Source organism: Carassius carassius, chromosome 36 (genome assembly GCF_963082965.1).
Source record: "Carassius carassius chromosome 36, fCarCar2.1, whole genome shotgun sequence".
Lineage (NCBI taxonomy): Eukaryota > Metazoa > Chordata > Actinopteri > Cypriniformes > Cyprinidae > Carassius > Carassius carassius.
Window position 1 is genome coordinate 29,493,285 of NC_081790.1, and position 72,089 is coordinate 29,565,373.

A 72,089-nucleotide genomic window follows, 5' to 3' on the forward strand; every position below is an offset into this window, starting at 1 on the left:
TTGGCGCATCATTAAACGAAAAATACGTCAAAGACGACCACGAACTCTTCAGCAGCTGGAAATCTATATAACGCAAGAATGGGACCAAATTCCAACAGCAAAACTCCAGCAACTCATAGCCTCAATGCCCAGACGTCTTCAAACTGTTTTGAAAAGAAAAGGAGATGCTACACCATGGTAAACATGCCCCGTCCCAACTATTTTGAGACCTGTAGCAGAAATCAAAATTGAAATGAGCTCATTTTGTGCATAAAATTGTAAACTTTCTCAGTTTAAACATTTGCTATGTTATCTATGTTCTATTGTGAATAAAATATTGGCTCATGTGATTTGAAAGTCTTTTAGTTTTCATTTTATTAAAATTTAAAAAACGTCCCAACTTTTCCGGAATTCGGGTTGTAAATACTTCACTTGTTTCATTACTAAATGAATCGAACGAATGAACGAATCTCTTGAATGAATAATTCAATGCAAATAGATTTGTTAACAGACTCTTATCAACACAAATATTAGCACCAAGTACTTTCACAAGGTGATCTGCTCCATTGTGATCGCCACCATGGACATCAGTGTTTATATCCATAAACTTTTATCCCTTTTCTTCTTTGATAATATGAATGATTGTAAGAGTCTTCCTGAAAACCTTCACACTTAGAGCTTTTTAAATGACAAACATTAAAACACTCAAAGTCAGATGAAAACTTTGAATGTAAAACAACTAAGAACTTGCTTCAGATGAATGTCCTTCACACTCAGAAACAACATTCTTCTAAAACACAGCTTCTAGAAAAACATTCAGTTGCAGTTTTACACAGAACGACTGGAGTGGCCCCTTATGTTCCAACATACCCTAAAGCCAAAAGTAGACATGATGTCCTTCGAGATGATTGAGTGTCCAGCAACCATGACTTCTGAGCACAACTGCAAAAACTTCCCAGAAACACACTCCCAAAGAACACATTGTGCTAATCTCTATAACTGGACGGTCAGAGGTTCACCTAACATAACCTTGAGTGGAAAATAAGAGCTTTAATGGCCAACCATGAAGAGACAGGCAGGAATTTTTCAGTGCACTGTCCTTTTAAGTGTATTTTCCAGCTGGCAGAGAAAAGATTGTGCATAAGGACTTGCTGTTTCCATTTAGTATTTTGTTTATTTCATGTCGTATTTGTCCCAGGTCCTATTAAAGAAAATTGAGCAACTAATCCACTTGGTCTCAAGTGAATCTTTACAAACAGTGACACATTCAGTGTACGTCAATGGGTTCCAGTATTGTAACAATTTTGTCTTTTGTGTTCCACAGAGGAAAGAAATGCATTTAGACAGAATTGTGTTTTTTTGTTGTTGTTGTTTTTTTATGGGTGTATTATTGAATTAATTGTATGAATGTCCACATCTTCACTCCCACTTACAAGCAATTTTCCATGAATACTCTTATTGTGAAAAACTGTGGTGGTTTATACTCCAATACTTCAATCATTCACTTGTATACTTGATGCAAAACCAAAAAAAAATATATATATATATATTTATTGAAATTTAAATGCAGACGGCCTGTTCTTTTTAAATCACCTACTTCAACTGCAAAATGTAATCATAAGGAGTATTCTGATGACCATGGCCAATCCTATGTATGAATATGAATCATGTTAACACAGCCGCAGTATCTGATTTGATAACATCTGCAAGAGATTTCATCTAAATGTAGTGTTCCCCATCCATGTTAAACAGTTGCACACACCCATCTTTACAGCCTGCTCTAGAATTCATCCAAAATGCTGTGACCTTGACTGATTATTCCTCGGCTTGCAACATTTTTTGTCCCAGTGGCTGTTGACTTGAGAAGAATATTAAAATCCCTCTTCAGTACTCTGTGGATTTGACTGCCAGGGTTTGTCAGCGGTGGCTAATGGAGCCGGATCAGACCACAGGAACTACAGGAACAGGGAAAGTCTGAGAACACATGAAAACACTGACCTCCGCTTGCTTCAACAACAACAAAATAACAGTAATAATTTGATCAAATGTTGACATGGATTTTATTTCATTCAATCAGAAAATGATGATTTATGCGTGAATTCTGCTGAAGTTTGACCATAATTCTATCACATTGATCAATGTCAACTTCTGGACAGCTATCATTCATTGCTGCAGGACATGCTCGGTCATTCAACAGGATTGCAAACAACTGCATTTCTCAAGCTAATAAGTCACCAAGGTCATTCTGAAGATGTACAGCAGATTTGCGCCACCAAGTGGATAAAAATAGTAATGCTGACGAAATGTGACATTAATACCGCTCTTCACCACTAACTTCCCCTGCTGAGGAAAACTTGTAAGTTTTTATCTTAAAAAAAAAAAGAATATTTTGCTATTAAATTACTTAAAAGGTGTGGGAAGCATTGCACAAGACTGCACAGCCTGCTATTAAACTATAACTCTATTGTATTACACTTACTGAAATTGGCTTATTTTGGCATTAATTGCCACATGAAAGATAAACATAAAATAAACATAAATATAAACATACAAAGAAAATGTTTTTAGTGTTATTTGTACACTACAGAATACAACAACGTCAATAGAGCTTCATCTTTGCTGTATACCTTAGGAATCACTAGATGGCACTGCAGTTGTGCTTAAGACAAAGAGTCAAAGCACAAGACACTCCTCTTTAAATGCAAATGAGACTTTCATGAACTATTCAAATATATGTAAACACATAAATGTACACTCACATATTCCCACAAGTGAAAGAAAGAAAGAAAGAAAGCTAGGATCAGCTCAGAAACTGAACTGGCCCGGTTGCATAAAAGGTCATATTTATTTTTTTTTTCAATTCAGTTTAATAAAAATGTAGATTAAGCTAAATCCACAAACTAAGACTGATCGCCCCTTGGCTGACTGCTAGTTGGTCAGACTTGTTCTCAAGATACTGTCTTAACTTAGAAGCTAAGTTCATGCAACCTTACAACCTAAACAAAAATATATTTTTATAACAATTTCTGTAATGAGGTTTCAATTAAGACTTTTTAGAAAAGTAAATGGTAGTGACATGTTACTGTGCTCAGAGGACTGGACTGTGACCTGTGACCCTGGCCAGCTTGGAGTCAAGGGATGGAGCACACAGTGCATGTGTAGTGTTATCAGTTACCAGGCACTTCATTAAAACAGCAAACATTAAATCGTGCTTGAGGCACAGAACAAGGCAATTGTGCCTAGTGTGAGGACATCCTAAATATGTGTGTCCCTACGGACCCTCTAGATTAGGAGTGAATCACTCGCATGTGCAACAGTTTTGCACTAGGCAGCTGTCACGAATCTTGACCATGGTTTTCTGTCTGCTCGCCACCAGAGGTCGCCTTCTGTCTACATGTCTACGTCACTGTGTGGGAAGATTTGCATAACACCAAATGTTCACTCATAGAAAGAAGACATAACTTTTATTCTCTCTGTTGCTGCCAGCGCCATGTCGTGGAGTCGCTGTGTGTTTCGTTGTGAAAGCGAAACTACTTTGATTGGTCTTCCAAAAAAAGGACACGACTAGAAATCAGTGGTTAAGTTGTATTTCAACACTGTTCCAGAACAGTTCAACTTAAATATTCAGATGTGTGCAGCTCATTTTATGGAAGATGGGGACTGTTTCCTGTGAGAGTACCCTACAATGTGTATGTAGCACAAAGGCTGTTTCTATAAAGTAGGGCAGTTCAAACTTTGCAAGGACGGTCTGGTGTTCTGACTCACAGCCTTTAAGTACATATTTATATTTAAATCATTTCCCACTGATGATTCAAACGGGAGTTTTGAGCAGTGTAGAGTAGAGCTTGTTTGTTCTTTCTCCGATCACAAATGCTGACATGGTTTTAAGTTAACACAGCACAATATGCAAACGCAAAACATAAAAAGACAGTATAAGTAATTATAATTTGTAACTATGTCCAAACTGGATGCAACAAATGCCTAGTTTGTAATGGGTTTTATTGTTTTTTTCTCGTCTGATATCCAGATCATGAACGAATCTTTCTATTTAACCGGATCTTCTCGAACCAGTTCACCAAATCGAACTGAATCATTTGAAAGACTTCATGTCTCCAGTATGCACTTGTCCACAAATTACTTAAGTTATTCGGTTTATAAACGTGCCTACCACTCCCTCTGATGTGAAATAAACCAATATCCTGAGATATTCAGTTACCCCTAACAGTACATTGACTGAACAGCTAAAAGAGAACCGATGACGGGTTGTGCTCGAGCAGAGCAGCTGGACTGAGTCTCGTCCTGCTGGGACACACATCACAGTACGGCGAGGGATATAACATTTCTGTCACACGCTTGAGGCATTCGGCCAATCACAATGCACGGGATAGCTGGCCAATCAGATCACACCTCGCTTTTAAGAAAGATGAGCCTGCAAAATCGACGTGTTTCAGAAGTCGGGTCATAGAGGAGCAACAATAATGTAAGTTAAATGGAAAATAATGTGTTTTTTTTAACCTCAAACTGCATACACACATTGCTTTACACAAAAAAAAACACAAAATAATGTTCTTTATAGCAAGATCATTTGACCCCTTTAAATGGTTCGGATTAGTATATCCTTGAAAGCTGCTGGACTTGTCTACGACTGTGCAAAGTTCTGTAATGAATGAACTTCACGAAAGACTTCCTCTAGTTCTGTGTGAAATTCTAGAGCGACACGAAGGGAAGCGTATTATTTTTGTTGTTTATTGTCGGATTATCATACAGTATTCATTAACGAATGACACAGTTTTGACTATCATGGTGTGTGCATAAGTGAGTGTGAAGGCTAATTACATTGTGTTGGATTATATTAATACGTTGCTTTTCCCGATCACTTATATTGGGCTTTTTTTTTTTGACTGATTTAAATATTCGAGGGTTTCAGTTAATTTCTGGATTGCCAATTTAAAAGGGTCTGCTTGAATATTTTAATCATATTTTATCATTCTCCTTAATGTAGCAATTAGCCCAGATTTGATCCATGGAAAATTTATCTATGGTTATATTATTTTGTCGTCATTGTCTTGTTTTAAGGAGTTAAAAACTGCTCTTATCAACCTTAACTGACATATTATATCACATTAATTTGACAGGCTTGGCCAATTTTTTTTCTGTTGTTGGAGTGAGAGGGTTTTGTGAGCTTTTGGGCTGGAAATCATCCAATCTGGCAACACTGTGGACGTCAAACACATACGTGACGTCACCACGCTACAGTCTGCAGTGAGGGGTGTCTCCATATTATTGTCTTATTCTGCAAGAAAGTATTTTAGATCCTTAATTCTGACCCTATACCTAAATTTAAAGGGGACATAACACATTATTGATTATAGCATACTTCATCTCTCTAAAGAGTGTTTAGCTTTATCAGATTATAAAAGAAAGATACAGCTTTGCGATTCTGTCCGAAAACAGCTGAGCTCAAGCTAAAGAGTCACGAGCACTTGAGCATCGATTGCCATCAAAACACAGAAATTTGATGCAGTTTCTCTTACCATCTGCAGCTCCAAAACACCACCGTGATCTTTTATCGCTGGGTCGCTCCGCCTTTCAGAATCAAACGATGTGCATAACCAGCATCGAACTGGGTCTTGTTTATAAAACATTTGTCAACAACTCAGTTGCTGTCCCGGAAAAACAAACTGCAGTTCATTGTTTGTGTCATTTCTAAGAATGCCTCTTGCTTTGAGCTGTGGCCAGATTCACAATATAGTATTCCCTCCCATTTATTTTTGATTAAATGTTGATTAAATGCTGGCGGTAACCTTTTCTACAAGATTTTGAGGATTCCTGATCCTACTGGCCCCTGTTCTTCCAAAAATATCCTGTTATAACTGTACTTTTGTGTAATAAATATGACCAAAATCATAATAAAAAACTTAATGGAATTCTGGAAGCTGAAACATTATGTTGATTTTACCAAAAAGGCAAATATTAAACCTTTAAGACTGACAGACAATCGCTTGCATTTGAAATGAAGTTTGAATGTTTTGGGGGTTGGGTCAGGCTTTAGAAGAAGGTACACAGCATCAGGTAATGAGACAATACCTCAGGAAAACAAACACAAAGCGCTGGTCTGCTCTGTAGAAGCACATTCACCCTGCTCTAATCCCTTTGGCTAGAGTTGCTGACACTGGCTAACCCTTTAGAATAGGCCTCTCTCATGATGTGGGAAGGCCATGCATCTTACCAACCAGTCCAGGTTGAGCAGCACCACTGCACTATTAAGAAAACAATCCAAAATAAACCACTAACCCACATCGCTGAGAGGAGCAGGTATGTCTTTTTTTTATATATATTGAATAGTTAAAGTTTCAGTTCAGAATGTGATGTTTAGAAATGTATTAGTGTAAGAAAACTGAAGAAGGCGTTCTGAAAAAAACATTTTCAGTTTATTTTCTAGGATTTGATATATTTATAAATTTTTTCTCTGTTTTTAATTGAATATTGTCACTGTATTTTGAGTTAAGCAGTTCATTTCAAATTTAAAAGTATATTTTAACACCTTTCGTGAATCCTCAGGAATTCAAAAATGATTGAAGGTGATCGAGAACTTTCAGCTTTGATTCAGGAGCTCTGGGACAATGACATAAATCGGCTGAGACCTGGGATTGATTATCGCATATCTCTGCAGGTAATTCTCACATCTTTCCCGTGTGAATTTCACAGGTTCACTAGAAATATATAAACGATAATTAGTGAACTCTGAATAATAGTTAACACTTGCTTTCATGTTTTTACCCTTTACATTTTACTTTAATAAAGTGACATTTATTTGCTAATTTATGTTTGTTGACCTAAGGTGTTAAGGTCAGAGAAAGCGCAAACAGACTGAGATAAGCATTGTTCTTCAGTGCTGTGTTTAGAAAATCATTCACAATGACACTTTTGGGCGTAATGTAAACTTGAATGCTTACAATACCATTAATGATTGAGTATTTGTATGGTTTAATCACAAGTAATTGACTGCAGTAAAAATGAAAGTTAATTAACTTTAGTTTTACTTAACATACACAACATATTCTGATTAAGGTCCATATTCTGATTAAACCTCTATTCTGGTATTTACATACTAACCATCAACTGAAACTTTTGTGTGTGTGTGTTAAACTCCCTGTCTAAAGTTATTTATGCCAGGCACGCATGTTAAAACAAACAGACAGAAAATACCTTTTGGGAGTTCCTCAAGGTTTGCTTTGTATCACAGGGTAAAGCGGGTGATCTGGCAGGTTTTGCTGATGACAATGATGGAGCAGGGCTGCCTTTGTTCACATTTGTTGATGAAAACATTTTCAAAAAGGAGACTTTCTTGGGTAAGAAATAAGCTAATACCTTAACATTTTGTTTATTTAAAAGTAGACTGTGGAAAACTTTTCACAAAAGAAAAGAAAAGAAAACCTGGGTTTTAAACCGTGTTCTTGTCTCTTGCACACACAACTCACAAAGTGACATCATCCCATTCATTTTTAATGAGAGTTTGAGACTTTTGGCGAAAAGTTTAACTTTTCTTCGACTTTTCTTCAAAACTCTAAATCAACTGAACCAATTGATTTGAAAAATGATTCATTGTTTTGATGCGCTCAACACACCATTATTATATATAGCTTATTTTTATTTTATAAATTTTTTTGTAGGGCTTGTTTTCTGTGTTTTACAGAGGACTTGGCTAGTCAGTCCATTGACAATTAATGGGGTCATGACATGGATTTTTTTTCTTGAATTTTAATGTTCCTTGAGGTTTACTTATAATGTCAGTTTTTTGCACAAATAAATATGTGGAAAAATGCTAATTCTAAACCCTCATTCTGACCCGAGCTGTTTTCAGGGGCGTGTCCTTTAAGGTTCATCAGTAATCAGCTGCTGTTATGATTGGCTAACATCATTGCATAGGAAACAGTATCAACAAGTAGACGACCGATTTATTGCTTATGGCCGATATATCGGCTGATATTTTTCAAATATCAGCATTGGCTGATGTGTATTTTGACGGCGACTGTATTTTGACAGTCTAAGTTCTGTCTAAGATGGATAGAAGTCTGTTTAATAATCAGATGGAACGGTTAAACAAAGGAATCAATCTATACAGAAAGTATTATAATGATTGCTTTTATATTAGGCCTATTAGTAATAGAAAGGCAAACATTATAATACTTTCTCATTTGCCGTCACCATTAAGCAAATATGCATTTAATATAATTTAAACAAATCTTTCCAGCTGTAATATTCATGTCATTTTAACTGTGTGCTGTGTGTAAAATGAGGGTTAACCTGGATTTATTTGAAAAATATGATTCCCAGTGCACACAAACTTCCCAGAATGTGCCCTGTTGGTTACAGTTTAGTTCCTTTTTAATAATATTTTTTATTAAATATTTATTTATTTGTGAAAAATGCTGTCATCTAAAGTATAAGCATGTTTCTTTAACACATTGACTTTTTAATCCATTGTCAAATTATTTCACATTTCTTAAATATTAATAAGAATAATTTTTAAAAATCTTATCGGCTTTATATCGGCTATCGCCCCCCTGCTTTCCAAGATATCGGCATCAGCAGTCAAAAAACAAATATCGGTCGACCACTAGTATAAACGCCCCTCACTATTGCATGTTATGAGTGTTTTGACAACATTCCCAGATGAAGCATTATGAAATCCTTTACTTACGGTTTGTGATGCAGCTCGAGTCGAATCAGATCTAGTTCTGCTACATATCACAGATGTTTCTTTGTGTCTTTCCATGACACTGTGCCTCAATTACAAAACAAAATCAAAGACTCCCTTAAAATAAACTATCACATGTTCCTGACGCTGGGATCCTTCTGATATCTGTACAGCACCCACTGAGAAACCTGATGAAAGTGCTCTAGTTATCGAGGATTCTATTGTACGGAACGTGAATTTAGAGACACCAGCCACCATAGTCAAATGTTTACCGGGAGCCTGAGAGCCTGACATCTTGGCAAATTTAAAAGTGCTGACTAATGTTAAACGTAAATACAGTAAGATTGTTATTCATGCCGGCGCTAATGATGTTCGACTTCGCCAGTCGGAGATCAATAAAAATAACATTAAAGAGGTGTGTGTACTTGCAAGCACGATGTCAGACACTGTAATATGTGTAACCCTTATTACGAAGTAGTAGAAATAATGTACATAGGTTTAATAGTCTAAGTAGTCGTAGAGGCTATCATGAATATGATTTGGACCAGAATCAGAAGACGCTAAATTGTTAAGAGCCTGAGAATTGAATATCAATATGGAAAAAAATGCCACACCAGAATGACAGTTTAGATAACCTGTATTAAATTCACAGGGTGGAACATACATACAAAGAAAGAAAACACATTTATGAAAAATAACAAACTAAAATAATAAAGTGCGCACGCAAACAAAACAAAACAAAACCCTCCTTTTCAGTATCTTTGAGCTCAGTTCGTCCTCGGTTCAACTTGCCTTGGTTGACAAGAGTTCAGTTTCACCATTGGGGCCCTTTTTTTCTTTTTTTGTTTGAGTTAGTGTTTGTCCTACCACAACAAAGATGAAGAGGATGATCCGGGCAGTTCGTCTAAAGCGATTTGATTCGTTGTCAAACACGATTGGCTCGCCACCCAGCCCCCTGGACTGGCAATCAATGAGTCTCTGGAAGAACGTCTGGAACGTCTGGATCTGTGTCACTCCACGGAAAGGATCTCTGCACGATGTTCCCAACTCTTACCAAAACCTGACCTATAAATGAGGCCAAATCATTTCTTTCAATTACCATTCAGTGAATAAATGGACTGCTACAGGATACTACAAAATAAAATGAGATAATATTTCAGTACACCCATAATGCAAATAAAAATATTTCTCTCGTTGTACAACAGCTCTTATGTTTCTTCTCAGGTATCAAAACTATATGAATTTCTCTCTAGTATCAAAAATAAATTTACATAAATTGCATCCTTCATAAAGAGACATTTCAAATTCAAGTTTTATGAAACCTTACGGTAGTAACATTAACAGTATGCAGAATAAAACTGCATGAATTGCATGTAAACATTAATCAAATTGTATCACTTTCAATTAGAGGCATTAAGGCATTAGTGTGCTTATTTATCCCCCTCTGCACCGGTAACAGTGGAAAGAATGCACTAAAAAATTTACCTCTTTAAACTTCAGTGAACACAATTAAATCCACAATTTTTAACATCATTATTTAACAAACTAACTATTTAACAACAGTATGAAAAGTTAACATTTCTTTTTTTATAAACCACAAACAAAATAATTTGTTGGTTTCAAAGACATTAACCAGTATTTCGCTAGCCTATTGTGGCTAATTACCTTATTAACATATGCACAAAGCAGGCTTCACACCTTTAGCTTTACACAATGAGCAACTTTGCATTGATTCACCCATTAACACAGATTAACATAGATGCTAGCGAACTCATAAACTCAGCAACTAGGTTAAATACAAAAATGGGCATCAAAAGCCTGGCCTGTTAGCATGAATATTAGCGAACTCAGATGCCTAGGTAAACAACTCACCATTTTAACGGAATTCACTGCCTTTAGCTCCATGACAACAGTGGATTCAGGCACAGCTTTCGTTTACACTCTATATTACAGCAAGGTATAGTCAGTATAAGCAGTAATGATTACAGAACTTGTTTAATTCACTCCATATTGTTTTCTCATCTTACCAAGCAGATAACGCAGCCTCCTGTGCTCAAGTGCAAGCGCCAAAAGAACGTGCAGTGACGCAAAACTAGAGGCGTAACTGTAACGGAGCCTAGCTGGCAGCTGATTGGTTAGTTCAGTGTCTCATAAAATTCACCCATTGGCTCACTTACAACTCCATCAAAGATACAAAATTAAAGTTAACCCTTTCATGGCTGGGTCAGACAGCTAAATAGGGCTTCTCATTATTAAACCTGGCTACACTCTCCCCCTTTGAACTCATGTACGTCCCTGTACATGGCAATGGTTGAACTGTTTGTATCTCAGGGTCCAGGACAGAAGGATATGAGTTTTCACCCTCACTTAAAACGTCAGCCACAGCTGTGGTTAACCCCTGGAAGAATGATTTAACAACTGTGACAAAGGGGTTTCCAAGTTCAGTATAATCAAGTCTCTTTGACGGCTGACGGATTCTCTCTGATCTCCTGACTGTTGTATCCTTTATTTCCTCTTCTGGTTCTTTACCTCCATTGTGACTCATCTTCTTTTCACTCTCTAACATTTCAGAGAACACTGGAAACTGCTCTGTTTGAATGTCATCATCAGGTAAGTTTTGTTCCTCCACAGGGTTTTTACTAGCAGGTAAGTTACTTTCGGTCTTAACGATGTCATGAACTTGTTCATCAAGCATGACTCTTTCGGTAAGTAGGTCCTCAGTGTCGTGGTGGTGACAGTTAGGATCATTATGTGTGAGGGGACTGTCCGAGGCACCATTGGACATATCAGGTGGTTTGTTAATTTCAGGAGTGCAATCAACATTTTGAGCATTTACAGGACTCTCAACAGGACAATTGCTTGGAGGTTCAGAATGCTGTTTATCCTGCACAGTAGACATAGTTGGATCAGGCTGCACTAGACTGTCATGGACTGTGGGAAACTGAGCGTTTGGGGGTTCTCTGAAACAGTAAACAGGAATGATTTCATCTTCATCGTCTGAGAAATGATTCTCATCCACAGTAGGATTTGCACGGGTTGCTGGCTTGCGTCTCGCGGGCTGCTGGCCAGGCGTCTTGCTGACCTCTGTAGGCAAGTAACCACATGGAAGGAGTAAGTCCCTATGCAGTGTTCTTAAAGGACCATCCTGATTTTCAGGTTTGACTGTATAGACGGACAGGGTACCTGCTCTCCTCACCACCACATGGACAATTGACTCCCACTTGTCTGAAATCTTATGTTTTCCTCGAATGCGAACGTTTCTGACCAAACCTCGGTCTCCAGCTTCCAAGTCCGAAGCAGTCACATGCCTGTCAAACCTCATTTTGTTCTTGTGTGCTATTTTTGCAGCATTTTCAATTGCTATCTTGTAGCTGTCTTCAAGTCGTGACTTGAGGTTTTGCACATACTCTGCGTGTGATGTTTGCTGACCCCCTTGCACTGGTAATCCAAACGCCAAATCAACCGGCAGACGAGGCTGACGTCCGAACATCAGTTCATATGGTGTAAAACCTGTCACCTCATTCCTGGTGGAATTATAGGCGTGGACCAGGGGTTTTACAAAATCACGCCAACGAGATTTCTCTGAGCTTTCAAGAGTACCTAGCATGTCTAGTAACGTGCGATTAAATCGCTCAACGGGGTTGCCCCTAGGGTGGTATGGGGTTGTTCTTACTTTGTGTATGCCGGCCACTCGACAGAGCTCTTTTATTGTGCGGGACTCGAAATCACGTCCCTGATCACTGTGTAACTTTTCTGGCATTCCATAGTGCACCATAAAGTTCTCCCACAGACACTTTGCCACTGTGCGGGCCTTTTGGTTAGGTGTTGGTATGGCAACCGCAAACTTAGTAAAGTGATCTGTAATCACCAGTATGTCTTTGGTCCCACTTTTGTCCGGTTCAAGGGAGAGGAAGTCCATACAGAGGAGCTCAAGGGGTCTGGTGGTGTTAATGTTTACCAAAGGTGCAGCTCTCTCAGGCAGCGCCTTCCTCCGTACGCACCTGCCACATGTTTTGACTTTTCTCTCGACATCCAGAGCCATCTTTGGCCAAAAGAATCTGGTCCTTACAAGATCCAGTGTACGATCAACCCCCATATGACCCATATGATCGTGTAGGCTGGTCAAAACTGTGTCACGCAGTTCAGCTGGGAGCACAAGCTGATAAAAGGTCTGAGATCCCACTTGGCGTCTCCGGTACAAGACGTTATTATGGAGTTCAAGGCGATTTAACTCCCTCAACAACAGTGGAAGCTCAGTGAGTTCATGCCGCAAGGTTGGGGGTGGTTTTTCTCCCTGCTCAATCTGGGAAATGACATGCTTTATACTTTGATCAGCTCTTTGTTTACTCGCAAGCTCTGCCTCAGTTAGGTGGAGGATAACTGGCAACCCACCAAGGTGATCTTCTTGCCCATAACTGTCAGGCACAGCAGTAGCTGAGATGGCAAGAGTTTCAACTAAAGCAACACCATCTGAAGAATCTTGGCCATCATAACTGACACTGTAAATGAGCTGTCTCTCACAGATTGCTTGCACAACAGCTTGATCTACTGCATCTATATTTTCTGGATCAGAGAGGTGACCCTGAGTAAACTGTCTTATGTGTTCTCTCTCTTTTTGAGATTTAAGATCATCAGCCAGCTTCCCATGAGGCCTGCGGGACAGTCCATCTGCATCGCCATTTTGCTTTCCTGGACGATAGAGAAGTTTGAATGAGAACGTGGACAGTGCTGCCAGCCACCTATAGCTTGTCGCATCAAGTTTTGCTGAGGTCAGTATGTACGTCAGTGGATTGCTATCAGTAACAACAGTGAAGTGGTTACCGTAGAGATAATCACTGAACTTTTCTGTCACTGACCACTTGAGTGCTAAAAATTCCAACTTGTGTGCTGGATAGCGACTCTCACTCCTTGACAACCCTCTGCTTGCATAGCCTATGACTCGACACTGACCCTCCTGTTCCTGATACAAAACAGCACCGAGTCCAGTGGTGCTTGCATCGGTGTGGAGTACATAGGGTTTCTGGGGATCAGCAAAACCTAACACCGGGGTGGAGGTAAGGCTCTCAATAACCAGGTCAAATGCCTGCTGGCAAGCGGGTGTCCAGCGACTCCCAAAAACCTCCTTTGGGTTGCGGTACTGACCTGCTTTCTCATCTGACTTCAATTTCTTGTGAGAAGGTGGGTAACCAGAGGTTAGATTGTGGAGGGGCTTAACGATGTTAGAGTAGCCCTTAACAAACCTCCTGTAGTACCCAGCAAACCCAAGAAAAGATCTCAGCTCTCGCAGGGTTTTTGGGACTGGCCAAGTCTTAAGAGCAGCAATCTTCTCCGGATCAGTCTCGACTCCATTTCTGGAAACTACATGCCCAAGATAACGGACTGACGTCTGGAAGAAGACACACTTTTCAGGTGATAATTTCAGTCCGAACTCTCTAAGGCGTGTGAGCACCCTCATCAGCCTTGCTTCATGCTCTTCCAGAGTCTTTGAGAACACAATCAAGTCGTCAATAAAGACTAGAACGTCCTTTAAATGCATGTCCCCCATGCACTTTTTCCATTAGTCTTTGGAATGTACTCGGTGCATTAGTCACTCCCTGCGGCATCCGGTTAAATTCCCAGAACCCAAGCGGACACACAAATGCGGTCTTGGGTTTGTCTGCTTCCTCAACTTCGATCTGGTAATAACCAGAGTTTAAATCCAGGACGGAGAACCACTGGGAACCACTGAGCGCTGAGAATGTGTCTTCTAGCTTTGGAAGAGAGTATGCATCTTTTATGGTCTGGAGATTCAGACGCCTGTAGTCTATGCACAACCGGACTTGGCCATTCTTTTTCCTGACCACCACTATCGGTGACGAAAACGGTGACTCTGACTCTCTGATGACTCCTGCATCAAGAAGCTCCTGAATGTGTTTGCGAACAGCTTCGATGTCTTGTGGGTGTATTGGTCTCGCACGCTGTTTAAAAGGAGTTTCATCTGAGAGTTTTATGTTGTGTGCCACTTTATCTGTTCTGCCAAAATCCAAGTCATGTTGTGCAAACACGTCGGGCATGTTGTTGAGCTGCTGAGTGATGCGTTCTCTCCAGTCAGATGGAACTGGGGACTCACCGAAATTGAAGTTTAGGTCGTGCTTGTTGTTTGACTGTGCCTCTGGTGACTTTGAGAGGGGTTCTGATTGTTTTACTACACTGTGCTCCTGTAACAAGATGCTCTGGTAAGCACTTATCTCTGCAATCGCACATTTAGCAGGAATGACTATATCATGTTCAGACTCATTACTGATGACCACTGGTAGCTTATAGGGCCGCTGCTGGGGAATGTCGTCTAAGCTAGCTGTTACCAGCAAGCCACCCGGCAAGGAGGGTAATGATGGCTGCTCAATGACTACAAACTTCTCATTCTGCAAGCAATAAGCTACAGCAACTCCCTCAACTACTACAGTTTCACCAGCTGGAATGATTTTAGAACTTCTGCCTTGCAATGTTACTACACTGGGTTGACTGTTGTTGGTCTGTTTTTGTCTAAGCTCAAGACATTTAAGAACTGCTCTATAGCCATGTGGGATTGGTCGATGGCATGTCAATCCGGCTTCGAAATACATGTCATACAGTACATCCAGTGTATTGGTGCCTATAAGCACAAAAGACTGTGAAGTGGCTCGAATGTCAGGAACAACCAAAGCGAGTGTATTTACATCCATTGACGCTCCAATAAACTCTTTTGGAAAAGTTACAGTCATTTCTATGTAACCCAAGTAGGGTACAGACTGTCCATTCGCTCCTTCCACCTCCAAGAGATCATGTAGTGGCTTAATCTCCTGCTCTGGAAAGTGCTGTTCATAAAATGACCGGGAAACTGTTGTTACTTGGGAACCCGTATCTAGTAGGCAGCTGACTTCTTCACCTTTTATGTTGACTTTAGCGGTACTCTTGGTGCCGACCAACCCCTTAGGGAGCTTAAAAGGGTGGTTCTTACTTGCATGTTTTAGATTAACACATACTTCAGCCTTGTCTTTACTGTTTACGTCTGAGGGACGTTGTTGGCTCTCTTCAGTCCCTGTTTGTCCCCCAACAGGAACTGCTAGTCGTTTAAAGGCAAGTTGAGACGGTTTTGTGCGTCCCACATGTGCTGCTTCTCCTCTAACTGTCTTTTCTTTTCAGCTACTAAAGCAGGGTTTGCCCTGTCTGTGCAAACTGGGGCAATGTGCCCATCCTCCCCACAGTTAAAGCAGTACCAAGGCCTGGGTCTGTATGTCTGTTTTTTCTTGGTCTGTTTTAGCATGTCTGTGTTAGCACTGTCTAGTTTTTGTACTTTGCCTGAACTTTTCCCTGCTGCTCCCCTGTTATCAGCCCCCTTTGTCTGTTTCTGTGCCATCAAATAGGTTAATTGGCTTTGTAAACTGGCTACTTGCCTCCCAAGATCCTCAATAACACTGAGACTGACCTCTGACTTCTCTTTTGACTCTGCACAGGCCCACGCACTTTGGAGCTGAAACTGGCCACGCTGCCTGGTGGTGCCAATGTGTTTTTTCATGCGACTAGCTTTTTCTAACTGTCTGTCTTCCTCTGTTCTTAGTAACAGCAAGAGGTCAGCAAATGAAGGGGGGTTGCTTTTCTTCTGCTCAAGTTGCAGGCAAGAAAGTAAAGAATTGTCCCAGCATCCTCTACAGAACTGTTTGAGTAGGTGTTTATCTACATCAGCCGGTGCAGCCCCACCCCTTCTCACAGCTAGGTTCAATGCTAATTGCAATCGATGAAGATAAGTAGAGGGTTTCTCACCCGGGTCTTGAAGGGTGTTCATAAACTGGGCAAAAAGTTCTTCCCCATCCTCAACAGTACCAAAGGCTGAGTCCAAGAGCTGCAGGTAAGCGATGGGGGGTGATCCAGGCCGTAGCCCTTTGACCACATCGGCTGCAGGTGAAAGTAGACATTCAAGAATTCTTCTTGAAATCTGAAGATGGGACATGCTGGGATCATTTAAAAGCAGTTCGATGTGTGAGCGCCAAGTGTCGTAATCAGCTTCGTTACTCGGTCTGGGAATCTTTCCAGAAAAGGAACGAAGCCTCATTGGAGATTGCAAGTGTGGGCTAACATCTTCCCTCCGTACAATATGCTCAACCACCACCTTCTGTATTTCTGCTGGGTTTATGTCACTCACTAAAAGGGACGGAGCTTTCCCTCCATTAGTGAACAGGACTGAATCAGTGGTACTTAAGCAATTTCCTTCCCGGGGGGCATCCATAAGTGAGACGAGGGGCTGTTGATCTTCGGGGGTAGGAGGTTGAAATGTCACAACTGGAGTCTCAACATGTGAAGGGGAGACTTGTATACCTATGGGTTTCATAGCTTCGATATCTTCACCAATCTGGGACATCATCTCTTTCAACACCTCCCCATAGTCTTTGCCACTTAGCTTGGCTAAGCCCTTTAACTCAGCTAGATATGTTTTTGTAACATTACTGCCAATCTGCGTAGTGTACACACAGCTTAATGCGTTTACAACATATTTAGCACATGGATCACCTTGCTCTGTGTATGTGTATGGCAGAAGTGGCTCTAAGTTCACTAAAGCTGAACCACTCGAAAACTCAATGATCAGGTTTTGGTAAAATTCGGATTTAGAATCATCAACGAGAAGGGCTCTTTCGATGGAACCGTACTTCTTAAGGAAGTCAACAACTTCCTCATCCTGACCTGCTACCTGTGTTACCCCACTAACGATCACTGCATTCGGAATTTTAACACCTGACTTCTGTATGAAATCCATTTTGCATATTCTTTCAATATTGACATTCAATGTCTCTGACTCCTGGCTGGCTCGCCAATAATGTAACCCTTATTACGGAGTAGTAGAAATAATGTACATAGGTTTAATAGTCTAAGTAGTCGTAGAGGCTATCATGAATATGATTTGGACCAGAATCAGAAGACGCTAAATTGTTAAGAGCCTGAGAATTGAATATCAATATGGAAAAAAATGCCACACCAGAATGACAGTTTAGATAACCTGTATTAAATTCACAGGGTGGAACATACATACAAAGAAAGAAAACACATTTATGAAAAATAACAAACTAAAATAATAAAGTGCGCACGTAAACAAAACAAAACAAAACCCTCCTTTTCAGTATCTTTGAGCTCAGTTCGTCCTCGGTTCAACTTGCCTTGGTTGACAAGAGTTCAGTTTCACCGTTGGGGCCCTTTTTTTCTTTTTTTGTTTGAGTTAGTGTTTGTCCTACCACAACAAAGATGAAGAGGATGATCCGGGCAGTTCGTCTAAAGCGATTTGATTCGTTGTCAAACACGATTGGCTCGCCACCCAGCCCCCTTGACTGGGAATCAATGAGTCTCTGGAAGAACGTCTGGAACGTCTGGATCTGTATCACTCCACGGAAAGGATCTCTGCACGATGTTCCCAACTCTTACCAAAACCTGACCTATAAATAAGGCCAAATCATTTCTTTAAATTACCATTGAGTGAATAAATGGACTGCTACAGGATACTACAAAATAAAATGAGATAATATTTCAGTACACCCATAATGCAAATAAAAATATTTCTCTCGTTGTACAACAGCTCTTATGTTTCTTCTCAGGTATCAAAACTATATGAATTTCTCTCTAGTATCAAAAATAAATTTACATAAATTGCATCCTTCATAAAGAGACATTTCAAATTCAAGTTTTATGAAACCTTACGGTAGTAACATTAACAGTATGCAGAATAAAACTGCATGAATTGCATGTAAACATTAATCAAATTGTATCACTTTCAATTAGAGGCATTAAGGCATTAGTGTGCTTATTTATCCCCCTCTGCACCGGTAACAGTGGAAAGAATGCACTAAAAAATTTACCTCTTTAAACTTCAGTGACCACAATTAATTCCACAATTTTTAACATCATTATTTAACAAACTAACTATTTAACAACAGTATGAAAAGTTAACATTTCTTTTTTTATAAACCACAAACAAAATAATTTGTTGGTTTCAAAGACATTAACCAGTATTTCGCTAGCCTATTGTGGCTAATTACCTTATTAACATATGCACAAAGCAGGCTTCACACCTTTAGCTTTACACAATGAGCAACTTTGCATTGATTCACCCATTAACACAGATTAACATAGATGCTAGCGAACTCATAAACTCAGCAACTAGGTTAAATACAAAAATGGGCATCAAAAGCCTGGCCTGTTAGCATGAATATTAGCGAACTCAGATGCCTAGGTAAACAACTCACCATTTTAACGGAATTCACTGCCTTTAGCTCCATGACAACAGTGGATTCAGGCACAGCTTTCGTTTACACTCTATATTACAGCAAGGTATAGTCAGTATAAGCAATAATGATTACAGAACTTGTTTAATTCACTCCATATTGTTTTCTCATCTTACCAAGCAGATAACGCAGCCTCCTGTGCTCAAGTGCAAGCGCCAAAAGAACGTGCAGTGACGCAAAACTAGAGGCGTAACTGTAACGGAGCCTAGCTGGCAGCTGATTGGTTAGTTCAGCGCCTCATAAAATTCACCCATTGGCTCACTTACAAGTCCATCAAAGATACAAAATTAAAGTTAACCCTTTCATGGCTGGGTCAGACAGCTAAATAGGGCTTCTCATTATTAAACCTGACTACATATGCTCTGGTCCCCTCCCTGCTTACCATGATGATGAGATGCATAGCAGATTGTCATCACTCAATGGCTGGATGTCTAAGTGGTGCCCACAGACTGACATAGGTTTCATAGACAATTGGACGAGCTTTTGGGGCAGACCTGACCTGTTTAAAAGAGATGGTCTTCATCCCTCCTGGGGTGGCGCCACTCTTCTCTCTAGAAATATGGCAAATAGTCTTAGTGTTTATACTTGACTAACTGGGGCCCAGGTCAGGAAGCATACAGACTGGCTAAACCGACCGTCTGCTAGCTGCCTCCCGTCACAGAGGTCAGTTAATTCTGAGCACATAGATACTTTTTCACCTAAATATCACACTATAGAGACTGTGTCTGTTCCCCTAACTAGAAAATACTAAAAATGTTCAAAACAATTTAATTGAGGTTCAACAAATAAAAAACAGATGCAATACGTATTAACAAATGATAAAGCTTGGCTTATTGAATAACAGGTGCCTTTCTACGAGAGCACTTTTTGTAAATAATATGATCACTGATCATAATCCAGATGTGCTCTTGGCAGAAACCTGGCAAAAACCTGAAGATTACAATATTTTAAATGAGTCCAGCCCTCAAGATTACTGTTATGAACATGAGCCGCGTCCAAAAGGTAAAGGGGGAGATGTTGCTTCAATTTATAACAACGTTTTCAGGATTTCTCAGAGGGCAGGCTTCAAGTATAACTCGTTTGAAGTAATGGTGCTTCATATAACATTATCCAGAAAGACAAATGTTAATGATAAATCCCCTGTTATGTTTGTACTGGCTACTGTATACAGGCCACCAGGGCACCATACAGACTTTATTAAAGAGTTTGGTGATTTTACAGAGTTTGGTGATTTTTACCGAGTTAGTTCTGGCTGCAGATAAAGTTTTAATAGTTGGTGATTTTAATATCCATGTTGATAATAAAAAAGATGCATTGGGATCAGCATTAATAGACATTCTGAACTCTATTGGGGTTAGACAACACGTCTCAGGACATACTCATTGTCAAAAACATACTCTGGATTTAATACTGTCACATGGAAAGGACCTCTACAGCCCGGAAAGACAGCGGAGACCAGGACAACTAGAGCCCCAAATACAAAGATTTTGTCTCAGAGGAGCACCAGGACAAGACCACAGGAAACAGATGATTCTTCTGCACAATCTGACTTTGCTGCAGCCTGGAATTGAACTACTGGTTTTGTCTGGTCAGAGGAGAACTGGCCACCCAACTGAGCCTGGTTTCTCCCAAGGTTTTTTTTCTCCATTCTGTCACCGATGGAGTTTCGGTTCCTTGCCGCTGTCGCCTCTGGCTTGCTTAGTTGGGGTCACTTCATCTACAGTGATATCGTTGACTTGATTGCAAATAATTGCACAGACACTATTTAAACTGAACAGAGATGACATCACTGAATTCAATGATGAACTGCCTTTAACTATCATTTTGCATTATTGACACACTGTTTTCCTAATGAAAGTTGTTCAGTTGCTTTGACGCAATGTATTTTGTTTAAAGCGCTATATAAATAAACATTAGTGACTGAACACCAGTGGGCACCACTGAACACCACTATTCGTCGATGACTAGCTCTGGAGGCGTGATTATGCAAATGTTTTGCCCATGTGACATCATCTTGCCCCTCAGATCCAAACGAGCTGTTTTTTTGGAGCTCGATTAAATAAATGCTTTGTTTATAATGCAAATATTCTTATGCCATTGATTTACCTGATCTGGTATCAAAACATTTAGGCACTGGTTTAATTAAGATAGCCTTAAGAGAAAATAGTATGAATCCAAACAAGTATAGGTGCTAATTTAGAGATGACGGTGAAATATTTGCATATGTGTCATTCCAGCTTTTATCTCACTTCTGGACAACTATGAAAGTGATACTGGTGAACCGGAGATTGTCACACCAGAGGAAGAACTGGAAAACCACAAGTTCCTGGATTCGATCCTGAAGACCCCCACTATGAAGGTAATAAATGAGTCAAGAAAAAGATTTATTACTGGTCAGATGTATTCTGTTTTTCATAAGACACTGTTTTACTTCAGTCTAAAAGAGAAATGATTATATGATTCCTTACCATCTGTGCTGAATAGTAAGTTGCAATAGATGTATATTTTCTCGTATTAGATGGCCCACAAATATCTAGTGGGAAAGCGTCTCTCTCCAGAAGACACCGCAGGCTTCAAGAAGCAGCTCTATCACATTTGGTTTGAGTTGTACGCCAGGAGAGGATCCAGTAAGTAAGTACAGAGGATTCAGAACAACTTACAGGAGATCATTTGGGGCACGATTCACAAGATTTGTCATTCCAAACGGCTTTGTCTGTGGAATGTAAAATTACGGGGTGAACCATCACTTAACATCACATAAATTCTAAAAAGAATGTTACAATTATTCAAATTACAAGTATGATTATTAATTATGTTCAGTAACGTTAATTAGATATCATTGGCACAAGACACAAGCTTGCATTCAGATCTGCCGGCTGCACAACATGTTATTCTTCTTTGATAACTCTTTTCACTACAAAAGAAAAGATTTGTCACTATTTCTGTTACATCACAAATTAAAGACGATTTAATTTTTTTTTCTCAAGAAAGTTTCTTCTGGTCACACAGACAAAAATCTTTGAAATATTCTTGATTTCTTCTAATGCAGTTTCCCCATTTAGAGCTTCATTAATGATACATGAAAGCCATGTTTTGTTTGTTTCTCTCTCCAAACAAGACCGGACTCATCAGGTTTCGAGCATGTCTTTGTAGGAGAGACGAGAGGAGGTCATACTGTCATTGGCTTTCATAACTGGATCCAGCTGTACTTACAAGAGAAACTAGGACACATTGACTACAAAGGATACCGTGTTAATGCCAACTCACCTCAGGTACGTGATGGATCATAGAGCAGCTCGATTCATTTACCTGCCTCAGGGCTTGTCTTTGTGTGCTTATTTTATTATATACATTTACATTTAGTCATTTTGCAGACACTTTTATCCAAAGCCACTCACATATGAGGACAATAGAAGCAATCAAAATCAACAAAAGAGCAATAATTTGTGACCCTGGAGCGCATAATGTAAATTTTTTGAAACTGAGGGGTATAAATATTCTGAAAGCTGAATAAATGATCTCTCCATTGATGTATAGTTTGTTAGGAGGACAATGTTTGTATATCTATATATTTGGAATCTGAGGGAGCAAAAAAATCTAAATACTGAGAAAATAATCTTTAAAGTTGTTCAAATTAAGTTCTTAGCAATGCATATTACTAATAAAAAATTAAGTTTTGATATATTTACAGTAAGAAATTTACTAAATTATCCATGCAACATTGTTTTATTCTGTATATTATATTTATTATACTTATTACATTATTATTATTATACTAATATAATAGTGATAATGATCATAATTAAAATTTCATTATTTATTTATTTTTGTGCATATTTCATTTATTAATTCATTTTCATGTTAATTTAATTTGTTCATTATTTACAAATAAAATATGCACAAAATAAATAATTAAATACTAATTATTATCATTATTACTATTTATAATAAATATAAATTTAATAAGTAGAATAGATAAATACAAGGGTAAATAAAAAATAAAATAGAAAGAAGAATAAAGGAGACAAAAAAAGAAAAAATAAATAAACAAAATAAATAAAAAAAAAATAGTAAAAAACAATATTGCTAAATTAGCATTAAAAGATACCGAAATGTGAAAATTCTGTCATCATTTACTCACCTTCAGGTCATTGCAAAGCTATAGATTTTCTTTCTTGTGCAAAACAAAAAATGAACATACACAGTCTATGCAATAGCTTTTTAAAATCTTGTTATGCAACTTTAAATATTCTGAAAACAGAGCCAAATTTAAGTGCTTATTCTTCTTCTAATGACTTGCGGCCATGTCTCAAATGGCATACGTCTATTTTATGTAAAGTACTCTTGGGTTCACTCTATCTAATACTATTTTTATAGAGAGAGCATATTCATATTGTTCCTAATTTCTTTATACTTTATGTTCAATCTCGTTCCCAGCCAGATGAGAACAAGCACATTATGGCTCTGCAGTTCAGCTGGAAGAATGGAATCAAGCCCAAAGGAAGCATCTTCATCGGTGTGAGCCCTGAGTTTGAGTTTGCTCTGTACACTCTGTGTTTCCTCACATCTCCAAACGAGCGAGTCAAAGTCTCCTTCAGCATCTATGAGGTGGAGATCGTCTGTCACCACTACAACCAGAAGCACATCAGCACCACCTATCCTGTGCTCGTCAGATACCTCAATGTTTAACCAGCTGCTTGGATTCAGAGTCCATGCATTCATAGTGGCTACTGATTTCATCTTTTCATTTAAAAACAATAAACCGAAAAGACTATAATCTAATTTGTAGTGTCTCGATGAATTCTGAAGTCACCATCGTTCTGTGTTCCTGAAGTCGTAATTTCTGAAAAAATCCCAAAGTCCCTCCCCTATATTATAGTATATATATTATATATTATATATATAATGAGAATTGCACTGGTTTTAATGGAAACTGTAATCTAATGGTAATTGGTTGCCTTCTATTAGTAGCTTGTTAAAACCACTCAACCTTATGTAATATGTCCCAAAAACACATTACAGAAAACCATTTTTAATGGTTTTAAAGGTTAGAGGTTGATGGTTTGTAATGGAAATCATTAGAATATATCTGATGGTTTCTATTGTTTTTCTCAGCAGCTGTGACTTCCTGGTTTGTCTTCTCCAAAACCAAAAGTATTGAAGTGTGGGCTGTGATTTAATTGGGTTTGAGCTTCGGTGCATCAGTCGTCTCGTTCTGCTTATTGACTTGGCAATGCCTGAATGCTTTGGGAATACAAATGTAAAACTGGAACTTAAAACTGGAAACTGAGCAAAAGACAGAGCAGTCTTATTTAATAAGGAGGCAAAGCAGGTATATATTTCGTTTGACTGCACTTGTGTGGCATGTTGATTGCTTAACTAAAAATGAGTCTTTTTTTCATAACAAGGACAGAAAGGTTTTGTAAATGTGACTGATGAAACTGACAACACATAATGATAAAGATGCTTCTGAAATGTTTTTTTTTTTTTTTTTTGGTATAGCTTGATCAAAGTCATGCTCGGTAGTTCACACAGTGCTGGAAATCCTCAGTATACATTCATAGACATGCCGATAGTAATAAAAGATATTAGACTCTGTCATCATAACACATAAAAGCTCTCATTAGTCAACACCTGGTTGATATGTAACATCATGGAATGAATCTGTGAACAAAACTGAACAAATCTTGGTGAACTGATTCAAATTACTCACCACTATGGCTTGTGTCCCTAGAGTTTCTTTATTTTATTTTATTTTATTTTCAATTGAACCTATTACATCTACATATAGATGTAAATTTAGATATACATCTACAATGGCATTATTAAATGTTTTTATTGTTTAATTGTCTTCCAACTAAACTGAACTTTGGACCTTAGTCATAGGGTGAGGCTAGTTATTTCTGCTGTTCTTCTTAAGGGATCGTCTGAAATTTCCACCCTTAGTGCAAAACGTAAGCCATGTCCAGTCATTAATTCAGTATTGGGACACAGCTTCTGTTCAACATCACATGCAAAATAAAATATTATATATAAAAACACACCCATACAGTATATATTTTGAATATATTAAAAAAGTATATATGTATAGTGAAGTGACATTCAGCCAAGTATGGTAACCCATACTCAGAATCCATGCTCTGCATTTAACCCATCCAAAGTGCACACACACAGCAGTGAACACACACACACACACACACTGTGAACACACACCCGGAACAGTGGGCAGCCATTTATGCAGTTGGGTGTTCAGTGCTTTGCTCAAGGGCACCTCAGTCATGGTATTGCCAGCCCGAGACTCGAACGCACAACCCTAGGAGTCAAACTCTCTAACACAGTGGTTCCCAACCTTTTTCAACTCGCGGCCCACCCAACCAAACACATATGTTTACGCGGCCCACTGCAAAAAAATTAACTGACCCCCTATGGTTGGGTTAATAACTTAGTACTCAGAAACTAGATTGTTAACTGTATTTATTGAATGAACTAGGGTTGTGCGATATGGACAAAAAAAAATTATTTGATAAATTTTGTGATTTCGATTTTAATCACAATTTTGACACACACAGATATGCTTTACAGTCATAAATGCATTCAGGATGAATTTGAAACTTATTTCCAAAAGAAAACCAATTAGAGCTTTATCAAAAAGTTGTAACGTCTCTACCACAGACATAAGTCAAAATAATCACTATAGTAAAGGTGTAACAAAATGTATAGACTTATGGCAAAAAAATATATAAATAAATAAATCCCGTGTCCAGGGACTTTTTTTTTTTTTGCCATGCATTGTTCATAGAGCTCATTAATTGTAGCTGTGCCTCAGGTGTTGAAATAGATTTGTTATACATTATATAGGTTCACACATAGCCTTCTCCGTTAGCAGTGTGTATACAGTATGTGTATGCGGTGCAGAAGCAGCAATAGTTCATTAATGTAACGCGAAATCACATTAAAATAATGCATGAGCACGAATCTCTCCGCTCGCACGCAGATTTCCTTTGCTCTGTCACAAAACCAGATGTGCTTGCTCAGTTACACGCTGCTCTCGCCCAGAGAGAGTACAAGCACTTAAAACATGTCTCCTCTCACTTAAACTGCGTCCTGTGCACTCACAACTCTCTCTATGCTCATGTGCTAGATATTAATTATTCTCACACATTTTTATTTCTAGCCTTTTACCGCGTGCAGTGTGAACGCTCTGATCCGTTAATATGGGCTCGGAAAAAAAATGCGCATCACAGACAGTGTGTGAATCTGGAGTTACGTAGGCATATGCCCAGTTTGTTCTGTTTTCGCGCTAGGCGCGTTGCATTCTGATTGGATGGGAGATAATACTGCGGGAGGTCAGGGCCGCAGAAAATCGTGCTATAAAGCGATTTAGAAATCGTGCACGCTCAAATCGTGATTTTATTACGATTTTGATTAAGCACAAAACCAAAGAATGGACTGGAAATGAACAGAAAATAACTCAGGCTGGCACCGCTCTGTCAGTGACAGTCACCAGAGCAAGCAGTCAGGAGGGAACATGTTGACAGCCATTTATGCATGTTTGATTTTGTTGTTCTGTAGCATATGCAGCAAAAACATCTAAGATAAATTGATGGTTTATTCTTAAACAAATCAGCGAGCTCGAATAGTGGAAGCATAGTATCAGTTTAATATTTTTTTTTGTTATTTAATTATATATATGAAATGGTGTTATTATGTTATTACTTAGACATTTTTACATATATGACCAATATTATTGTTTCTTTTAATAGTAATTGGCGGCCCACCTGCAATACCACCCACAGGTTGAAAACCACTGCTCTAACCACTAGGCCACGAATTATATATATATAAATATATTTAATTTTTAAACAACATTTTTTTTTAAATATATACATGCATGTGTTTGTATTTATATATACATATTAAATATACACAGTACACACCCATATATTATGTAGACAAAAACCTTTATTTTAGATGCGATGAATTGCAATTTAATCATTTGATAGCACTAACTGCAAACATAGGCTACTGCAAATTTTGAAATCTGAAAAAAAAAACATTTAGGTGAAATATAGTTTGTTCCCCTCCTATACTGTATTTGTATAAATTGATTTTATCAGACTATATTGGCACAATTTCCCCTGTAAAAAGACTGTGGTTTATTTTGGGTACTACAACAATAAATTAACATTTTGGTGAAATTTAGTTTAGCACTGTATTTTAATGAAGGGATGGTTACAAAAATAAAGATTAAATTTAACCATTACAAAACATTCTCTATCGGTTCTCTTTTGGAAGCCAATAAACCCCACCTTCAATGTAAACCAATGTGATGTTCACATGTTTTTGTAAGTTTTGGTTGCTTGAACTACAAATAGATTCTATAATAGGATAAAGAAAGATGAAGAAAGTCTTGTGGGGCTGGGATGAAATGAGGGTGACTAAATTATGACTTTTTTTTGTGAACACTCCCCTGGACACTGATTGGATTTTTGAGACGGTCCCTTAAGCTTTATGCGCTACTATGACGTGTCGAAACCTGTTTTTATACAGTCTATTGTCAGAAAATCCTCGAGTTTAAATAATATTCAGCTTTAAGCAGCAGATTTAAGTATGTTTGTGTACAATAGTTAAATATAATGTAAACGTACGGCGGTATTAATATCTTTCCAAGACTGTCACCTCTCTAGAACCGAAGGAGAAAGCAAATATACTTAGGCAAGTAACTTATCATATTTGCCTATGTGTTTCTCTTCAGATTTAGTCAGAAATACAGCATTTATAAGTTCTGAACATGTATGGTAAAGCTGTTTATTCTACATATTGTTTTTGTAGAGTTTATTAATTGCTTGGTTTCACATTCATTTCAGGAATGTTGCGATGTCAACCGACCAGGAAGCACAAGAAGATGAGCTGCTTGCTCTAGCGAGCATCTATGATGAAAAAGAGTTCTGCAGGGCCGAGTCAGCGAAGGAGGGCGAGATCCATCTGTGTCTGGAGCTTCCTCCGAACTTCAGACTGCTAGTCAAGGGTGAGACTATCAGCAGGTGGTCGAACTTTGTTCTAGCCAGTGTTGGGAAGGTTACTTTGGAAATGGAAATGTTAAAGATTACAATTTACCCTATTTAACTATCTCAATCACTTCATTACCATCTAAAGACATCTTTTTCACCATCACCTTAATTTATTCTAGCACTTTTCTATTCTATTCTATTCTATTCTATTCTATTCTATTCTATTCTATTCTATTCTATTCTATTAATTTTGGTCCTATTTATTAAATATACAGACAAAGGCTGCAGACAGCACACCTTGTTTGTTATCTTTATTTTATAAGTGCACAAAGTTTTGTTATCATTATGTCTGTATCCAAAAAAAAAAAGTAGACCCTTTACAGATTCGATTGATGTATTGCTCTTATCTGTACGATTAAAACTGAAAGTGTAATTTAAGTTCTTTTCGGGGTTATCAGGAGAAAATGACTCATAACGCGTATCCTCGTTAATCGACTCCAGAGGGTTAAACTGTCACAGTGTCTGGGTTGTGTCCCTGGGTTTCCACTAGATGTCCCCCTTTCTCACAGTGTCTGTCACCTTATCACTTCCTGTTCCCTTATTTGGTCACCTTCCTCCTTGTTAGTATTGATTGTTCCCCACCTGTCTCCTGTTCCCTCATTATCCTTCTGTGTATTTATACCCGGTCTGTCTGAGTCTGTGTTACGGAGTCCTTGTTTAATGTCCTATAGTTATTCATGTCCGTCGCTTCTTGCCTTGCTTTGCCTTGTCTTCGTGTCTTGTTTATGTTTGATATTCTGGTTTTGACCCTGCCTGGACTGTTTACCCCTTTGGATTACCCTTTAATAAATGACTTACCTGCAATTGGTTCTATCTCCGTGCCTCATTGGATCCCTGCCGTGACAGAAGGACTCCGTCACACTAGGAACCAGCGGTATGTCATTTTTCCGTTCCCCAGCCAAGATGGCGGAGCGGTGAACCAAGTACCTTCGGTTGATCGCCCTCCGCCAAGAGGGCAATGAAGTGGGTGCCCTGGCTCAGGTGTTCTGGTCCCTGGCCGAGGGCATGGGCTACAACGATGCGGCCCTCAAGGACTATTTCAATGGCGGGCTGGATGATCCAGTGTCTCATGAGGAGATGGCGCAGTTAGAGACACTGGAATTCTGGGAATTCGTGCGCTACCTGCAGCATCGGCTTCGGTGGGATGACCCAGCCACTTCGGTCTCTTCCGGCGGGGTGGTCGTCAGCCCAGCACCACTGCCCAGGATGGCAACCAGCCAAGCGCCACAACCCAAGATGGCCACCAGTCCAGCACCACTGCCCAGGATGGCTAACAGCCAAGCGCCACAGCATAAGATTGCCGCTAACCCAGCGCCAATGCCCAAATTGGCCACCGTTCCAGCACCACAGCCCAAGATGGCCGCCAGCCCAGCGCCAATGCCCAAATTGGCCACCGGTTCAGCTCCACAACCCAAGATGGCCGTCAGCCTAGCGCCACAGCACCAGATGGCCATCAGCCTAGCGCCACAGCACAAGATGGCCGTCAGCCAAGCGCCACAGCACAAGATGGCCGCTAACCCAGCGCCAATGCCCAGATTGGCCACCGGTCCAGCGCCACAGTACAGGATGGCCGCCAGCCCAGCGCCAATGCCCAAATTGGCCACCGGTTCAGCGCCACAGTACAAGATGGCCGCCAGCCCAGCACCACAGTACAAGAGGGCCGCCTGTCCAGAGTCATGGCCCAAGATGGCTGCTTGCCCAGCGCCGTTGCACAGGATGAGAGTCTCAGTTGACCCTCCGGAGTCTAGTCAGGTTCCAGTTGACCCTCCGGAGTCGAGTCAGGTGCCAGTTGACCCTCCGGAGTCGAGTCAGGTGCCAGTTGACCCTCCGGAGACGAGTCAGGTGCCAATTGACCCTCCGGAATCGAGTCAGGTGCCAGTGGACTCTCCAGAGTCAGGGCTAGTCACCGCTGATCCTCCAGAGTCAGGGCTAGTCACCGCTGATCCTCCAGAGTCAGGGCTAGTCACCACTGATCCTCCAGAGTCAGGGCTAGTCACCGCTGATCCTCCAGAGTCAGGGCTAGTCACCGCTGATCCTCCAGAGTCAGGGCTAGTCACCGCTGATCCTCCAGAGTCAGGGCTAGTCACCGCTGATCCTCCAGAGTCAGGGCTAGTCACCGCTGATCCTCCAGAGTCAGGGCTAGTCACCGCTGATCCTCCAGAGTCAGGGCTAGTCACCGCTGATCCTCCAGAGTCAGGGCTAGTCACCGCTGATCCTCCAGAGTCAGGGCTAGTCACCGCTGATCCTCCAGAGACTAGGCTGGTCACCGCTGATCCTCCAGAGTCAGGGCTAGTCACCGCTGATCCTCCAGAGACTAGGCTGGTCACCGCTGATCCTCCAGAGTCAGGGCTAGTCACCGCTGATCCTCCAGAGACTAGGCTGGTCACCGCTGATCCTCCTGAGTCAGGGCTAGTCACCGCTGATCCTCCAGAGTCAGGGCTAGTCACCGCTGATCCTCCTGAGTCAGGGCTAGTCACCACGGATCCTCCAGAGACTAGGCTGGTCACCGTTGACCTTTCAGAGTCAAGTCAAGTCACCGGTGATCTTCAAGGACTGAGTCAAGTCACCGGTGATCTTCAAGGACTGAGTCAAGTCACCGGTGGTCTTCAAGGACTGAGTCAAGTCACCGGTGGTCTTCAAGGACTGAGTCAAGTCACCGGTGGTCTTCAAGGACTGAGTCAAGTCACCGGTGGTCTTCAAGGACTGAGTCAAGTCACCGGTGGTCTTCAAGGACTGAGTCAAGTCACCGGTGGTCTTCAAGGACTGAGGCAAGTCACCTCTGATCTTCATGAACAAAGACAAGTCACCATTGATCTTCATGAGCAGATGCAAGTCACCAATGATCTTCATGAGCAGTGTCAGGCCAGCACCAATCTTCTGGAGTCCAGTAAGGACACCAGGGGATTACCAGAGTTTTGTTGTCCCATTGATCCAGCCGCACGGAGGTCTGCTCCGCCTTGGGGGGCTCTGGTCCTGACCACATGGCTGTGGTGGTCTTCTGCTCCGCCCTGGGGGGCGCTTGCCCTGACTACACGGTTGTGGTGGTCTTCCGCTCCGCCCTGGGGGACTCTGGCGTCGACCACGAGGACGTGGTGGTCCTCTGCTCCGCCCTGGGGGGCTTCTGCTCTGACCACACGGACATGGTGGTCTTCTGCTCCGCCCTGGGGGGCGCTTGCCCTGACTACACGGTTGTGGTGGTCTTCCGCTCCGCCCTGGAGGGCTCTGGCCTTGACCACAAAGGTGTGGTGGTCTTCTGCTCCGCCCTGGGGGGCTTCATGTTGTTTTTTTCCTTTGGTTTTTGTGTTAACGTCTGTCCCTGTTCCTTTCTGTTAGTCTGGCCCTCCGTCCCTCCCCCTGAGCCTCCACCTGTCCGCCTCCCTCCTGGTCTCTGTTTTGTGTCTGTCGTGGAGCGTCTGGGAGCCGCTCCGTAGAGGGGGGGTACTGTCACAGTGTCTGGGTTGTGTCCCTGGGTTTCCACTAGATGTCCCCCTTTCTCACAGTGTCTGTCACCTTATCACTTCCTGTTCCCCTATTTGGTCACCTTCCTCCTTGTTAGTATTGATTGTTCCCCACCTGTCTCCTGTTCCCTCATTATCCTTCTGTGTATTTATACCCGGTCTGTCTGAGTCTGTGTTACGGAGTCCTTGTTTAATGTCCTATAGTTATTCATGTCCGTCGCTTCTTGCCTTGCTTTGCCTTGTCTTCGTGTCTTGTTTATGTTTGATATTCTGGTTTTGACCCTGCCTGGACTGTTTACCCCTTTGGATTACCCTTTAATAAATGACTTACCTGCAATTGGTTCTATCTCCGTGCCTCATTGGATCCCTGCCGTGACATAAACTGGCAAATGTAGGTTTCAAAAAGTATTCAATAAAAGGGTGCCGTTAACTGTGGTCAATGTGTATTAGAGAAAAACATTTATTTTCATAATGATATTTCCCCCATTTTAAATTCTTATTATCCAATAAAAGTATACATTTTTTTGTGATTTTTTAAGATAAAAGATCAAAAGGTTTAACAATACAGATGGATTTTCACAGCCGCCTTTGATCATATTCACCAAGGGTGCCTATTTTTGGCCATGACTGTATATATATTTTTTAATAAAACACCTTGTGAGACAAGCACTTGTATATCAATCAATCAATCACTTTATTTATAAAGCACAATTAAACACAACTTCCATTGACCAATGTGCTATACAGAATGCAAAAATTTTAAATAAGCACCATAACATGATAAAAGAACAATGACAAACAGGCCAACTGCATCAACATTCATTTTGTATAAGACAGATCAAAAAGAAAAGTTTTTAACCTCACTTTAAAAATGGACAGGGTGGGTGCAGTTCTAATTTCAGGTGGGAGATTGTTCCACAGTCTTGGAGCAGCAATAGAAAATGCTCTATATATTGATCTAGGAACCACTATGAGGTCTAAGTTTCGCAGACCTAAGAGCTCTTGTAGGTTGGTGGAGTGTCAGTAGATCAGAAAGGTAAGCAGGAGTTAACCCATTTAATGACTTAAAAACTAATAGCAGGACTTTAAAATCAATTCTGTGACACACTGGCAGCCAGTGCAGTGACTGAAGGACAGGAGTTATATGTTCCCATTTACGAACTCCTGTCAAAACTCTGGCAGCAGCATTCTGGACTATCTGCAGGCGATTTATGGGTGATTGACTGATCCCCAAATAAAGCGAATTACAATAATCTAGCCTTGTAGAGATAAAACTTTTTCAAAATTGGAGAATGAAAGGAAAGACTTAATTTTTTATCAAGGATCGAAGCTGGTAGAAGCTTGCCTTCACAACTTGATTTACCTGTCTATCAAATTTTAGGGCACTGTCCAGTACCACTCCCAAGTCTGTAACGTAAGGCTTAACATAAGGTTCCAAGGCAACAAGATTCACATTACACTAGAAGATGTAAACACCATAACCTCAGTCTTATTCTCATACAGACTTAAAAAAATTCAGTGACATCCATGCTTTAACATCCTCAAGGCAAGCAGCCATCTGTTCTAGACTATTTTTATGTTTAAGGGGAAAATATATTTGTGTGTCCTCCTCATAACAATGATAACTCAAGTCATATTTCCTAAAAATAGTACCTAAAGGAAGAATATATAAAGAAAACAACATAGGGGCTAGTGTGGAGCCTTGAGGAATTCCACATGTCAGCTTTACAGAGGAAGATCGATAGTTACCAATGTTAACTGAGAAACTCCTGTTTGTCAGATAAGACTGAAACTAATGTAAGACTGAGCCTCTGCTGACCACTATGTGTTCTAAACGAGACAGCAAGACATTATGGTCCACCGTGTCAAATGCAGCACTTAAGTCCAGAAGTACCAATGCTACCGAGTCTCCAGAGTCAGTGGCTAAGATAAGACTTTTACCAGAGCCGTTTCAGTAGAGTGAAATTTTCTAAAGTCGGATTGAAATATATCAAAATTTTTATTATCGACTAAAAATGTTTGAAGCTGGCACAGGACTACTTTGTCTAAATTTTTTGTCAAGAATGGGAGATTAGAAATAGGCTGAAAATTTAATAATTCCGAGGAATCCAAGTTAGGCCTCAGGGACTCAGGAACAACTCCTAACTAAAGGCATTTGTTTATAAAATGTAAAAGTGTTTGACCCATTACATTAAATACTTGTTTAAATAATCGTGCCGGGATGGTATCTAATGGTGAACCTGTAGGTTTTAGCTGCTTCACACTGTCATTTAAAAAAGTTTTTGAGATAGGTGTAAACAGACTGAGCAAGCCGTTGTAATTTAACCGACCTGCAGGATCACCAGTGGTCTATTGAATATTGTGTCTAATTCCAGCTATCTTGTTTCGGGGATCTTGTGCAGCCCCCCTGATCTTGCCTATGAAAAACTGGCAAAACCGCTCACATATAGCCACTGACTCAGTCGGGTAAATAGAAACAACAGGGTTCAGCACAGTATTAATACCATTAAAAAGGATTCTAGGGTTATTGTAATTCTTGTCTATAAGGGTGGAAAAATAGTCTGATTTGGCCACTCTCAACTCATTCTGATACTTAAGAAGGGAGTCTTTAAGCATCTCATAGGAGATCTGTAATTTATCATTTTTCCATTTCCTCTCTGGCCTTCTACATGCCTGTCTCAGAGTCCGAGTAGTATTATTCACCCATGGCTCAGGGATTGACTTTTGATGTTTTGTTCTCATTGGAGCGACATCATATTGTTGCTCTCTCGTTGGTCTGACTGCTTCTACTTTGTAAGTCACTTTGGATAAAAGCATCTGCTTAATGACTCAATGTAAATTAAAGTAATGTAACTGATTACTTTTCTATATATATATATATATATATATATATATATATATATATATATATATAATGTTTTCAAACATGTAAACCAGGCTGGTTTAACCTTACGGTTAGTGTTCAACACTGATCACCTTCATCGCTTGAATTAAGATTATAGTAATTTAATTTAAAACACAGCCACAACAAAATCGGATTTTAGCACTCTTATTACTTTGAGATTATTCTGAGGTTGAATACATATTTAAAAACTTAACACAAAATAGTTTAGTTGCTATGATACTGTTTTTGAAACCAAATCTTTGCATAGCTAGGAAACATTGGTATCTAACAATTCCTTGGGGGGAAAAAAATGTTAATCTTAAAAAATAAAGCATATACATAAACCTAACTAAATAAATCAATTATTAAATAAGCATGTGTCTTAAAATCCCGAAATATTGTTGTCATACTTTAGAGCAATCCATGCAATTTATCAAAGACATCAGTTAAAGTGTTGTGTAGGTGTGTTTAGGTGTGTTTGTGTGTACTTTATATAGGTGTGTAGGTGTGTGTGAAATGGGGCTGATGAGTCGTGAGACATGCAGATCCATTTGCAAGCTTTTATTACACAGAAAAATGGTCATAACAATCATGTTAAACACTGACAAACAGGTATATAAAGGGCAAGACAAAGAATGTTCCTAGGGCAAGCATGGGTCTTCGATGAGCGAGCAATATCCAGAGGGCTAAGCAAGAGGGGTAATCCAGCATCCAGAGCAAAGGGTCAAAACACGAGAAACAGAACAAGGCAAGAAAAAGACTAAATTATGAAAACTAGAAACTAAGACAAGACTATGAAAACTACGAACCAAACAAGACTAAGAAAACAAACACAGAATGGCTTGGTATCGCAAGTAGAGGGATATGGGCAGAACAATACTTGACCGTGTGTGAGAGAAAGTCCAATGCTTATAAAGCGTGTCTGATGGTTGTGCTGTGTGTGTGTATGTGTGTGTGTGTAATTGGTGGCAGCTGTATGTAATAGTTATCAGTTGAATGTGATTGGTGCAATGGAGCATGGGAAATGTAGTCCAGGGTGTTCTGTGTAGTGAGAGAGTCTGTTTTGTAGATGATGACCTTTGGTGGTGATTAAACGGAAGTTCAATGACCGGATCATGACAGCGTGTGTGTGTGTGTGTGTGTGTGTGTGTGCGTGTGCATGTAGGGGTGTGTTTGTGTGTATGACAAAATTCAAATGTATCCCCTTTGTAATCATTAACATTTTCAAAAGTATCTGTAATTTAAGCAGACATCTTTTTTCTCAGGAACTGTAACTGATTACAGTTACATTTAATTTATAATTAAATTACGTAATTCTGTTACATGTAACTAGTTTCTCCCCAACACTGGTTCTAACAGTCAAAGTGTCTATATGCCCATTTCTCACATACATATTTTATTAATGGATGTAGAAAACAATTAGTATAATTTTGCCAAAAAAAGTTTTAAAATTGTTATCACTTGTGTAGCAAATTAGCTCAAAAGGGAAATATTTATGATTAATTATAACTGGTTATAATTAATAATGAATATTTTCAATTAGATTTTAGAATTAACTGTAATAGAATTGATAAAATCTTATATCATTTCTATTGTTATGGTTATTTTCCTGGCCAAGGAAGGATAACGATGCTACTTTATGCAGTACTAGCAGTAGATTAGCATGTAGCAAGAAATCAAACATTCAGTGACTTTGAATTGTGAGCAGCACACAGAGACAAATCAATTGGTAATATAAGGGATTTAATAAATGAACCTAAAGCTAACATATAACTACACCAAGCAAAACACATATATGTACATATACAGAATGAAGGAAAGTAAGGAAGAGAGAAGGAAGAGCAAAATAATGGCAGTATTTCACATCAGTTAACCACAACCTAATGAGAATCATCAAAGAATCCAAAATCACCTTAAAATGGGCTCAAACTTAAACACGCATCTAAATAGTTGGAAACGGTTACTTGCATTGGCTTCACTCCTGAACAAGGGTCCTGATGCGGTAGACAACAGGGGTTCTTGATGAGTTATTTTAGAAGTAAGCTGAAGTTTTTCCTTTGGTTCTTCTGAAGATAGGAAAGTCCACAGCGGTTTGACAAAGTTATTCTGAAGATAAAAAAACTGCTGGAAAATCAAACTCAAAAGGAAAGTTTGAGGAGTCTTGGATAGTGTTCATCTCGAAAAGCAAGGGTTTCTGAGCGCAGATTATTCAAAGATAATGAATTTCTGTTCACACCCACCTTTAGGGTGGAATGCCCAATCTCACAATGTGTGTGTGTTGTGTATTGAGAAGAGGTTGATAAGAAGTCGGATGGGGAGACCCAACAGTTGATCGTCCAGATAATGGGAGTAAACATAGCCATTACGCACCCATATAACTGCATACCATGGGGCCAGATTCTGTCATTTATATGCAAATGTCAAAAGGCTAAAGGAATCCCAATGACATAAATCCCAAACAATTTAACATGATCCTAAGCAGATGCTACACACATTCATGTAAAAAATCTTGTGTAATATAACTAGTGTCTGTTTGTTTGCTGGTTTTTATTGTATTTGTTATAATACAATAGTTTTTACCATGAAAATAGACTGAGATGCTGACATAGCATTGAATAAAAAATATACTGTACTGCTACTTATATCGTCTGTAATGTTTTCTTCTTATTTCCAGGACATAACTCCACAGAGTATCATCTATCATTTCTAGGTCCACTGGTTCTGAGTTTTAGATTCCCGGCTAATTATCCTTCAGCTTCTGCGCCGGTTTTTGCTCTAAGCTCCAACTGGCTCACAAGAGTCCAGGTGAGTCCTGTTTAGTAATGTCCTGAAGGCTGTCTGATTGTATTATTGTAATGTGCTCTTTTATCGTTCTGATTCATTCTTTTTAATTGGTAATACTGAATCAAAACTGTTTATCTAAGCTGTTTCACTCAGACAATACATCACTTCACTACTATACACCAAAAAATAAAGGTGCTTAAAAGATGCTTCACAGCGATGCCATAGTCATTTTTGGTCTTTGGTCACCATCTTTCTTGCCTTGTTATAATCTGTTTGAAAAGTAAATACAAAATATTTTCTAATTTAAAGTAAACGATTAAATTTAATCATATATTTGGTGATTATTAAGCATTACAATTTTATGTAGACTTAAAAGGGCAAAGAATGTATCATCATGATTTTAAAACTCTCCAATATTTTTCTCTATCTTAATGTTTCAATGGAATGAATATGAAATAGTGACTGAAACACGTCTCATTAAGCCACTTCTAATCATGGTTGATTACAATAACCTTCCTCTCTCACTCCATCAGATCACTGCGCTTTGCAGGAGACTGGATGAGCTTTGGGAGGAGAACCAAGGCAACGTGATTCTTTTTACCTGGATGCAGTTCCTCAAGGAAGAGACTCTGGACTTCCTGGGAATCCAGTCACCGCTGGAAATCCAGAGCATTGAGAGTGAATCTGGCCTAAAAAAAGCAGCGGACGTTTCTAGAGAAAAATGTAAAGTGCAAGATTTAGACCCAAGAGCTGTGCAAGAAGTCGACGCTCGCACAGATATACTGAGTCAGCTGCTGGATTTTGACGAAGCTCAGAATCAGAAGGTGTTTGATGGGAAGGTGTTCTGCTGTGGCATCTGTTACTCAGAGAAGCTCGGATCGGAATCACTGCTCTTCAAAGAGTGTCAGCATGTGTACTGCAAGCCCTGCATGAAGGAATACTTTCAGATCCAGATAAGAGACGGAAAAGTCCAGTGCCTTACCTGCCCTGAGCCAAAGTGTGTGTCCATGGCCACTCCTTCACAGGTATCTCCTGACTGCTCTGATATAATTATGCCATAGTGTGAATAGATTATGTAATCTATTCATACTCTGTTAAAAATGTAAAAACATTTTTTTTAAATCCAAATATAAAACACTTTCAGATTTAGAGGGTCCATTAGATCTGCGCATTAGGTCTTAAAGTGACAGCAGTTTAATATACAGGTGCTTCTCAATAAATTAGAATGTTGTGGAAAAGTTCATTTCAGTAATTCAGCTCAAATTGTGAAACTCGTGTATTAAATAAATTCAGTGCACAAAGACTGAAGTAGTTTTAGGCTTTGGTTCTTTTAATTGTGATGATTATGGCTCACATTTAACATAAACCCACTAATTCACTCTCTCAACAAATTAGAATACTTCATAAAACCAATAATAATAATAAAAAAGCATTTTTAGTGAATTGTTGGCCTTCTGGAAAGTATGTTTGCTGGCAAGTCAAGCACACCAACACCATGGTCATTTTAACCAACTTTTGGTATTTTTGGCAGTGTGGGCAGGTGCCAAATCCTGCTGGAAAATAAAATCAGCATCTTCAAAAGGCTGGTCAGCAGAAGAAGCATGAAGTGCTCCAAAATTTCTTGGTAAATGGGTGCAGTGAATCACAGTGGAAACAATGGAGAGATGACATTGCACCCCAAATCATCACCGACTGTGGAAACGTAAAATTGGACTTCAAGCAACTTGAGCTATGAGCTTCTCCACCTTTCCTCCAGACTCTAGTACCTTGGTTTCCAAATGAAATACAAAACATGCTCTCATCTGAAAAGAGGACTTTGGACCACTGGTCAACAGTCCAGTTCTTCTTCTCCTTAGCCCAGGTAAGACGCCTAAGGAGTGGCTTAACAAGAGGAAAAGACCACTTTAGCCAAATTCCTTGAAACGTCTGTGTGTGATGGCTCTTGATGCCTTGACCCCAGCCTCGGTCCATTCCTTGTGAAGTTCACTCAAATTCTTGAATCGATTTTGCTTGAAAATCCTCACAAGGCTGCGGTTCTCTCGGTTGGATATGCATCTTTTTCTTCCACACTTTTTCCTTCCACTCAACTTTCTGTTAACATGCTTGGATACAGCACTCTGTGAACAGCCAGCTTCTTTGACAATGAATGTCTGTGGCTTACCCTCCTTGTGAAAGGTTTCAATGATTGTCTTCTGTACAAATGTCAGATCAGCAGTCTTCCCCATGATTGTGCAGCATAGTGAAACAAACTGAGAGACCATTTTGAAAGCTCAGGAAATCTTTGCATGTGTTTTGAGTTTATTAGCTGATTAGCTTGTCACCATATTCTAATTTGTTGAGATGGTGAATTGGTGGGTTTTTGTTAAATGTGAGCCAAAAACATCACATTTAAAAAAACCAAAGACTTTTGAGTTGAATTACAGAAATAAATGAACTTTTCCAAGACATTTTAATTTATTGAGAAGCACCTGTACTTGCTGCTGTTTATTTCCTTAATCAACAAATTAAAAAGATATTTACTTATTGCTCTTGACTGAATAATTTTGTGGCTTTAATAAGCATTAATCTATGCAGTGAAGACTGTTGTGTATTTTATGTTTGATTATTACATTCCTGTAGGATATCTTGTTAGACCTCTTTGGAAAAGCAAGGATTATTTTATTTGTATCTTTGTTGTAATTTGTTCTTACTTTATTAAAGACAATCAGTCAGTTATAGTGTTTGTACTTTAAAATTCTTTTGCTAGTAGTTTTTCCGGTGATATCAAAAATGGTATATATCACTAGTAGTTAGGGGTGTGCGATATTGACAATATATATATATATACAGTACAGACCAAAAGTTTCGACACACCTTCTCATTCAAAGAGTTTTCTTTATGAAAGGCATCATCAAAACTATGAATTAACACATGTGGAATTATATATGGAATTATATACATAACAAAAAAGTGTGAAACAACTGAAAATATGTCATATTGTAGGTTCTTCAAAGTAGCCACCTTTAGCTTTGATTACTGCTTTGCACACTCTTGGCATTCTCTTGATGAGCTTCAAGAGGTAGTCACCTGAAATGGTCTTCCAACAGTCTTGAAGGAGTTCCCCGAGAGATGCTTAGCAATTGTTGGCCCTTTTGCCTTCTGTCTGCGGTCCAGCTCACCCCTAAACCATCTCGATTGGGTTCAGGTCCGGTGACTGTGGAGGCCAGGTCATCTGGCGCAGCACCGCATCACTCTCCTTCTTGCTCAAATAGCCCTTGATGCCTTCAGTGTGACTTTCATAGTCATGAAAATAAAGAAAACTCTTTGAATGAGAAGGTGTGTCCAAACTTTTGGTCTGTACTGTACATATATATATATATATATATATATATATATATATATATATATATATATAATTTCCATTTTAATTCATTCATTGAAGTGATTTATTCAAACAGCTGATTCATTTAGAAACAAAGCAAGTGGCTGTCTTCATGAATAGATTATTGAATCATTGACTCAAACTATTTATTTAGGAATTAATGCACCGAGATGCACTAATGTTCTGCTCTGGCTTTGTTTGAAAATATTTTCATGGCAAAAAAAAAAATAAAAAATAAAAAACAGACAATATCTTATCTAAAATGCAACTCACTTAATGTTTTTTGAACTGTTGTATAAAATCAATATCACATTCGCTATCGCGCTCTTGGGCTAATATTCAGGAAAATTAGCGCCACTTTTCTTTGTATGATATTACTTAACTACATCATAACGTACCAATAAAAAATTGCCTTAACCTTATTTATTACAATAATGAGTCAAAGACAACAAAGCAATTCCTTCCATTTATTTATTTTTGTGGCAAGGCCAGTAAATATCTGAACCTTGAATGAATATTTGTATTCTGAATGTAGACTGACAGTCTGCTCGTATAACAGGTGAAACTTCTTGTGGGCAAAGACGAGTTTGCACGCTATGATCGTCTCCTGTTGCAGTCGAGTCTGGACCTGATGAAGGATGTGGTGTATTGTCCTCGTATGAGCTGCTGTATGGCGGTGATGGTGGAGCCAGACTCAAACATGGGCATCTGTCCCGCCTGCAAATATCCCTTTTGTACGCTCTGTAAGCGGAGCTATCACGGCCTCAATCACTGCATACCGACTAATGGTGAGATATTCACACATGTTGCAAATTAACCCTCTGGTGTTGTTTGGTCATTTTAAAAAGGAAAAAAATGTAGTCATTTTAATGTTATCGTTATCGAACTGATAAGAAAACTTTGCTGATATATTAAAAGGCCTATATTAAATAATGTTATGGAATCTTTGTGCACCCTTTAAGCACGTTGTTATGGGAGGAGCGCATTTCACAACAGAAGTTACAGTCTAGTTAGCACATAACTTACTTTGAGTCCACTTGTACATTTGTGTTTTTTTTTAAATATATAGGTTGTATTATCATGTTTATGTTGTATAAATATCTGACAGTGTTACAGTTTACCAGTGTTAATTCAGCTCTTCAGCAACAACGCACGCAGCTTAAATAGAAATGCTACTATTTGAAACAATGGTAGCTATTAATTTAAGATACTTCTTTTCCAAAATAATTGATATATTATTAGTAATAACCACCACTTTTATTTTTATCTTATTAGTTTCATATAGTTTAATTAAAATAATTGTATTATTGTCAGTTTGGAGGTTATTCCATTAAATTTATCCATGGCATATGATTTTTTATTTTATTTTTTTACATAGTAATGTTGTCCAGTTACTTGATTGCATAGTTTTATTTATTTGTAAGGCTGATTTATGTTTGATTTATGTTGACATGTTTAATGGCATTTAATGGTGAGACTTTTTTGTAATCAGGCTCTCAGAAATTACATAAAAATTGGGATTCAGATTTATCGGCCAACATATCGGTTATTGGCTTTCATATATAAAAAATAATCGGTTAACAGTATCGGACAAAATGTTCATGTTGATCCATCTCTAAAAAATTACTACTTAATCAGAATGGCTTTTACGATAGTCGGTGTGTGACCACACAAAAAAATTGTTGACTTGATTCGGAAGAGCTAAACGGTCGTAAACATTTTTTTTAATTACCGCTATTTGAAATGAATGGAAAATATGCAAAAGTACATTGTGTGTACAATATACAAATTATTCATGATGCTGAAAAAATGTGCACAGCAATGAAGGGGTGACACTCTAAAATATCAAGAGTGCAAAATAAACCAACCCCATCTCGATCAGATTGAAGGGGGAGGTTTATTCCTCTTCTAATACGATTGAGTATGCATGTAAACACTCGATCGGATTGAACCATGAAGCTGAAAGGATTGTGCATGTGCAATGATGCATTATAAAATGCTCCTTTCACTCGGCAACTGTGAAGTGGAGCAGGACAACCTTGTTTTGGATACTCATCCACAGACAGCCCATTTTGGCTGCGGAGAGGGGCTTATGTTTTTTTTTTTTTTGTGTGATAAATATGAGTATCACAGCACAGTGATTTATATGTATATTTATCCATAAATGAGTAAATATCAATTTGCTGGTAAAAACAAAGAAACTGTAGGGTAGAATTATTATGTGCAAACAGTGAGAAACTCGATATTATCTTTATGTCACTTTTTTCGCTTTTTGAGCAGCGTGCTCATGTAAAATAAATAAAAAAAAAACTTCCCATTTGAAGCTTGAGACATATAAACGTACATATCAACCCGATCACTTTATTAAGCATTCATGTGAACACTACAATCAGATTCATCAATCATGAGTTCAGTCCAATTCAGCACAAAAAGTGTGCATGTAAATGTAGCCATTGTCTCTATTTTAAATGGTAAACGGACTGCATTTATATAGCGCTTTCAACAGACCACATGGCCATCCAAAGCGCTTTACAATTTGCCTCACATTCACCCATTCACACACCGACTGCGGTGTCAGCCATTCAAGGCGCCATCCAGCTCGTCGGGAGCAGCTGGGGTTAGGTGTCTTGCTCAAGGACACCTCGACACTTGGTCAGGTGGAGCCGGGGATTGAACCACCAACCTTCCAATTTGTAGACAACCTACATGAACCACTGAGCCACTGCCATATTTTAACATGAAATACTGCCATAATGGATATATATAATTATATATATATATATATATATATAATTTTTGAATTGGACAATTAATCATAATTTTTTACATATATATTTATTAGTAATATTAAATTCTTTAAAAATACAAAGGAAAAAAGAAAACATATTTTTGAACAAAAATATATTACCCTGATTTTACTTCTAATAAAAACCAATGACATTTTAGGTGTCTGGTCACTTTAGACAGCGAACAACACAAGTGTGACTCCCAACACCAGAGACTTAAGAGTAGCTTGTGTCTGATATTAGACATAATATCGTATTGTATATTAGATGCTCAGTGCTACAGAATGTGAAGTCCACACACTTTGTTAGTTTGTTCAAAAGCTGTGTGTTTCTTTACCAGATGATTTACGTGGTATGCATGATGAGTATAATTCTGCGAGCGAAGAGTGGAGGAAGATCGAAGAGAAGCAGGGCATTCAGAGGGTGTTCGACTCTCTCAGCGAAGACTGGGTAAAGGTTAACTGTAAACAGTGCCCTTGCTGTGGCACTAACATAGAGGTCAGTACTAAAGACACGTGCATACATTGGTTTCCCATTTCTTCACTGACATATTTCCTGTCCCGTGTTGAGAGAAACCAGGAGTGAGGTGTAAAAGCACTTCCTTCAGCCCGAGGCTTATTAATTTAACCTTTGGTGTGATAAATAAAATATAAGTTATTACAAAAAAAACATATATGAGATATAAGATATATATAAACATACTGTATATAAGCAAGACTATTTCAGGTTATGAAAAGCAACATAATGTATTACTTTCAATAAATATTAAGCAATGAATTTAGTTGTTATTTATGGAGTAATGCAGTATTGTTATGTTAAAGTGACTTTCCACAACACTGCCTATAGGCATGTAGAATGATCCACAAAACCAAAAGTTGGTAAGGAAGATCATTGTAAATAATAAATCAACTTTATTCCAAGTAATGAAGAGCTGTTTCAGTTCAACCCATTGCACAACAAAACCAAGAATATTATCAACAAAGAAAGCTTTTTATCTTCTGAATGCTATAGTGCTGCTGTCTAAACTAAACTGCCTTCTTCAGGACAAGCTGACAGTGATTTAAAGCCAATACAACAAAGCGTTTAAGCTGAAATGAAATTCTGAATGCTAAACAGCAAACATAAGGTATTATCAGGGCATGACCCAAGAAATCTGCAGATGCAAATGTAGAAGCATTTTCTTAAAAAATGTTTGGATCTTTTGACCTGTAGGTGGCGCCAAATTCAGCAGGTCCTCATGAAGTTTTGTTGCTGAGAAAGACCACCTCATAATTAGAGTTCAACATTTTTAACTTCAATATGTAAAGTCATATTTAAAGTCAAGAAAATAATATCAAAATTGTATATTAGGAATGTTTTTGGTCCAGTGATTAAGAACTATGGACCTTTTCCACAAAACTGATATATTGTAAATCCTCTAAATTAGGGCTGCAACTAACGATTATTTTGATAATCGATTAATCTGTCGATTATTTTTACGATTAATCGATTAATCGGTTTATGTGCTTATATTTTAGTTTTTTCCATTTTTTCCCCAAGTAAATTATTAATAAATGGTCTTTATCCTTCAGCATAGATTTTTAAGAGATTTTAACCATTTTGCATTGTCATATCCTCATTAAAAATATACCTGGAGTTGTTTTATTGTGTTAGTAATCCTTTGTCGAACTCTTCTGCAATCAGAACACTGACCCATACTCTAGCAAATTTCACAAGGAGATATCAAATGTTTTCACCATGGCAGTCCTTAGAGCTCCTAAAGTAGTTTAACATCCCGGACAAAGCTTATTAAGGAATCTTTCAGAACATATTTTCACGAAGAATAAGGATAAAACAGAATAAAATTGCAGTGCATTGTATTTTATTATTTACTGGGAAACAGCTTTATAGCTTTTGCTGTGAAATTGTAAACAATCCTTCGAATAAAGTGCCAATGGCATGAAACCTGAATGGAACTCACAATTTAAAGTAAAATCCATCAGAAGGTTGTCCAGAAAAAAAAAATTGGACACACACAAAAAACCTGCTGTGTGAAAAAGAGCAGTGAATACTTAGAAAAAAAGTGTATTTCAAATATCTTTAAACATTTATCTCTCTCATTCAGTCATAATTAGGCTGCACGACTGAATTTTGAACTGGTAAACGACAAACTGATCACAGAACATGTTTGTAAAGCTTTAAATGTTAACTGTTAAAAAGCAATGTTATCAGCTTTTACGACTAAACATTTGCAAACAACATTGTACTGGAGAATCTGCACAAATGAAAGTCTTAGGGGCCGTTCACATATCGTGCCTAAAAACGCGTGGAAAACGCTAGGCGCGCCACTTTCTCCTCCTTTCCAAAGCGCTCGTGCAGTTGCGCCCCTGAGGCGTCTGCCTTTGATAAGCAACCATGACGTGCTCTCTCCTTGAAGACGCGGAAATTTCAGCAAAGTATAAATGGATTTGCAGCTCAAAAAATCGCTTGCAGTAGCTCTGCTACTAAATTTATTTCGAAATGGAAATCCATATACAACTATGATCAGCTGTTCCTTTCATCTTGACTGAGCTTTTAACGTTGTTACGGGAAAGGATGAAGCTGATTGGTTAGTTCTTGTCACATGACCTGCGGTGCGCTTGCTGCATTCTGAAAAGTTGAAATGTTTTAACTCGATGCGGTGTTGGAAATAACGAACTTGAGCGCGCAAAAGACGCGATATGTGAACGTCCCCTTAAACAGTTCCGTAGTGCAGAGTTTACAGGTTACTCTTCTTTTTTGAAGGCTCAAAGTAATACTCCCACATCCAGCTGAATGCTGCAGAGACGCTGTTCGGGAAGCACGTGACAAAACGAGGCCAGCTATTGGCTATTCGCTACTTCTCCTGTTGTACTGGCTGAGTAAAACCTCCGGTGGCTCATTACTGCCACACTTTGGTCACCGCAGATTTGAAATATGCACGAAATGAGCTGCTTACGGCAAATAAAAGTTATTTAGCAACGAATCGATGACTAAATTAGTTGACAACTATTTTAATAATCGATTTTAATCGATTAAATCGATTCGTTGTTTCAGCTCTACTCTAAATTTTTTCGATTTGTCCATCCATCCATCCATCATCTTCCTCTTATCCGGGGCCGGGTCGCGGGGGCAACAGTCTAAGCAGAGACGCCGAGGCTTCCCTCTCCCTAGCCACTTCCTCCAGCTCTTCCGGGGGGACCCCGAGGCATTCCCAGGCCAGCCGGGAGACATAGTCCCTTCAGCGTGTCCTAGGTCTTCCCCGGGACCTCCCTGGGAAGGCGTCCAGGAGGCATCCGAAATAGATACCCAAGCCACCTCAGCTGGCTCCTCTCGATGTGGAGGAGCAGCGGCTCTACTCTGAGCTCCTCCCGAGTGACCGAGCTTCTCACCCTATCTCTAAGGGAGCGCCCAGCCACCCTATCGAGAAAGCTCATTTCGGCCGCCTGTATCCGGGATCTTGTCCTTTCATGACCATTGGTGAGAGTAGGAACGTAGATTGACCGGTAAATCGAGAGCTTTGCCTTACAGCTCAGCTCCTTCGTCACCACGACAGACCGGTACATCGACCGCATTACTGCAGAAGCTGCACCGATCCGTCTGTCAATCTCCCGTTCCATCCTTTCCTCACTCGTGAACAAGACCCCATGATTCCTGAACTCCTCCACTTGATGCAGGAACTCTCCACCAACCTGAAGTGGGCAATCCACTCTTTTCCGACTGAGAACCATGGCCTCGGACTTGGAGGTGCTGATTCTCATCCCGTCCCAGTGCACGCTGAAGGTCCTGGTCTGAGGAGGCCAACACGACAACATCATCCGCAAAAAGCAGCGACGAAATCGCATGGTCCCCAAACCGGGCACTCTCCGGCCCTTGGCTGCTCCTACAAATTCTGTCAATAAAAATTATGAACAGAACCGCTGACAAAGGGCAGCACTGCCGGAGTCCAACATGCACCGGGAACAGGTCTGACTTACTGCCGGCAATGCTCCCAGAGCACCCTCCACAGGATGCCGCGAGGAACATGGTCGAATGCCTTCTCCAAATCCACAAAACATTTGTGGACTGGTTAGGCAAACTCCCATGAACCCTTCAGCACCCTGGAAAGGGTATAGAGCTGACCCAGTGTTCCACGAATGATTTGTCTTTTTTTTTTTTATGTATGCACATTTATAACTCTATTCTTTATTTTATTTTATATAACCTTTGCATGAAATAAAAAAAAAAGGTTTTCACTTAATGCTGGTATTTCTAATGCAGCAAATGGGATGCAAAAAAATAAATCTGTGGTTCTCTCCCGTTCATTGCTCTTGAAGTTAACCAAACGATGACGACTACTGCTGCTTAGAAAGGTCCATAAGTGGAAAAGTACTAGTCACTGCTATAGTAATAGTACTGTTAATTTTATCATATACACCTATTAATTCAATTTGTTTCTGGCATTCAAATGCAAAACCCCCAGAGATCTCTATAAAACAATTTAAAGAGAAATTGTGGCAAACTGAAATCTCATGTGTTGTGCAAAGCTCTGCTCTTTGTTTATGCTCATGTGCTCATGTGTTCTGGTTTTTCCCGCTGGTGCAGAAGAATAAGGGCTGTAATAAGATGACCTGTTCGAAGTGTCATGGTTATTTCTGCTGGATCTGTCTGACAGCTCTCTGCAGGAAAGACCCTTACAGCCACTACAAGGACCCCGACTCGCCCTGCTACAACCAGTGAGAACCGTCTCCACTGCTGAGGCTTTCTATATTCACTTAAGACATAACCGTCCATGCTCAAATTACACAGAATCTTTATCATGCACTGCAAGTCAAACGCTTTTATCATTTATATATATATATATATATATATACATTTTTTTTTTTTTTCAAAGTACAGAAAAGGCAGTAAAATTTATACATATTTTTACAATTTAAAATAACTGTTTTCTATTTGAATATATTTTCAAATATAATGTATTCCTCTGATTTCAGTGTTGTATTTTCAGCATCATTCCTCCAGTCTTCAGTGTCACATGATCTTCAGAAATCATTCTAATATGATGATTTACTGCTCAAGAAACATTTCTGATTATTATCAATGTTGAAAACAATAGAGTATCATTTTTTCGGGTTTCTTCAAAGAATAGAAAGTTTATCTGAATTGATCTAAAAATAATTAAATAAAAAATTATACTGACTGAATTTGATGCATTTTCTGGTGTACAAATCTGAACATGTTTAGGATGAATTATATGCAAAGTTTTACACACAAGGCCCCTTGCTCTTAAAGTCACGTACAATGGATTTCAGACGACTGATGGTTAATGGCTGGTGTACTTATGAACCTAGATGATTTATTTTGATAAAATACGCTGTTGAATATAATAGTATGTGGGTATAAAAGATAAATTATTAGCTTGACAATCAATGAGATTCATAAAACATTTTAACTTAAATGTTACTATTAATAAGTGTGTAATAACTTCTGACTGCGATCCAATGTAGATTTTTGGTCAAATAATGAGGCAGAAATATATTGTTAGTGAGATTTTAGAGGATTCTTATGTGTGGGGTGAAAGAAAAAGTAACTAGTAGTGAAGTCATAATATTAGTTTTGAAATGAGATGAATTATTAATGAGTAATATACAACCCGAATTCCGGAAAAGTTGGGACATTTTTTAAATTTTAATAAAATGAAAACTAAAGGAATTTCAAATCACATGAGCCAATATTTTATTCACAATAGAACATAGATAACGTAGCAAATGTTTAAACTGAGAAATTTTACACTTTTATCCACTTAAGCTCATTTAAAATTTAATGACTGCTACAGGTCTCAAAAAAGTTGGCACGGGGGCAACAAATGGCTAAAAAAGCAAGCAGTTTTGAAAAGATTCAGCTGGGAGAACATCTAGTGATTAATTAAGTTAATTGATATCAGGTCTGTAACATGATTAGCTATAAAAGCTTTGTCTTAGAGAAGCAGAGTCTCTGAGAAGTAAAGATGGGCAGAGGCTCTCCAATCTGTGAAAGACTGCGTAAAAAAATTGTGGAAAACTTTAAAAACAATGTTCCTCAACGTCAAATTGCAAAGGCTTTGCAAATCTCATCATCTACAGTGCATAACATCATCAAAAGATTCAGAGAAACTGGAGAAATCTCTGTGCGTAAGGGACAAGGCCGGAGACCTTTATTGGATGCCCGTGGTCTTCGGGCTCTCAGACGACACTGCATCACTCATCGGCATGATTGTGTCAATGACATTACTAAATGGGCCCAGGAATACTTTCAGAAACCACTGTCGGTAAAAACAATCCGCCGTGCCATCAGCAGATGCCAACTAAAGCTCTATCATGCAAAAAGGAAGCCATATGTGAACATGGTCCAGAAGCGCCGTCGTGTCCTGTGGGCCAAGGCTCATTTAAAATGGACTATTTCAAAGTGGAATAGTGTTTTATGGTCAGACGAGTCCAAATTTGACATTCTTGTTGGAAATCACGGACGCCGTGTCCTCCGGGCTAAAGAGGAGGGAGACCTTCCAGCATGTTATCAGCGTTCAGTTCAAAAGCCAGCATCTCTGATGGTATGGGGGTGCATAAGTGCATACGGTATGGGCAGCTTGCATGTTTTGGAAGGCTCTGTGAATGCTGAAAGGTATATAAAGGTTTTAGAGCAACATATGCTTCCCTCCAAACAACGTCTATTTCAGGGAAGGCCTTGTTTATTTCAGCAGGACAATGCAAAACCACATACTGCAGCTATAACAACAGCATGGCTTCGTCGTAGAAGAGTCCGGGTACTAACCTGGCCTGCCTGCAGTCCAGATCTTTCACCTATAGAGAACATTTGGCGCATCATTAAACGAAAAATACGTCAAAGACGACCACGAACTCTTCAGCAGCTGGAAATCTATATAAGGCAAGAATGGGACCAAATTCCAACAGCAAAACTCCAGCAACTCATAGCCTCAATGCCCAGACGTCTTCAAACTGTTTTGAAAAGAAAAGGAGATGCTACACCATGGTAAACATGCCCCGTCCCAACTATTTTGAGACCTGTAGCAGAAATCAAAATTGAAATGAGCTCATTTTGTGCATAAAATTGTAAACTTTCTCAGTTTAAACATTTGCTATGTTATCTATGTTCTATTGTGAATAAAATATTGGCTCATGTGATTTGAAAGTCTTTTAGTTTTCATTTTATTAAAATTTAAAAAACGTCCCAACTTTTCCGGAATTCGGGTTGTATTACTTTTTAGTAACTATAGCCCAACACTGGTGGACAGACTCTCATCAAGACTATTTTTTTCTGAATAAATCATCTCTCCATTGATGTGTGATTTGTTAGGAGGACAATATTTGTCTGAGATACAACTATTTGAAAATCTGGGGGAGCAAAAAAAAAATTAATATTGAGAAAATCATCTTTACAGTTGTCCAAACAAAAAGTTTTTAGGAATGCATATTACTAATCAAAAATAAAGTTTAGATATATTTACAGTAGGAGATTTACTAAATATCTTAATGGAACATGATCTTTACTTAATATCCTAATGATTTTAAAATGGTTTAATCTTCGCCAGCATGGTCTGAAGAAGAGTTGAATTCATGATTGATTTGTTTCATAACTTTTTACACACGTGGTTCTGTATGGGACGACTCAAGAAAGATCCAGTGCTGTTAAAAGTGTAGGCACTTGTGTAAGAACGCTGTGAAATAAAGATGCTGAAACTAATGTCATGGATAGATTTTTTATTTATCAATGAACTAAATGAAATCAACATTTGGTGGAGCATCCTTTGAGTTTCTCCCTGGATTATTACAGTTAATGAAAAATTGACGGTTTGGAAATCTTAACTGATATTTCCTACTTTAAACACTGATCTTATATCCTCCTGAATAATAGAGGTCATCATATTATACTGTTAAAATTTACACTGTTAAAAACGGCCACATTTAGACAGTAACATACTGTTTTTCTTTAAAACAGTGCATTCTAGGTAATATTCATTATTTTCGAGAAGGTAGCCTGCAGCTATACATTGTAAATTAACAACGTTCAAAGTCGACATCAGCATCTGTGTTTCAAATCACACCCTACACCGTCGTTCACTATTCCCTACATGAGTTTACTAATATAGTCCACCTGACAGAGACAATGAACACTAATGAGTGAGTTCAGACACTGATCAACAGCTGCTGTTAATGAGCAGAATCACTGAACAAAAGAGCAAGACACACACAAGTACTACAACTGACTTCAGCCACAGCCTTAGATGAAATCAACTGAAGATTTAAACAATCAACAAACAGCTTTACCAGCTTCACTCATTACTAACCAGACTGACTTTATTTCTGTCAGATCAGAGATCAGAGAGCAGAAGATGTTATTGAGGATTACAGAGATTTAGATGATGATGTTTTACTGTTTCGTTTGACATTACCAATGTGGAGATCAGTGTTTGCTTTAGCTGGGATCCTGACCCTTGACTTTTGAACTTCAAGTTTTGTTTGATTGCTAAATCTGTGTTTTTACGACACATCTGTTATAGCAATGTTTATGACTGTGGTCAAGTGGTTACGGATGTTTCTGTTTGCCATAAATTACTAGACTGGCTTCAAGTGTTGTGATATAAGTAACCAAATAGTAATTTGATGTAGAAATATGAGTGAATTACATTTTTCTTTTAAAATTATTAAGATGGAACCATAAGTTTCAGTGTTAGCGACACTCAAACAGAGACATCAACAATCAGCATATGAATCTCAACAATGGTGACAATCAAAAGGTTCATTATGCAATGCATGCTGGGTACCAGCACAGGATACAACTCACCCATGACTCCCAGCATCCATTGTGGAATGAATAAATTATGGCGCTGAATTGTCCACTTATTTTCTTGAATTCTTATGTGCTTATATTTTTGCTTTTGTATTAAGTTTTAGTAGCATGTTTTGTGATGTTCAGAACTGATCTCTTTATTTATTTTGTGTATTGTCACCATTGTTGTGGTTCATACGCTGATTCTTGATCTGTCTGTCTAAATTATGACAAAGTGTTTTTTTTTAATGAGTGATATTTTCGTAACAGTCTTTCATAACTTATGGCTAAGCAGAGTTCTTATTTTGCTGTAGTATCAACATTCGATAAGAGAGGGAACATGGGATTGGATCAGAAATAAGAGAATGTTTGTTCTTCTAAACCTATAAACAACTATATTAGAATTGTTTTTCTAATTTTTTTGCTAAAGTAAGTTCCAAAGATGCATTGCTACAACATGTAAAAAAAAAACACTTAGTGCTAAAAAGAAGTCACGGTTCAAGTCTTGTCCTAGTAGGTTCCAGAAGGATTTAAAAAATTCTGCCGAGAGCCCGTCCAATCCAGGTGACTTCCCAGAACACATTTCCTGAACAGCTTGTGAAATCTCTCCAAAAGTCAACGGCCTGTCCAACTCATTACTTGCTTTTTCAGTCAATTTGGATAGGTCACGTAAAAGTTCATCAGCCACTGCATCGTCACATAATTCCGAATGGTATAAATCCTCATAAAAAGAGAGAGCATAAGACTGAATTTCCCATTGATCCGTTATAACTCCACCACCTGGTATTTTTAACTGATGAAAACTCTTCTGTTCCCTTGGGGGTTTTTTTTCAAGACCAAAGAAGAATGATGTAGGAGCATCCATGTCATTCAGCTGTGCAAATCTGGTTCTCAAAAGGGCTGATCTTCCTCGCTCTTCCAATAAATTTTTCAAAAGGAGTTTATCATTCGCAACAGAGTCAATGAAAGTTGAATTATTATGGGTACAGTCACTGCTTTTCCCAAGGATAGCTTGTTCAAGGGACTTCATTCTTTCTTTGAGCATCCCAGCATTGTGTGCAGTATACTGTTGGCAAAAAGACTTGATTTGTGTCTTACCAACATCCCACCATTGACTTAGTGACTGAAAATTACATCTCTCCTCTCTCCAAGCTTTCCAGAAAAGATTAAAAGAGTGAAGAAAAGTGCCGTCCTGCAATAATCTATTATTAAATCGCCAATGTGATTTGTGAGATTTAGAAAGAGAACCAGATACTAAAATAGATACATAGTGATGATCTGACAGAAAAGATGGTGAAATCGAACTACTAAAAAACCTACCCCTATTGGCCTTTTCCACATAAAAACGGTCAAGCCTAGCTCCTGACATAATATTAGAATTAGCTTTTAACCATGTGTACTGTCTGGCCATAGGAAAGGCCTCCCTCCACACATCAACTAAATTATGTTCATTAATTATTTTCTTTAAAATCTCAGCAGAAGCTTGGTGAGGTTCATCATGATTCCTGTCCAAATGTGAATTAACAGTACAATTAAAATCTCCACCAAGTATAACAATATTTCCCTGAGGACACTTAACTAAAGCATCAGAAAGTGTTTTGAAAAATGAGATGCGTTCTTGACCAACATTCGGCGCATACACATTAATTAAAGAAAAAGGAGTATCACCAAAAACAACATCAACTCTCAACATCCTACCAGGTATTATTTCAAGGACATCTGGCTGTATGCTAACAGATGGAGAAAAAAGGATGGCAATACCCGCACTAAGGTTTGTACCATGACTCAATAAAACACTGCCTTTCCAATCACCATACCACTGTGCTTGATTTTGCCGATCTGTATGCGTTTCCTGCAACAAAATAACATCTGCCTGTTTTAACCGCAGATAATCAAACAAAGCAACTCTCTTCCTTGTACACCGACAACCATTAACATTAAAGGTCCCAATGTTTAAGGTTGTCATAACGAAAGGTAAAAGAATGCAAAAATAATATATCACCTTACTATACATAACCGTATCAATGTTTTTTATGACACGTGTTTAGTCGTTTTTTAACGGCACTGACATGTTTCTTTAGTCTATATCTTTTAGGCTGATCAAGCTCCTCCAATGAAGCTTTTCTCATAGCCACAGCGCATGAATCAACAAACAGTTGTAAATCAGAGAAATGCTTCTCTAGTTGTGGCCTTCGCTGATTAAAAGTGTCATTGAGAAAATTATTAATTTGTTGTACTGTGTAATAAGGTGGTTTTATTTGCGAACTGCGTTTTTTCTCCGCAGCACTTCCTTGTGAGCTGACATCAGTGAAATAATCCACAATATCAGATTCCTCACTGTCAGAGTTTGTGATTATGTGATTATGTGATTATGGCCAACAGATGATAGTGAGTCCCGAGACTCTTCGACTGTAACAAGCTCATCTGGCTCCCTGGAGCGCTCTGAGTCGCTGTTTCCTGCAGCGCCGGTCTCAGCACCGATCGCCACACAGCGAACATCAGCGCATTCATTAGCGTTCAGCGAACACTCTCCACCATTCTCAGCATGACTGATTACTGCCTCTTTCGGATTTTCATCATATTTTGACAGTGAATCCGATTCAGCCCGCTGATCAGTTTTATCTTTGCCTTCCTGATTACCATTTTCCATGGCAGGAGCCACTTGCTCCAGAGGTGTTTTAGGCTCAGTCTCATTTTGTTCAGTCACCTTATTATTAGTACATTTCAATTTTGTATGTCCAAAGGCCCCACAGGAAAAGCATTTAAGTGATTCCGTGCTGATAAAAATCGTATAATCTTTACCTGCCAAAGTCAATTTCGCCGACACGTCCAAGCACTGAAAATCTGCATTCAAAATCATAGCAGTTTGACGTCTAAAAGACATAACGTGTTTTAAATCTGGGTTTTTAACACCAAGAGGGATCATTTTTATCGGCATCATCATTTTACCATAACGGCTAAGTAATCGCTCAAGTGAATCGTTAGAAATGAATGGAGGCACATTGGAAAGAGTTACCCTCTTTGAAGGACTTGACAGCGGTAAAACAGGCAGGAAAACATCTCCAACAGATAAACCAACTTCCACTAAATGGTGGACCATAGATTCTTCCTTCACAAACACAACAACAGCTTTGTTCATTCTAGATGCCGACAGAATATTCCTAGCACCTATTTCGCTACTAATAGCAGACAAACAGTCTTCAACAGTGATTGTTTCATCCGGCAAACATTTACAACCGTGCCGGGCTGTTAAGGCAGCAAACCCATCAGAATCTGCCGGCATTTTCACAACCCTCAACTACGGCAAACTAAACAAAAACTAACTTTTCAAAAAATGAGTGAGTGAGTGAGTGAGTGAGTGAGTGAGTGAGTGAGTGAGTGAGTGAGTGAGAGAGAGAGAGAGAGAGAGAGTGAGTGAGTGAGTGAGTGAGTGAGAGAGAGAGAGAGAGAGAGAGTGAGTGAGTGAGTGAGTGAGTGAGAGAGAGAGAGAGAGAGAGAGAGAGGGAGAGAGAGGGAGAGAGAGAGAGAGAGAGAGTGGACTGTGGAAGCGCACAGCTGGAGCAGAGAAGCAGAACTACTGTTCAGGGTTTCAGGTCAGTTTCATCTGTAAAGATGCTTTTTTCTCTTTGTTTTTTATTTATTTAATCAAGCAGCAGCACGTTGCTCATCAGTCATCACTCAAAATAGGCTACTATATAAAGGACATCATTATTATCTGTAGTAATGTTACAGTAGTAATTTAGCTGAAAAACAATCAGATTTTTTTTTATAGGTTTAGGGGGAGCTACGGACAGACAACAACACAACCCTTACGAAAATTTACTTTTTAATATATTACTATAAATCCAGAGAAAATAGTTACTATTGTTTAACTGTGGTAAACAAAAATGTAAAATGATTTTACAAATTGAGTTATTTAAAAATAAATACAAATCCATTTGCAAAAAAACAAAAACAAAACAAGGTTATTGTATATAGGCTAAAAAAATCATGGTCAATTTTTGTAAGGGAAAAACATCGTGTACAGTATTAGGATTTTTCTATAAAGATATTGTAGTATTGTAGAGTATTGTATTGTAAAGTATAGTTTTGTTCAATCTTGAGTATTAAAGTCATGAGAGAGATGGATAAGGGCAAAATAAAGAGACTGAAGAGAAAAATGGAAGTGAAGGTGCAGTTCAGGAGAGAACTTTTAATTATTTTGCATGTCCCCAAATTAAAGATTTAAACCTTTTTTTATCTCAGGTCCATACCAAAAATAGTTTTGTCCATGAATTTGTTTGTATGAGTTTGAATTTTCCAGTCTGAATTTTCTTCCCAGTCCGCCCCTCCTGTAAATTAATGGCAAAGACATGGTTTCATTTACTACACATAGGCCTACTGAAGCTCGCAGTGTTTTCAACCTCTGCTGCCTCAATATAGGAGTACACGAGCACATAAACATAATTTCTAGAACTGTTCTGTGTCACTTCATGTGCATTTTACTTATTTTGAGAAAACTATCATCATATACAGAGACAGCAGTATCAAAAAAACACCAATGTTTCAGGAGTTTATTACACAGAATACGTCACATGCTTATTAGATAACTTTATTTAAGTTGATGTATATGCTTTTATTTATTATTCTTTAATTTTCATAAATTTAGAAAATCAAAAAAGTACTCAAAAGTAATTAGTTACATTACTTTAATAAAGTAATTGAAAAAGTTACACTACTATTACATTTTAAACAGGGTAACTTGTAATCTGTAACCTATTACATTTCCAAAGTAACATTCCCAACACTGCCAATCACACATGATTCCTTTGAGCTTATTAAAGCATTGGCCAATCAGAGGCGTTCAGACGAGTCATCGCTAAAATGCCGGTGCTTCTTTCACTCGCTCGCTGACTGAATACCTCTTTCTGGCGAATTCTCTCGCAGGAACAACAAAGTGCAGATGTGTGTACGAATCTTTAATTAAGATATTGATTTCACAGTGTTAGCAGTTTCAGTGATTTTAATGGGAGTTTCTGAGAGTGATTGAAATCTAGACTGTCAGTGAAAATTATCTTTAATAATGTAAATGTTATTTGCTCTCTTTCTGAACAATGAAAGATTATTAGCAATATTTATATCAAATTAACTTTCAATGTTAAATTCACATTGAATATACAGTCAGTCGTATTAAAAATATGTTATGGTATGACACCTATATCTGTTACTTAAGTAAACAGAGAGGGTTTTATAATAAATTACATAAATTGGAGTAAAGGCTGATGAAATATATACATTTATACACGCACACAAACATTACATACATTTTATCTATATCTAAATAAAAATAGGCTCAGTATATATGACCCAAAGTAACTAGTAACTAACTACTTGAGTAGAATTTTTATCCGATACTCTTTTACTCTTACTCAAGTAACTATTCAAGACTAGTACTTTTACTTTTACTTGAGTAAATATTTCTAGAAGTACTTTTACTTTTACTTGAGTACAGTTTTTAGGTACTCTACCCACCTTTGGCTATAGCTGACAATGATCTGCAGTGATTTGAGTAAAAGTCATGCATTTAGTTACTTTACTACTTACTACACATTAAGTGTTTACAGTTTTATATTAAGAAAATATTCCTTCTCAGTCGACTCAAATGAAATAAGTTCATAGTACTAACATTGTATGAATGCTAGTTTTTAAACTCAAACAGTTTGAAGCAGTGGGAGTGGAATTAATTTCCATTGTAGAATTTACGGTGAAATACTGTAAAAAAAAATAAGAGCAGTAAATTAATGGATGAGAGCTGTAAATTAACAGTACTTTACTGGCACCCCTGTTGCCAGTAAATTACTGTTATTTAACGGCACAATTTTTTACAGTGTATGACATGATGTCACAGTTTTAGGTCTGTACAGAGCACTCTTCAGAGATACTAAATATGATAATATTTTGTAATTATCATTTAAATCTGACTACTTTTCAGGAGAATGTGATGGGGTTTCAAATCAAAATATGATCTGTTATGAAACAGGGCATCGATTTCATACTCCAGGACAAAGCATGTTTATTACACATTTTGGGAGACACAACAGATTAATAGAGAATATTTTTCTATTAAATATTACACATTGTTATTAAAATCTTGCAAATTGTTATAAAAATTTTTGCTCTTATTTGTTCTTTCGATTTTGCCCCCCCCCCCCAAAAAAAAACATATGCAAATTAGTTATACATTTTATGGAAAAAATCTTTTATGGCCATTTTACACACATTTTACATAAAGAAAATGCTTTTTAAAAATATATTTCATAACATCATCTTTATATAAAGTTTGGTATAAAAAAAATAAAACTAATGCATGATTTTAAAAAAAAATCCCAGTTTTTGCCTTTTCATGTTTTCTTATTAAAATAAATAAATAATAAAATAAAAAATGAACAGTACTTTTTAAAGTCCCAGTGCCATAACATATAACTCATCTTTCAACAATTTTATTTTTCAAATTTTTCCGTATGCTCTAAAACGAAATGACATGACAAAATTGTCACGGTTGGTAAACCGTGATCTCGGGGTTTTTCACTTCTCGGGGTTCAGCCCCCGGCGAGGTCTCCCATGACCACTTTCGGTCAGAGCTGCGACTTCCAGCATCAGAGAGTTACTTACAGAACTTACATTAACAAGTGTTCCATGCACTTTGCAATACAACCCTGCACCTTCGCGACGGAAGAGTCCAAGGTTGCGTTTGCTCTTACTTTACTTTCTGGCAGGGCCGCCTTATGGGGGACTGCGGTGTGGGAGAACCATCATCCGTGTTGCTCCTCATTCCACGTCCTGTCCGAGGAGATGAGGAGGCTTTTCGATTGGGCCGCGGCCGGCAGGGAGGCCGCTCACCAGCTAACAGACCTCCGACAAGGGAAATTGTCGGTGGCGGATTACTCCATCCAGTTCCGCACCTTGGCGGCCGCGTGCCAGTGGCACGAGGAGGCGCAGCGGGATCGATTCCTGCATGGGCTGGCCGACCGTGTTCATAAGGAGATCTACCCCCTCGAGTTGCCCCCAACACTCAACGGCCTTATCGATTTGGCGCTCCGGGTGGACGTCCAGATTAATCGCCTTGGGAAACAAACCAGTCCATCATGCCTTCACGTCTCTCCTGAACGAGGTCACTCGTGTCGAGAGAACATGGTCGGTCCCATCTACGATCACAAACCCATGCAGGTGGGTAGAGCTCGACTATCCCGGAAGGAGAGAGAGAGGCGGAGGTCCCAGGAACTGTGTATTTATTGCGGTGGCTCAGGTCATACCCTTCATTCATGCCCGGGTAGAAAAGCCAGCCCATACCACTGAACCCTTAACTCTACTCACCTCAGGAAACCACACTGAAACCATATCCTTTTACCTCATGGACTCCCCTGTCACTCCCATTGTTTTAGGTCACCCCTGGTTAATCAAACACAATCCACGAGTGGATTGGGATTCCAACACAGTTACTTTGTGGAGTGAAAGTTGTCATGAGCCTTGTCTGGTTTCTGCTTGTCCTGTTGTGCCTGTTTCTGTCTTTCAGGAGGAGACCATGGTGTTATCAAATGTGCCCGCAGAGTACTTGGACCTGAAAGAAGTGTTCAGTCCCGCGCTGCTTCTCTTCCTCCGCATCGTCCCTATGACTATGATATAGACTCAGTTCCAGGTAAGTCTCCGCCTAAGGGCAAGCTTTACTCTCTTTCTATTCAGGAGAGAGAGGCCATGGAGAAATATATTTCTGATTCCTTGGCATCGAGGTTCATCCGCCCTTCCTCTTCTCCAGCGGGGGCGGGATTCATTTTTTGTGGGTAAGAAGGGTGGTTCTCTGCGACCTTGTATTGACTACCGAGAAATGAACAACATCACGATAAAGAATACCTATCCTTTGCAGTTGATGTCTTCAGCTTTCGAGAGGTTACAGGGAGCATCCATCTTCACAAAACTGGATTTACGTAACGCTTTTCATTTGGTCGACATTAGGAAGGGGGATGAGTGGAAAACTGCCTTTAACACCCCTAGAGGGCACTTTGAATATTTGGTGATGCCGTTCGGGATCTCCAACTCGCCAAGCACTCGTTAATGACGTGTTGAGAGACATGGTAGATCAGTTTATATATGTTTACCTGGACGACATACAGATTTTTTTCTTCATCTCTCCAGGAACATGTGCAACACGTCAGACGAGTGCTCCAGAGATTACTTGAGAATGGTCTTTTTGTCAAGGCGGAGAAATGCGTATTCCATGCACAGTATGTTCCCTTCCTAGGGTATATCGTCTCATCCGAGGGAATACGTATGAATCCTGACAAGGTTAAGGCATTGATAGATTGGCCAACTCCAGATTCCCGTAAGGCCCTACAGCGGTTTCTGGGGTTCGCCAACTTTTATCAACATCTTATTCATAATTTCAGTCAACCAGTCTCACCTCTGACTGCCTTGATGGTGGGAGTAGGTGCAGTTCTTTCCCAACGTGCTGCCTCGGACGATAAGCTGCATCCCTGCGCGTTTTTCTCCCATTGTTTATCTCCTGCTGAGCGCAATTATGACATTGGTAACAGAGAATTGTTGGCTGTCAAATTAACTTTAGAGTAGTGGCGTCACTGGTTGGAAGGGTCAGGGGTAGGGATGCACCGAATATTCGGCCACCGAAAAAAAAAATTCCGGTTTTTCGGCCGATAGACTTTTATCACCGAAACAACATGGCAGAAATGTTGTGATGACGCAAACAGAAACCGCGACCTGCACGTGCACCTGCATAGCGCAGACCACAAGCTCCCTGCGACATTCACTTCACAGCAGTGAAAAAATTCTCTCTCTTCTTATTCCTTTATTCGCAGCACTAAAGCATCTCCTAACAAAGAGATTAAGACGGACCACGAAGTGAAAACAAAGAAAAGTACAGTCTTATAGTTTGTTAGCACACGTCTCACTGAGATCTTTTCGGATCCTCTGCACTTCATCGCGAATGTGCTTGATCCACGTTATAAAGACCATTACTTGGAGGCGGAAATAAGGCAGCACGCATGAGAAATGATCCAGGCCGCGCTGGATGCGGAGAACCCGCGTGGACCAAGCGCAGGAGACTGAGATCAGAGTGCAGAAAAAAAGACTCATCTCTGCACCAGATGAGGGGCATACACCCTCGGTGTCTGATATGTTCTTTTTCAGTGAAATTCTGCAAGAAAGTGCCTCAAATAATAATAATACGTTGGCTATTTTGTTCTTAGGCTACTATATATGTGACTATATATATATATATATATATATATATATATATATATATATATATAATATTTCTCAAATGTCAGGCAGATGACAAGCTCAACTGCTCAACAGCTAGATAGTTATCTGTCTGAAGTCCCCATCTCCAGAAGTGATAACTGTCTTGCCTACTGGAGAAGTAATGCACTTTCTAGTCCTACAGAGAACAATTTCAAATGCACTTCACCTAAATACACTTTGTTTTTATGAGAGAACAGTTCATTTTAAAACCTTTCTGCAGGCCAGTAGGCCTGTACATTATTATTTAATATACACATGAGTGGGATCAATTTTTAATTTGAATTTTATTTTATACTGTGCATTGTTGCAATGTGCTTAATAAATATTTGCATAATTTGTAATTATGTTTTTTTATGTTTTTTTTTATAATTTATGTAATTGTAATTATCTTTGAAACTAATATTAATTTATGCAATTGAAATGTCTTAATTTTAGTAAAGTTAATACACGGTCATAGCAATAAATGCAATGGTACTAATAATTGGCATAATTTCTTTCGGTGTTTCGGTTTCGTTTTTCGGCCTTGGTTTTCTCTTTTTCGGTTTTCAGTTTCGGCCAAGAATTTTCATTTCGGTGCATCTCTAGTCAGGGGTACCTTTCATTGTTTGAACCGATCATAAAGATTTAGAATACATCAGAACTGCCAAAAGACTCAATTCCAGGCAGGCTCGGTGGGCACTTTTTTTTCGTCCGCTTTGATTTTGCTCTGTCGTACCGCCCGGGTTCCAAAAACTTTAAACCCGATTCTTTGTCACGTCTTTTTGATCCTTCCGAACGCCCGGTAACTCCCGAGTGTATTTTACCTGAGAAAATAGTCGTCTCAGCACTCGTATGGGAGGTCGAAATCGAAGTTTCAAGACGGCCTTAGAAGGGGTAACGCCTCCGCCCGGATGCCCACCAAATCGTTTATTTGTGCAGGAAGAGTTACGATTCGAGGTTATTCAGTGGGGTCACTGCTCTAATGTTGCTTGTCATCCAGGGATAAGCTGAACCAAGGGGTTTGTTAAGCAACGATTCTGGTGGCCACTTATGGCTCGCGACGTTCACGATTTTGTTTTGGCTTGCTCAGTTTGCGCCAGTGGTAAGTCATCCTCCAGTGGTAACCGACCTCCAGATGGGCTTCTTCAACCGCTGTCTGTCCCTTCGAGACCCTGGTCACATATTGCTCTAGATTTTGTTACCACCCCGCCCTCTAATGGCATGACGGTCGTTTTGACCGTAGTGGACCGGTTCTCGAAGGCGGCACATTTCATTCCCTTGCCCAAATTACCTACAGCCAAGGAGACAGCGGTCACTGTCATTGATCATGTCTTTCGTTAAATGGCCTCCCGGTAGATGTTGTTTCTGACAGGGGATCCCAAATCATATCCAAATTTTGGAAATAATTTTTCAAATTGTTAGGAGCGACGGTTAGTCTGTCTTCGGGTTATCACCCTCAGAGTAACGGGCAATCTGAGCGAGCCAACCAGGATTTAGAGAGAACGTTGTGATGTTTAGTCTCCAAGAATCCTTCTTCCTGGATCCAACAACTCTCTATGGTGGAGTACGCTCACAACTCGTTACCAGTGTCAGCCACGGCCTCTCTCTGTTTCAGTGTACCTTAGGTGACCAGCCACCTGTTTTTCCTAGTCTGGAGTCTGAAGTCGCGGTCCCCTCTGCTCACGCATTTGTCCAGAGGTACCAGTGCACCTGGACCAGAGCCCGCGAGACTCTGCTCCAGATGAGGGAGCGCACTAAGGCCAAGGCCGATCGCCACCGGTCAAAGCCTCCCGTATACGTTGTGGGTCAAAAAGTGTGGCTTTCTACTAACAACATTCCGCTCCGCTCCATTTCTAATAAATTAGCTCCCAAATTTATTGGCCCATTTCCTGTCACCAAGATCATTTGTCCGGTGACAGTCCGCCTCAAACTACCTCCGGCGTACAGGAGGATTCATCCCGCCTTCCATGTGTCCAAAATTAAGCCCGTGTTTTATTCACGTATTAATCCGCCTACCCCGGTTCCCCCACCGCCGCGTCTCGTAGATGGGGAACCAACTTATTCGGTAAATCGGATTCTGGGCTCGAGACGGAGGGGACGAGGATTCCAGTACTTGGTGGACTGGGAAGGTTACGGTCCGGAGGAGAGGAGTTGGGTACCTGCTAGGGACATACTGGATCACTCCCTTATTGATGATTACAATCAGCAGGTAGGCCCTTCTGGAAACTCCAGGAGACATTCCTAGGGGGGGTTTCACTAAGTGGGTAAAGTCTGTGTGTTACGCGTCTGCACTTTTCACATCACACCATCGGATCATCACTTACCTCTCGGCTCGCTTCCCTGCAGTTCCTGTGTCACCCTCTCCTGCTGCCAACTATTTACAGCACTTCGGATCCTCCACTCACCTACCTCTTCCTGGACTGTGTATCCCCGGCCAAGTATCATCTGTGTTTCCATTTTCATGTACTGTGTCATTCTTATAATTAAATATTCATTATCTCGCACTTGCTTCCTGCCACTCCTTTCACTAGTCGTTACAAAAATACTAAATTCACAAGGTTTTTTTTTTTTTTTTTTTGGTAGTCAGGAGCACATAGTAGAGCATGAAAAAAAAAAACCTTTTTTATTAAATCAATATTTGTTTATTTAGTGTAAGGCGTGTCTCCGTTAATCGGCGCGTGCAGCTGTGCTCTGGTTCCAGTGGTATGTCCGCGGTAAAAGCGCTGAACCCGAAGGCGGAGGTGGCCAGGGCTCAGGCAGCTCTGGCGGTGAACATCAGTGCTGCTCGAGGGATCCAGGATGTGCTGAAGAGTGACCTGGGACCGAGAACCGGAGAACAGCTGAAAACATGTGCTCTGGTGCTTACTGACCAAAATCTATCTGTTTAATGAAATTTCGCATCAGAGAGAGTATTCAGATGTCCTGGAAACACATTTTACAAACTTTAATGGAAATGCATATTTGTTTATTAATACAGATATTTTTTATCTTTATTATTTAGCATAATTTAATGTTCTCATCAGATGTGTTAATTGCATCTGTGTCAGTAATTTTTACCCTAGAATGCATGAACCAAAATACTACACGGTTGCATCAAAGGGAATTAATTGTATTTTATTTTATTTAAGTAACACTTTTAAGGTGTCCTTGTTACATGTACGTGCTATAATAATAACAATAGGTTATGCATAATTACATGCAAGTCACCCTAACCATATAGTAAGTACATGAATATTAATCTATGTGTAATTACACTGGAACAAGGACACCTTGTTATTGGCCAATAGGCAAGGCAAGGCAAGTTTATTTATATAGCACATTTCGTACATAATGGTCATTCAAAGTGCTTTAAATAAAAGAAAGTAAAATAATCATGAAGAAAACTAATAAAAATAAAAAAAGCAATTTAAAACTTTTAAAATGATTAAAACATTTACTTAAAATGAATTTAAAAAAAGAAAATTATTTTACTTTAAAAAAAACAGTGAAAATATAGTGCAATCAGTTCGGACATAGCACAATGCTCATTCAATAAATGCACAGCTAAACAGATGGGTTTTGAGTCTAGATTTAAATGTGACTAGTGTTTTAGCACATCTGATCTCTTCTGGAAATTATTCCAGCTGCGGGCAGCATAGTAACTAAAGGCGGACTCCCCTTGTTTTGTGTGAACCCTTGGTATTTCTAACTGACTCAATGCTAATGATCTGAGTGCTCTGTTAGGTTTATATTCAGTGAGAATATCTGCAATATATTTCGGTCCTAGGTCATTTAGTGACTTATATAAGAGTAAAAGTACTTTAAAATCAATCCTAAATGTAACTGGAAGCCAGTGTAAGGACCTGAGGACTGGTGTGATATGCTCAGATTTTCTGGTTCTAGTCAGAATCCTGGCAGCAGTGTTCTGGATGAGCTGCAGCTGTCTAATGGTCTTTTTGGGAAGGCCGGTGAGGAGCCCATCACAATAGTCCACCCTGCTGGTGATGAAGGCATGAACTAGTTTCTCCAAGTCTTGGCTGGAAACAAAACATCAAATTCTGGCAATGTTTTTTAAATGATAGTATGCTGATTTAGTTACTGCTTTGACATGACTACTGAAACTAAGGTCTGTCTCCAGAATCACACCAAGATTCCTGACTTGATTTTTAGTTGTTTGACCCCTAGAGTCAAGGTATGCATTCACTTTGAACACTTCATCTTTGTTTCCAAATGCAATGACTTCAGTTTTTTCCTTGTTTAACTGAAGAAAGTTCTGGCACATCCAACTATTAATTTCATCAATGCATTGGCAGAGGGAGTCAATGGGGCTGTAGTCATTTGGAGATAAGGCTAGGTAAATATGGGTATCATCAGCAAAGCTGTGATAGGCAATTTGGTTCTTTCTCATTATCTGACTTAGTGGAAGCATATAAAGGCTAAACAAGAGACAGTGTCAAACGCAGCACTGAGATCTAGCAATACCAGCACCGATATTTTGCCAGTCACAATTTAAGCGAATGTCATTTATTATCTTAATGAGTGCTGTCTCTGTGCTGTGATGCGGTCGAAAACCAGATTGAAAATTGTCCAGGTATCCATTTGAGTTTAAGTATTTGTTCATCTGATTAAAAACTACCTTTTCTATAATTTTGCCTATAAAAGGAAGATTAGATATTGGTCTAAAATTGCTCAAAATGGTGATATCAAGATTGCTCTTTTTCAGGAGGGGCTTAACAACTGCAGTTTTTAGGGAGTTTGGAAAAGTCCCAGAAAAAAGGTTGACGATTTTAGGTGCTGCACTATGTCTTCCAGAATTTTGCTATCAATTGTTTCAAAAATAGACATAGTATCTTTTTGATATTGTGGCTGAATCTGTCTGACCTCTGCATTATTTGGGGATGTGCTAAACGCCTTCCTGATATTGATGATCTTATCAGAAAAGAAGGATGCAAACTCATTGCATTTACTGTCTGATAGCATTTCACTGGGAATCTGTCTGTCAGTCTCTCAACAGTGGCAAAAAGAGTATGAGTGTTATTTAAGTTACTGTTTATAAGGCTTGAGAAGAAATTCTGTCTAGCTGTGGCTAGTTTCATATTAAAAGCATGAAGGCTGTCTTTGTAGATGCTATAATGAATTTCAAGTTTTGTCTTCCGCCACATCCGCTCTGCTTTTCTGCATTGTCTTTTCATAGTCTGAACTGCTGTTGATCTTCTCCAAACTGATTTCTGTCTGTTTGTTTTCCTACTGACTATTATTGGAGCAATATCATCAATAACATTCTTAACTTTTGAGTTGAATGAATCAAGGAGAGTATCAACAGAGTCTGCAGAAATGCTTGGTGTTAAAGATATAGCCTCCATAAATAGTACACTTGTGTTCTCGTTAATACATCTCCTTCTGACAGAGACCGATCTAGATTCAGTGGTAGCAGATATCAAAATATCAAAGAAAATACAGAAGTGATCAGATAGTGCTATGTCCTTAATAACAATGGATGAAATGTTTAGACCCCTACTGATGATTAAGTCTAGAGTGTGTCCACCTTTGTGTGTGGGTCCATGCACATGCTGAGTCAAGTCAAAAGTGTTTAGAACCGTTATCATTTCTTTTGTAGTTTTGTTTTCTGCATTATCTATGTGAATATTAAAATCCCCTGCAATAGCAAAACGATCAAACTCTGAGGAAATCATTGATAGCATTTCTGTGACCTCTTCAACAAAGGCTGGAGAGTATTTTGGAGGCCTGTAAATAATAATAAACAGAATACGTGGAGCACCTTTCAGCACAATCCCTAGATATTCAAAAGACAAGTACTGACCAAATGACACTTGGCATTGATAGACATCTTTAAATATAGCAGCTACACCCCCACCTCTCCTAACAGTCCTGCAGACACTCATGTAAGTGAAGTTAGGAGGGGCTGCTTCATTAAGGACTGTTGCATTGCAGCTGTCTTCAAGCCATGTTTCGTTTAGAAACATAAAATCCAGATTGTTTGTGGTTATTAAGTCATTGATTAGAAATGATTTATTTCTTAGTGAGCGAATGTTTAAAGATGCTAACTTGATGGCTGTGCTTTGTGTCTTTACATCAATCTTAGTTTGATGCATAATAGGCCGCAGATTAGATGAGTTTGCCCTTCGGCTTGAGATGGCCTTAGACTTTCTATCACGTGATAAAACTGAAATAGAGAAAGCTACAGGCACACTGGGTTCACATCACTGAGTGCTGCTATCAGTTGTTTTTGGTTCACCTTCAGCAGATAGAGGGTTTGGGCCCTGCCGTTGTGGCAGTGGTCGAAGAGCTCTCATAGGAACAGGGCCCACAGGCTTTGGTGGTTTTGGGGCCCGCCGTTTTTTTGTTGATATCTGAGGGCTAGCAGCGAATGAGAGAGAGTTTAGTCCCAGCACAAACCAATTCCTCCATTTTCTGTGAAAAGCACAGAAGTGGAGATGCTGGAGAAAGTGATAATGTGTCTGGTGAGATGGGCTGTGTCTCTGGTGTTTCCGGTGGCTGTGTTATGTTCTTATGGCTTCCCTAGCTGTTTTCCAGAAAGTCTTCCTTGGCTGGTGAATCTTGTAGCTGTTTTGATACATCACAGTCTGTCTGTGAGGAGCTCTGTGGGCATGGCTCAGCCGGGATAGTGTCCATGAGCAGTGCTTGTTTTGGCTGTATGGTGTAACAGTGTCCTTGTGGGATATGTCAACCACATGATGACTCGGACCCGGTGTGTGTGTGCTGAATGGATTGACACACTCTGCTGAAGGATGACGGGGGGAGAAGTAGATATTGTCCCACCAAGTTTGTTTGGGTGGAGGCCATCCAGTTTAAACAGTTGTCTATGGCCACAGAAAAGATTGAAGTTGTCAATGAAATTCACTCCTTTTATATTACAAGATCTTTGTAGCCATGTGTTCAGCCCAAGCAACCATGAAAACATATTTGTTCCCCTTGCTGGGAGTGGTCCACTGATGAACGACTGAACTTTAAGTCTTCAAAGTGTTTCAAAGAGTTCACTGAAGTCCTTCTTAAGGAGTTCTGACTGCTCTTTTTGAATATCATTCTTTCCCACATGGATGATGATTCGATTTGTAGTCTTGTGCTTCATCAGAATGTTCTTAAGTTCCTTGTTCACATCAGAGACCGTTGCTTGAGGAAGGCAGCATGTTGTTGTAGTCCTGCTACGGATGTTTCTGATAACAGAGTCACCCACTATCAGAGTCCTTGGCTCGGCTGCGCTCTGAGCTGAATGCCGCTGTCTGCTCGTCCTTGAGCGCCTGTTAGTAGTGGTGTTAGCTGCTGGCTGATCCAATCCATGTTTAATCAAATTTGGGGGTTCCTCACCCACATTCATAAATGCTTGAAATCTGTTCTCAAGATGTATAGGGGGTGGATCGAATAGCAGTATTTACAAGCCTTGTCATAGTTGAATCTGGGGTAGAGGAAGCTATGGCAGCAGTACGAGAAACTCGTGACAATCTGATGTCTCGTGTTCCTTTGGCTCTCGCTCCCTGTGTGTGCCATCGATAAGTGTGGCGATCAGTTTTGGCTTGTTCCTCTACACTTGGTATAAACTGTTGAGATTCAGAAGATTCATGGGACTCACCGGCTGTATGCTGAGTGTTCTGTCTGTTTTGGAAGTCTTTGATTCAAGAATCACAATCCTTTGTAGAAGTTTGCAGCAGTTCATGCAACAAGTAGACCCAACAGGAGGCATTCTCTCTCTCTTCTGCTTGAATGTAGGCAGTTGTTTTCCCCTCTCTGGAATGTAAGCTGTTAGAAGTGGGAGAAAAAGTCTTCTTTTTGTAGTATTATTCCAGTCCCAATGTTTTTAGTTTTAGTGTTTGTGCCAAAAATCTGTTGTTTGAGCACTGTGCTGATCTGCTGAAGTAAAAATCTTAGAAAAATCTGAGAAAAGTACAGAAATAAGAAGCAAAGCGCAGAGCAGTAAGCTAGAACGTCCGAACGGTAGCAAAGCCGGAACTAAGAGCAACTAAGAGTGGCAATAAATAAATAAATAGGTTTCTTATTAACGCAGTCAATAAAACAATTGTTAATACACAATGTTTTAATATATCAAGAGTACAAAGTATTGTTTCTTTGTTTTCTGATTGAAATTGTATTTATTGTATTTTACAAATAGTTTTTTTTTTCATGAAAATAGCCTAACATGCAAACGTGGCACTACTAATATAGCAAATAAATATAAATCGTGGCCAAAAGTTTTGAGAATTACATAAATATTAGTTTTCAAAAAGCTTGCTGCTAAACTGCTTTTAGATCTTTGTTTCAGTTGTTTCTGCGATGTACTGAAATATAATTACAAGCACTTCATACGTTTCAAAGGCTTTTATCGACAATTACATGACATTTATGCAAAGAGTCAGTATTTGCAGTGTTGGCCCTTCTTTTTCAGGACCTCTGCAATTCGACTGGGCATGCTCTCAATCAACTTCTGGGCCAAATCCTGACTGATAGCAACCCATTCTTTCATAATCACTTCTTGGAGTTTGTCAGAATTAGTGGGTTTTTGTTTGTCCACCCGCCTCTTGAGGATTGACCACAAGTTCTCAATGGGATTAAGATCTGGGGAGTTTCAAGGCCATGGACCCAAAATTTCAACATTCTTAGCCACTTAGTTATCACTTTTGCCTTATGGCCCGGTGCTCCATCGTGCTGGAAAATGCATTGTTCTTCACCAAACTGTTGTTGGATTGTTGGAAGAAGTTGCTGTTGGAGGGTGTTTTGGTACCATTCTTTATTCATGGCTGTGTTTTTGGGCAGATTTGTGAGTGAGCCCACTCCCTTGGATGAGAAGCAACCCCACACATGAATGGTGTCAGGATGCTTTACTGTTGGCATGACACAGGACTGATGGTAGCGCTCACCTTTTCTTCTCCGGACAAGCCTTTTTCCAGATGCCCCAAACAATCGGAAAGGGGCTTCATCTGAGAATATGACTTTGCCCCAGTCCTCAGCAGTCCATTCACTATACTTTCTGCAGAAGATCAAGAAGTGATCGAGAAGTGGCTTCTTTGCTGCCCTTCTTGACACCAGGCCATCTTCCAAAAGTCTTGGTCTCACTGTGCGTGCAGATGCGCTCACACCTGCCTGCTGCCATTCCTGAGCAAGCTCTGCACTGGTGGCACTCCGATCCCGCAGTTGGGGGTTCAGTGCCTTGCTCAAGGGCACCTCAGTCGTGGTATTGAAGGTGAACATGCACTCCCCCACCTACAACTCCTGTCAGCCCGAGATTCGAACTCACAACCTTTCGATTGCAAGTCCGACTCTCTAACCATTAGGCCACGACTGACATGTCAAGTCTGCCATTCTAACCCAATCAGCCTGACATAATGATCTCCAGCCTTGTGCTCGTCAACATTCTCATCTAAGGAAACAAGACGATTACTGAAATGATCTCAGCAGGTCCTTTAATGACAGCAATGAAATGCAGTGGAAAGGGTTTTTTGGGATTAAGTTAATTTTCATGGCAACGAAGGACTATGCAATTCATCTGATCACTCTTCATAACATTCTGGAGTATATGCAAATTGCTATTATAAAAACTTAAGCAGCAACTTTTCCAATTTTCAATATTTATGTAATTCTCAAAACTTTTGGCCACGACTGTAGTGTTTTGGAGCAAATGTAAAAATATTTGTAAAATAAATAATAATATAACTACTGTAAAGTATTTTTTACATTTCTTGCATTGAATGTGAAAATGGCAAGTGTAACCCAGAACAGAACATTTATGATTTGTGCTTTTCTGTGCATAACTCTTAGACAGAGTTGGCACTTCTTCCTTTTTGTGTGGACCTTTTTAACATGAACTTTTAAGCTGTGTGACGTAGTTCTTCAGTGATGTTCAGCAGTATGTGGACAGATCAGTAATACTTTGTTGTGTTGTGTTCCTCTCTCAGGCTTGTGTCTGGCGCAGGAGACATCAAGCTCACCAAAGATGGGAATGTTCTGCTGCATGAGATGGTTAGAGCTGGGCTTCATGTTGGTGCATTTAGTGCATTTATTTGTAAAATTGTGGCATTAAGCCCAGATTGCAGTGGGGCTATGACTTGCATGAGTTGTGTGAGTTTCTCCAGAATCTCACAAACCATGTTAATCTCATGTTTCTGTCTGTTTGTAGGCAGCACTTTTGACAACACTAGAACCGAGCAGTTCCAAGTCTTGAGAAAGATGTTTTGTCTTTTTTTTTGTTTGATGACATTTTGCATTTCAATGACGGCAAGAGTTGCTTATAATCTTTAAATCAGGAGTTTAGAATGGTTCAAAGAATGAAAATTTTTTTCAGAACATAATAGAAAACCAGAACCAAGCCATTTGTAGTTGTTTCAGAACCGGACAAGTTATTTTTATTTTTTAAGTTGGAAAACTTGAAATGCAGTTTATAACTGGTTAATTTTGTTGTTCTGTGGGACCTAATTGAAGATATTATGAATTTTGGTGACTAAACTGTTTTGTTTCATTTTGACTTCCATTGTATTGCCACTGCCAGGGTCTGCATAACTTAGGCATGGATTTAATATGTGACCCTGGACCACGAAACCAGTCATAGGTGTAGATTTCACATCTGAAAGCTGAATAAATAATATTTCCATTGATGTATGGGTTGTTATGAGGACGATATTTGTCTGAGATAAAACTATTTGAAAATCTGGAATCTGAAGGAGCAAAAAATCTAAATATTGAGAAAATCACCTTTAAAGTTGTTGA

At 39.2% G+C, this 72,089-nt stretch overlaps 2 protein-coding genes and 1 long non-coding RNA gene across 6 annotated transcripts; all 3 read left to right on the forward strand.

Annotated features, from left to right (window-relative positions):
* Window positions 1-6,144: 6,144 nt before the first annotated feature.
* On the forward strand, window positions 6,145-23,731 carry endou2 (endonuclease, polyU-specific 2). 2 transcript variants are annotated; one of them, XM_059526912.1, is made up of 7 exons: window positions 6,145-6,294; window positions 6,541-6,652; window positions 7,226-7,331; window positions 21,201-21,322; window positions 21,482-21,594; window positions 22,082-22,235; window positions 23,401-23,731. In XM_059526912.1, the coding sequence occupies exons 1-7, from the start codon at window positions 6,182-6,184 to the stop codon at window positions 23,650-23,652; spliced, it is 972 nt and encodes a 323-aa protein (XP_059382895.1). In that variant the 5' UTR covers window positions 6,145-6,181; the 3' UTR covers window positions 23,653-23,731. The 2 variants fall into 2 exon arrangements, with proteins under 2 accessions (XP_059382895.1, XP_059382896.1); XM_059526913.1 differs by having other exon boundaries at window positions 23,405-23,616.
* Window positions 23,732-27,483: 3,752 nt separating this feature from the next.
* Window positions 27,484-48,036, forward strand: LOC132117553 (E3 ubiquitin-protein ligase RNF14-like). 3 transcript variants are annotated; one of them, XM_059526914.1, is made up of 7 exons: window positions 27,484-27,678; window positions 27,831-27,991; window positions 37,051-37,181; window positions 37,694-38,185; window positions 41,081-41,309; window positions 43,648-43,805; window positions 47,889-48,036. In XM_059526914.1, exons 2-7 carry the CDS (start codon window positions 27,841-27,843, stop codon window positions 48,021-48,023), a joined length of 1,296 nt encoding a protein of 431 aa, XP_059382897.1. In that variant the 5' UTR covers window positions 27,484-27,678; window positions 27,831-27,840; the 3' UTR covers window positions 48,024-48,036. The 3 variants fall into 3 exon arrangements, with proteins under 3 accessions (XP_059382897.1, XP_059382898.1, XP_059382900.1); XM_059526915.1 differs by having other exon boundaries at window positions 41,081-41,303; window positions 43,645-43,805; XM_059526917.1 differs by lacking the exons at window positions 27,484-27,678; window positions 27,831-27,991 and having other exon boundaries at window positions 37,047-37,181; window positions 37,711-38,185.
* Window positions 48,037-50,537: 2,501 nt separating this feature from the next.
* On the forward strand, window positions 50,538-58,249 carry LOC132116821 (uncharacterized). The gene is made up of 2 exons (XR_009425703.1): window positions 50,538-50,720; window positions 58,010-58,249. It is a non-coding gene; the product is annotated as an uncharacterized LOC132116821 (long non-coding RNA).
* The last annotated feature ends 13,840 nt before the right edge of the window (window positions 58,250-72,089 follow it).

What these genes read in the sequence shown, in the direction of transcription:
- endou2 (XM_059526912.1), top strand. Translation starts at nt 6,182, where the DNA reads ATGATGTGGGAAGGCCATGCATCTTACCAACCAGTCCAGGTTGAGCAG. An exon ending in CACATCGCTGAGAGGAGCAG is followed by an intron (nt 6,295 to 6,540) that starts GTATGTCTTTTT and finishes GTGAATCCTCAG; the next exon opens with GAATTCAAAAATGATTGAAG. An exon ending in ATTATCGCATATCTCTGCAG is followed by an intron (nt 6,653 to 7,225) that starts GTAATTCTCACA and finishes TTTGTATCACAG; the next exon opens with GGTAAAGCGGGTGATCTGGC.
- LOC132117553 (XM_059526914.1), top strand. Translation starts at nt 27,841, where the DNA reads ATGTCAACCGACCAGGAAGCACAAGAAGATGAGCTGCTTGCTCTAGCG. An exon ending in CTTCAGACTGCTAGTCAAGG is followed by an intron (nt 27,992 to 37,050) that starts GTGAGACTATCA and finishes TCTTATTTCCAG; the next exon opens with GACATAACTCCACAGAGTAT. An exon ending in CCATGGCCACTCCTTCACAG is followed by an intron (nt 38,186 to 41,080) that starts GTATCTCCTGAC and finishes CTCGTATAACAG; the next exon opens with GTGAAACTTCTTGTGGGCAA.